General features: G+C 42.9%; 3 protein-coding genes across 5 annotated transcripts; all 3 read left to right on the top strand.

Annotated features, from left to right (window-relative positions):
• Positions 1-24,869: 24,869 nt before the first annotated feature.
• Positions 24,870-26,921, top strand: LOC133448989 (red-sensitive opsin). The gene is made up of 6 exons (XM_061728035.1): positions 24,870-25,031; positions 25,333-25,629; positions 25,724-25,892; positions 26,019-26,184; positions 26,297-26,536; positions 26,625-26,921. Exons 1-6 carry the CDS (start codon positions 24,929-24,931, stop codon positions 26,721-26,723), a joined length of 1,074 nt encoding a protein of 357 aa, XP_061584019.1. The 5' UTR covers positions 24,870-24,928; the 3' UTR covers positions 26,724-26,921.
• A 22,174-nt stretch (positions 26,922-49,095) lies between these two features.
• gnl3l (G protein nucleolar 3 like) lies at positions 49,096-58,303 on the top strand. Of its 2 annotated transcripts, none has more exons than XM_061728030.1 (15): positions 49,096-49,150; positions 49,246-49,289; positions 50,417-50,506; positions 50,596-50,712; positions 50,790-50,873; positions 51,034-51,169; positions 51,242-51,345; positions 51,449-51,593; positions 52,981-53,068; positions 53,211-53,388; positions 53,473-53,615; positions 53,716-53,852; positions 56,309-56,475; positions 56,589-56,760; positions 58,213-58,303. In XM_061728030.1, the coding sequence occupies exons 1-15, from the start codon at positions 49,138-49,140 to the stop codon at positions 58,275-58,277; spliced, it is 1,683 nt and encodes a 560-aa protein (XP_061584014.1). In that variant the 5' UTR covers positions 49,096-49,137; the 3' UTR covers positions 58,278-58,303. The 2 variants fall into 2 exon arrangements, with proteins under 2 accessions (XP_061584014.1, XP_061584015.1); XM_061728031.1 differs by having other exon boundaries at positions 49,106-49,150; positions 50,417-50,452.
• Positions 58,304-58,532: 229 nt separating this feature from the next.
• On the top strand, positions 58,533-71,056 carry tfe3b (transcription factor binding to IGHM enhancer 3b). Of its 2 annotated transcripts, none has more exons than XM_061728034.1 (9): positions 58,533-58,688; positions 62,561-62,786; positions 64,310-64,534; positions 66,026-66,121; positions 67,261-67,372; positions 67,463-67,513; positions 67,784-67,859; positions 68,027-68,174; positions 70,549-71,056. In XM_061728034.1, exons 2-9 carry the CDS (start codon positions 62,595-62,597, stop codon positions 70,978-70,980), a joined length of 1,332 nt encoding a protein of 443 aa, XP_061584018.1. In that variant the 5' UTR covers positions 58,533-58,688; positions 62,561-62,594; the 3' UTR covers positions 70,981-71,056. The 2 variants fall into 2 exon arrangements, with proteins under 2 accessions (XP_061584018.1, XP_061584017.1); XM_061728033.1 differs by having other exon boundaries at positions 67,457-67,513.
• Positions 71,057-71,664: the final 608 nt, after the last annotated feature.

Here is a 71,664-nt window from a genome sequence, read left to right as displayed (position 1 = left end):
GCAGGGCTAATTTAGGGCTTCACAGGAAGGGGCTGCAGCACCTATTTCCTAAAGAGGCTGAGGGGCTGTAGCATCCGCCAGAAGAGGCTTTAGGCGTTCTGCCAGTCTGCAGAAGAAGCCTGGTTCTGGAGTGGGTAGAAACATCCCTCACCCTCTGCACTCCTCGACGAGGCAGAGGAGCACCTCCCCAGCTGCCCCGTGAGGGAGAGACTTCAGCACTGCACTGCTGTAGATGCTGCAGGACAGCACAACCTCCTCTCTGCTCCTTTCCATCAAGCATACACATCTTTCTATTGTTGGTCAGTCTCGCACACAGAAACGCTCTCCTTTATGACGCTATTTACTTTTGGCATTTTTTCTATAGTTAAGTACCATTTGAGCCCTTGAAAATACTCAAAAACGGGCCGTGGGGGGGGCACTGTCCCGCGTGGCCCGGCACTCCCCGCCTCACGGTTTTAACAGCAAAATAGACACTGCACATTCAACACTTAATAAATACATTTGACAAGGACACGTAGTTCGGGAGGGGGGGGGGTCGGTCTCAATCGATACTTGGCCCTCCCCCCTCCCTGTTTTTATGGCATTAATCACATGCACTCAACACCAGGGGCGGGAGGGGGTCCCACATCACCCGCATTCCCTCACCGGCCTGGGACAGGTGGGTCGGGTTACCCGGGCCTGGCGGGGCCCGCCGTGCAGCCTGGGGTGCCTTCTGGCGGTGCTGGACCCCCCCGGGGAGGGGGAAACGGTGCGTGATTGTATGTCTGTGTCGGTGAGAATGCGGTATGGAAGGGTCCTGCCATGGAGGATTTGAGCCTCCATTGGCAGGACATCAAAACTTAATAATTTATCAATATTATATTATACAAAGATGGTTATTATTATTATTATTAGTAGTAGTAGTAGTATTATTATTATTATTAGTATTATTATTATGTATAGTATATCATATTATTATTAGTATAGATATCGGATAGTTGAATGGATGAATGAATGGGATGCCTGGGTCTGGGGCCCTCCGTTGTCGGGCCTGCACGGGTGTCGCCTTGTTGGGGGGTTCCCTCTCTCCGGGCCCGTCTCCGGTCCCCCCCGCTGCCTCTGCGGCGGGGCGCCCCTCTGGTCTTGGAGGGCCACTTTCGTGGGGGACGGGTGCGCCTGCCCGCGTCGGCGGCCGGGGCGGCTCTGTCTCTCCGGGCAGGCTGGCCCCCTGCCGGGTGGGGGTCGTTGGCCTGAAGGGTGAGGGCCTCCTGGCCGCGTGTCCGGCCCGGACCGGGTGGCCGGGGATTGCCTGGGTCGCGGTCCGCCGCCGCGGGATCCCTGGCTGCTTCTTCCCGTGCCGTGGGGGCCCCGCCCGCGGGCCCCCTCGGCCGTCGCCGGGGGGGGGAGGGCCTCGCAGGCGGTGGGTTGCCTACCTCCTACTTCTCCCCTCTGTGGGGTTGCCGGTGGCCTGGGTTCCGGGCTCTTCCGTGTCGGCCTCTGGTCTCGCGGGTGGCGGGGTTGCTCCCCCCCCTTCCCCACTATAGATACACTTCAGGTGGAGCTTTGTTTGGTTTATTACACACACACACACACACACACACACACACACACACACACACACACACACACACACACACACACACACACACACACACACACACACACACACACATACACACATACACACATATAGTCACTTAGTCACATACATATACACACACACACACACACACACACACACACACACACACACACACACACACACACACACACGCATGATCATATACATAGCAGCAGTGGATGTCGTCACCCCCCCCCCCCCCCCCCCCCAAAAAAAAAAAAAAAAAAACCACTGGGTTTGTATGTGTATATTTATGTATGTGTACACATATGTGTGCGTATATATATGTATATATATTAAATATAGTAATAATGCACATATATACACTTTTGGTTTCTACCGTCATGGCATCAATCAATAATATGTGTGCAGACAAGGTAAAAAAAAAAAAAAAAAATACTCAAAAAAAAGTGAGTACTCAGGCGGATCTCTCTCTTAAAACCGACCAGATTTCTTGGTCACAAATATGTTTAAATACTTTCACTATGACTAAGAACCCAAACTTACAACTTATACAGTACAGTTCTTCACAGAATACATTATACAGGACAAAGGATGTTCCAGATGGGCTTTGTCACCTCTAACATCTGCTCACAGTGCACAGAGAACACCCCTGATAATTATATGCATGCTTTATGGTTTTGTACACCGGTACAGAGGTTCTGGACGGAGATTTGTGAGGATTTATCCACATGGATCAACTACAGAATCCCAGTGTGCCCCATGTAGCAAGCTCGTTGCCACTGGGGCCGACCGACAGAACAAAGGACACAGGGTTTTGTGCAGGAACCGGTTTATTCCCTCTCACTGCGGACACACGTGCACCAACACCTTCAGCCAGCAGCAGACCTCTCTCTGGAGTGCAGCTGCTCCTTATGAAGGCAGGGTGGAGAGGTTTATTGGGCACACCTGGGCCCAATCTACTGATTGGCTGCTCCTCCACCCTGCCACACCCAACGATATGTATATTAGGTCACTTGGGATATATTCAAATGGAATCTAACTGGATACACCTGGTTCTCACTGCCTTATGTATCGCAAAGAAAACCATTCTAGTGAATTGGAAACAAAAGTCCAGTTTATGTATTAACCACTTTAGGAATCTTCTGTCAGATCATATTAGTAGTGAGATAATGTCTGCCTCCACTGAACAACATTCGGCTGAATTGCACTCTCTCTGGTCCCCGATTATAGGCTTCATTACCTAGTGGGGGCGGGGTGGTGGTGATCTTGTAGCCCTTGGGGTTGGGGGTCGGCTTGGGGGACTGGGGTGCGGACCTCTGGTGGCCCTGGGGGGCGGTGGGTGGGGCCCTGTCCCTGGCCGGGGGGGGGCCTTGGGGGCCTATGGGGGGGGTTACCTCATGTCGGTGGGAGGGTGGCTGGGGGGGCTCGGGTGGGGGGCCGTGGCTAGGGTGTCTCCGGTTTTCTCTTGGGGGGGCTGGGCTGTGGGCGTGGGGGTCCCGCTCGGAGGGCCCGGCCCTGCCTGGGTTGGGGGGTGGCTGTCTGCGCTGGGGGGGCATTGCTGCCTTGGTCCTCCGTCGCTGGGTGGGGGCCGCATGCCCCTTCGTCTGTGGGGACTCCGTGACCTTTGGGGTGTCCGCCGGGGTGGGCCCGGTAGGGGGGTGGGGCCGGGTCCAGGGGTCGGGCCTCCCCTGGCCGGGGGGTGCACGGGCGGGCACGGCGGCGGGGTCATTCTCAGGTGTCTATGTCTTATGTCGTCAGTATGAATGGAGGGGTGCTGGGCCATTTTCCCCTCCGCCTGGGGGCTCCGACGGCGCCGGGGGCGCCCATGGAGGTACGGTGGGGCCCTGGCCCGGCTTAGAGGGCCGGCCCCCGGCGACTTGGATGGCCGGCTGGGGAGCGTGGGCGCCTTTCCAGGGCCGGCTCTACTGGCCCTGCCTCCTGGCTTCGGCCTCCGCTCCCCCTCCTGCTCCCCCTACACGATTCATACGCACACAGGCGAAGGGGCGGGGGGTCTGGGGCGTAGGGGACATTGTCCCACGTGGCCCAGTACTCCCCGCCACACGGTTTTAATAACACTGTAGACACTGCACATTCAACATTTAATAAATAATAAATGCGAAGGGGGGGGGGGGGGGGGGGCTCGCTGGCAGTCGGTTTCCTCCCGCCCTCTTCTCGCCCTCTGTGGGGTTGCTGGTGGCCTGGGTTCCGGGTTCTTCCTTGTCGGCCTCTGGTCTCGCGGGTGGCGGGGTTGCTCCCCCACCTCCCCCACTATAGATAGACTTCAGGTGGAGCTTTGATAGGATTGTTACACACACACACACACACACACACACACACACACACACACACACACACACACACACACACACACACACACACACACACACACACACACCAACACACACGCACGTTAACACATAGATTCATGTACCATTGCATTTATTGGTATTACTAATTACTATTAGTGACTATTATTGTTACGATTATAGTTACCATTATTAGTGCCACGGCTGCGCCACGTGGCACTCCTCCTCCATTGAGATGCGCAAGCTCAATGGAGGAGGAGTGCCTCGTGCGCAGCACGAGGCACTCATACTATTGCTCAGGCTTATTCCATATTCTTCCGTAAAAACTTTGGCGCGTAACTAGTCCCGCAGCTTTGAGAAAACGCGAAAAGTAAAAACGTAGAAACGTGCGCCTTAATCGGGAATCGAGTGGTATGACTTTTATTAGCGATTGGCGTGCACGTTTTTGCGCAACGTGCACAAACGTGCGCTTTTTGCCCCATCCGGAACGCATTGCATGAACTTTGGGGCCTCACCACGCGCACACCGTTACTCGAAAAATTCTGAACCGATTTAGAAAGTTGTAGGCCCTGAATTTAACTACAGTCCTGTGGATTTTCAGAACAATGGCACGAATAGTTTTTGCACGAAGTGCAAAAACATTTCCAAATTTCCAAACTAATGGGGAGATTTTCCCATGTAAGTGAATGGGGCAGAATGTAACACTGGGGATGGGAGGAGGTTGGAAAAACTCCAAATTCACCTTTTTTTTGAGTCACGTATCTTTCTCATACTTGCACGTAGAAACCTCATTCAAACTTCAAAACGGAGGAAAACTTCTCTTCTCTCTCCAAACCCGAAACTGTTTTTTCCTAAAATGTACACTTTTCAAGATATGAGCCCTCAAGCGAGGACTGGAAATCACTTTTTTTCAAATCTAGAGCACGGGAGTCAGTTTGCTAGAGTGTAGTTACACTGAAAAAAAAACATGATTTCTTATTTGTAACTCGAGGTCACGGCCAAACCGTAAAAGGTAGACAGATAATTTTTGGTCAGAATATAGACATAGGTATTGTGATTCATAAAATGTGACTTTGACAGGCGTGGTGTGCACAAAATTTTAACGGGGGAGCCAACAGACACGCCAGTTCCTGTCTCTCTCTTCATTGACTCCCATGTTAAATGAAGTTTTCTTAAAAAAAATCTCATTTTTGTTTTCGAATTGCCGTTACTAACACATTTTAAGGAATATCTGTATGAAAATAACATTTAGATAATCTGGTAGGTTCTCCGTTTCTCAAAATGTTTTCGTTTTTCTGCTAAGAGCTACGGTTTGAGCGCAAAGTGGAGTGATTTCAGGTTTGTCACAACCGAAAATCCAGCTGAGTCATTCCCGCTTCCTCTGTATCAGGTTCTTGTTGCCCCTAGCAACCACAGCTCAGCTGTACTGATTAGACTGACCCAGAACTGGTCACATGACAGACTTCATGTAATATAACCTGGAAAATGGAGAAATGGAAGAAATCTGAACCCTGACCTTTTAACCTTAGATGAACACACACACACACACACACACACACACACACACACACACACGATAGGTGTTATTATGGGATGTCAGGTGTTTTTATAGGATGTTAGTGTTATTATGGGATGGCAGGTGTTTTTATAGGATGTTAGTGTTATTATGGGATGGCAGGTGTTTTTATAGGATGTTAGTGTTATTATGGGATGGCAGGTGTTTTTATAGGATGTTAGTGTTATTATGGGATGTTAGTGTTATTATGGGATGGTAGGTGTTTATTATGGGATGGTAGTGTTATTGGTGTTAGCGGTCCCGTTAGTGGTTCTGTTAGCGGTCCTGTTAGCGATCCCGTTAGCGGTCCCGTTAGCGGTCCAGTTAGCGATCCCGTTAGCGGTCCAGTTAGCGACCCCGTTAGCGGTCCCGTTAGCAATCCCGTTAGCGGTCCCGTTAGCAGTTGTTAGCAATCCCGTTAGCGATCCCGTTAGCGGCTCGGTTAGCGATCCCGTTAGCGGCTCGGTTAGCGGTCCCGTTAGCGGCCCCGTTAGCGGTTCAGTTAGCGATTCCGTTAGCGATCCCGTTAGCGGTCCCGTTAGCGATCCCGTTAGCGGTCCAGTTAGCGACCCCGTTAGCGGTCCCGTTAGCAATCCCATTAGCGGTCCCGTTAGCGGTTCCGCTAGCGGTTGTTAGCGATCCCGTTAGCGGTCCCGTTAGCGGTCCCGTTAGCGGTCCCGTTAGCGGTTCCGTTAGCGGTCCCGTTAGTGGTTCTGTTAGCGGTCCTGTTAGCGATCCCGTTAGCGGTCCCGTTAGCGGTCCAGTTAGCGATCCCGTTAGCGGTCCAGTTAGCGACCCCGTTAGCGGTCCCGTTAGCAATCCCGTTAGCGGTCCCGTTAGCAGTTGTTAGCGATCCCGTTAGCGATCCCGTTAGCGGCTCGGTTAGCGATCCCGTTAGCGGCTCGGTTAGCGGTCCCGTTAGCGGTCCCGTTAGCGGTTCAGTTAGCGATTCCGTTAGCGATCCCGTTAGCGATCCCGTTAGCGGTCCAGTTAGCGACCCCGTTAGCGGTCCCGTTAGCAATCCCATTAGCGGTCCCGTTAGCGGTTCCGCTAGCGGTTGTTAGCGATCCCGTTAGCGGTCCCGTTAGCGGTCCCGTTAGCGGTTCCGTTAGCGGTTGTTAGCGGTCCCGTTAGCGACCCCATTAGCGGCTCGGTTAGCGGTCCCATTAGCGATCCCGTTAGCGATCCCGTTAGCGGTCCCGTTAGCGGTCCCGTTAGCGGTTCCGTTAGCGATCCCATTAGCGGTCCCATTAGCGGTCCCATTAGCGGTCCCGTTAGCGGTTCCGTTAGCGGTTGTTAGCGGCTCGGTTAGCGATTCCGTTAGCGGTCCCGTTAGCGATCCCATTAGCGGTCCCATTAGCGGCCCCATTAGCGGTCCCGTTAGCGGTTCCGTTAGTGGTTGTTAGCGGCTCGGTTAGCGATTCCGTTAGCGGCTCGGTTAGCGGTCCCGTTAGCGGCCCCGTTAGCGATCCCTTTAGCGATCCCGTTAGCGGTTCAGTTAGCAATCCCGTTAGCGGTTCTGTTAGCGGTTGTTAGCTGTCCCGTTAGCGGTCCCGTTAGCGGTCCCGTTATCGGTTCCGTTAGCGATCCCATTAGCGGTCCCGTTAGCGGTCCCGTTAGCGGTCCCGTTAGCGATCCTGTTAGCGGCCCTGTTAGCAGTCCCGTTAGCGATCCCGTTAGCGGTCCCGTTAGCGGTTCTTTTAGCGGTTGTTAGCGGCTCGGTTAGCGATCCCGTTAGCGGCTCGGTTAGCGGTCGCATTAGCGATCGCGTTAGCGATCCCGTTAGCGATCCCGTTAGCGGTTCAGTTAGCGATCCCGTTAGCGGTTCCGTTAGCGGTTCTGTTAGCTGTCCCGTTAGCGGTCCCGTTAGCGGTTTTGTTAGCGGTTCTATTAGCCTATTACATATTTTCTGTAATAACTTTTGAATGGTTTGACATAGAGAGTCATGGATGATGTCATATTAATCAGTATTGAGTCCTTTATACCCATTTTATGGGTGCAAATAAGCCCCGCGATCATACGGCAGTAGTCCGTGGCACTTCAAAATTTCCCGGGAATTTTGTCTAGTTGTTACTATTATTGTAACTTGTAAAGTTACATGATAGTAACTATTAATGTTATTTTATTTTTACTATTATTGTAACTATTATAGTTACTATTATTATATATATTACAATGGGTGTTATTTAATAGTAGTTATTATAACTATTATGACCAGATGTGTGTGAGTTTTTATATGTTAAATGTTGATTTTATTATGTAAAGCAATTTGCATTACTATTGTATGAAAAGTGCTTTATAAATAAAGTTGGATTTGCTACTACAGTTACTACTTCTGTTACTATTATTGTTACTATTGTAGTTACTATAATTATTACTATAAATGTTATTATAATAGTTAAAATAATTATTACTATAATAATAGTTACGCTTATTGCTACTATAATTATTGTATTATTAGTATTACTGTTACTATTATAGTAACTATTATAGTTACTATTATAGTTGCTATTATTTTAATTTTATTGTTATTATTGTAGCTAGTATTATTGTTACTATAATTGTTTTTTATTGTCACTATTACAGTTACTACTACTGTAACGATTAGTGTAACTTTTATTGTTTCTATTATACTGTTTTTATTAGTATTCTTTCTATTATACTTACAATTATTGTTACTATTACAGTTACTACTATTGTTACTATTATATTAACATTCATGTTTTAACTATTAAACTGTGTAACTCTTAAAGTTTCTATAATTGGTACTATTATAGTTTTTATTATCTTTATTATTACTGCCACTTTTAGTGTTACCTGTACCGTCACTATTACAGTTACTGTTACTACTACTGTTACTAGTATTGTGCCTAGTATAGTTCCTATAATTGTTATTTTTATTATATTTACTATTATTGCTACTGTTATATTATATTTTATTCATTCTATTATATTTACTATTATGTTTACTATTATTGTTACTTTTTTTTGTTTCTGTTATATTATATGTTACTATTATTGCAACTATTATAGGCAGCACGGTGGCTTGGTGGTTAGCACTGTTGCCTCACAGCAAGAAGGTGCCCGGTTCCACTCTTTCTGTGTGGAGTTTGCATGTTCTCCACACGCTCTCACACACACACACACACACACACACACACACACACACACACACACACACACACACACATACACACACACACACACACACACACACACACACACACACACACACATACACATACACATACACATACACAGACATATACATACACGAACGCACACACATCGACATACACATTGGCTCGTTCACCTGCATGCTTGCTCTGTAGTTTTTGGGGTTAGTTAATCGCGGTAGCTTAGCTCAGACTGTGATTGGATCTCGAGATTTGGGTCGATTGCTGCTCGTGTTTTGGTCGGCTCCGTGTCGGTTTCGTGTTTCGTTTGTGGTTTTTGTTGCAGATCTCCAGTGCTCGACGTGTGTCTCCGTGTGTTCTTGCTTCCTGGTTTAGGAGCGGATGTCAACCCCCCCCCCCCATGTGTATATGTATATATTGTATGTGTATATATATGTATGTGTATGCGTATGTATGCATATATATATATATATGTATATATATTAAATATAGTAACAATGCACATATATATGCCTTAGGTTTTTACCAGCATGGTATTAACCATTAATATGTGTGCTGACAAGGTAAAAAAAAAAAAAAAAATGTATGCCAGAAAATTAGGACTATCAAATATTGACCAATCAGAAGAAGGGGCGGGGCTAATTCAGGCCAATGAAGGTCAAGTACTCAATATCAATTCCGATGACACCATCCACATGTCTTTATCACAACCCGTTCAAAAGTTATGGCAGAAAGTAGGAACTATCAAATATGGACCAATCAGATAAAGGTGGGTCGCGCTTTTTGGCGTCTAGTGTCGCCACGATAACGCTTTTGACTGAGAAAAGTAATGCGCGTCGTCGCAGGATGGAGACGCACATTTTGATGTATAACACACCTGGGTGCACGTTACGGTTCGGGCCATATTAACTGCCGTAGTAATGGCATAATTTGCGCCAAAATTACACGATTAATTCAGAATGGCCGACTTCCTGTTCGGTTTCGGCTGCAGGTCAGGATGCAGCTCCTGAAGCTCCGGCCTGCAAACATACACAAACGAGAAAAAAGGGGGCCAGCACAACAAACTACAAGAACAATGGAGAACAATGATGGTGATGAGATACTTATAATTAATAACTGAAAGTGGAAAGAGAAGGAGGGGTGATGGGCACCGCTCAGTGGATCATGTTGGAGTCCCCCTGCAGCGAAGCTCTATAGCAGCATATCCAGGATGAAGCTCTGTTTCAAGTTCAAGTTAGTTCAAGTTCAAGTTAACTTTATTTAATACCCGTAGGTAGATTTGTTTTGCAGTAAAAGGCATCTCACACACAACCTCTACGGTCCTTAATTTGACACAGGACAAAAACATTACAAGACAAGACAGACATGGCAGGTATCACAAAGTTCACTGACAGGATCAAAGTACATGTTGTCCACAAGGCAAAGAACAATGAATGAATAAAGAAAGTAAAAACCAAGGTCAGGGTTTCTAATAAATAAAAATAAATAAGTTTAAAGCAGGATAGACCTCAGTAATAAAAATTGTTAAGATTTGTTTAAAAGAGAGACAGCAGCAGGGACAAAGCTGTTTCTGTAGCGTGTTGTCCTCGTTCTGGGGACTTTAAACCTGCGTCCTGATGGCAGTAGCTGGAACGCACTCGCTAAGGGATGGGAGGCATCATTGGGAATGGAGCTGGCGAGCCGCTGCAACTGTTTAGCGTACAGCGATTCCAGGCCCAGCTGTGTTTCCCCAATCAGCCGACCTGACCATTTAATAATTTGGTTGAGTGAGCTCCTTTCTTTTATGGGCAGGTTTCCGAACCATGATGCAAGGGAAAAAGCTAAAACAGATTCAATAAAAGCATTATAAAAGCCGCTACGAACGTGTTGGATGAAAAAATGTCTAGCTTTCCAAAACCTAAAAGACCTCGTTATGAATCCGAGTTACGTCGTGACAAGGTCCGAAATAAAACAAGGATTTGTATAGGAGATGCTTTTGATAGATGGAGACGGCTGAAAGCGGAGAAGAATTTGATGACAGATGCCAACGTTGCTGATTTTCTCCTGGACAGGTAAGATTCATGTGGTGTCGTACCTATCTGACATTTCATATATAAACCGTATTTTCGACCATACAGGCGCCGTGTGGAAAGGCGCACCCTCAGTTTTGTGTCATTTCTGTATTTAAAACAAACACACACACGGCACACGGAACCTAAAGGCGCCGTCTACACACACACGCGCGCGCGCCGCAGAACACACACACACAAGCACACGAGTGTGTGTATTTAAAAATAGAGCGGGAGCAAAACTTTGTTTGATTGTAGGCTACTTTATTTCAGTTTTTACATTAATCAAACCCATCAAAGTCCTCATCCTCTGTTTCTGCATTAAAGAGCTCCGCTAAATCAGCTGTGCCAGTCCGAATTTCCTTGCTGTCAGTCACTTTCCGTGCCGTGCGGCGCCTCGGACTTGCCGGCTTTTGCAAATGCTCGCAAAATAGTTCCAGCAGAGACATTGGCCCACGCATCAACAATACATCTGCAAACTGTGGCATAACTTGCCCGGCGCTGTTTTCCACTCTTGGTGAAACTGTGTTCTCCCTCAGTCATCCATCTCTCCCACGCCGCTGCAGCCTTAAGGCTGATTTATGGTTCCGAGTTACACCAACGCAGAGCCTACGCCGTAGGGTACGTGGCGACGCGCACGTACTGTGCGCTTCGCTGCATAATTAAATGTTGCAGTACATTATTATTTCGCAAAAGATCTTTCATAAAGCATTAAATACAGAAAATAAACTTACTGTGTATGACTCGTCGCTTGCCATGGCAGCCTACGTTCCTGCTGCATTCTGCAGCCTACCTGGCAACCTCTGGTCGGGGAGGAGGGGGGGGGGGGAATACAACAGTATTTTGAAAGTGACTGCAGTACCAGTTTTGGCCATTTCTTACAGACGGCTCCTTTAATCTTAACTGGTGTTTAGGCATTCTTCCTGAAATCAGTTGCCATGTCTTTGGTCTTTGTTAGATTGAGCTGTATGAGTCTTCACACCACTTTTTATTTTTTATTTTTTATTTATTTATTTATTTTTTTTCAATATTTTTATCCCGGTTTTTTCCCCCATTTTATCACCCAGTGTTCCTACCTAGACAGTCCTGGGGACTGCCATCCTCTACCAACCCCCGGGAGGGCCCTGCACTGAGCTCAGGTCTCCTCCTTAACCTGAGGAGAGTGAGCAGGCCGCATCTTTTCACCAGACAGGGTGGGGCTTCTCCGGCCGGACATAGCGCGTGGAAAGATCACGTTATTCCGGCCGGATCCTCCCCACCCCATCTGGCACCCCGGTTGGCCAGAGGGGGCATGTATAGCCCAGGACTGTGTGCATGTTTTTGTGAGAGTAGCTCACCTAGCTACCCAAGGGAACACAGGGAGAACATGCAAACTCCACACAGAAAGGCCCTTTCGTCAACCCCACCCAGGGTGTGGGCGCTGAAGTCATGGGGGAACTAACACGCACTTCAGCGCCCACAGTGTCCCCGGCGGGAGTCTTCACACCACCAAATGAGGCGGAACCTTGTTAAAAGTGCTCTGACACATATTAGTATATAAAATGAATAACAAGGGTGAGAGTACACGCCCTTGGGCTGAGCCTGTGGAGGAACACATTCTGTCAGATAAAAATCCATTAACTCTGACTCTGTGTCCTGTTTGTTAAAACGTTTAAAATCCAGCCCACAAGATGTGTACTCAAGTTAAAATGTTCTAAAAGCCTCTGCATTAAAATGTGCGGCTGGATTGTATTAAAAGCGGAGGAAAAATCAATGAATAAAAGCCGGGCATGACACCCGCTTCCTTCGAGATGTTTAAAAAGCATATGAAGAAGAGTGAATGTGGCATCCTCCACTCCTCATTTAGGCCTGTAGGCAAATTGCAATTGGTCCAATCCACTCTCTGTATTTTTCAATATTTCCAGCCGTACCAATTTTTCAAAGATTTTCATTATGATTTAAGTCAAGGCCACTGGTCTAAAATCATTCAGTGTTGTGGGGCAGCTGGATTTAGGGACCGGGACAACCACAGCGTCCTTCCAAATCCTGGGGACCTGCTGTGTTTCAGACCAGCTGCTCTAGTCTGGTCCTGCAGCTGCAGCTATGACTACTGGTCCTGACACAGTAGAGTTAACACTAACTAGACGTTTACTAAACAGAAAGGTTTTAAGTTTGGTTTTAAAAGTGGAGGTGGTGTCAGCCTCCTTAAGCCAGATTGGAAGTTGGTTCCATAGTAATGGTGCCTGATAGCAGAACGCCCGCCCTCCAAATCTACATTTGGATACTCCAAGGGTGTACAAAGTTGGCCCTCGAGGGCCGGTGTCCTACAGGTTTTATATGTTTCCATGCTTTAACGCAACCTGACAGACATGGCTGTGTCATTAATAGAGTTATAAAGACCTTGAAGACAAGCTGATGACGAGGATTAATTAGAATCAGGTGTGTGGAAACAGGGAAACATCTAAAAAATGCAGGACAGGGGCCCTCGAGGACCAACTATGGACACCCCTGCTCTAGGAACTACGAGTCAACCTGCCCTCTGAGAACGGAGAGCTTGGTTAGGAACATAAGGTACTATTAGGTCTTGCAAATATCGCAGAGCTAGGCCGTTTTGGGCTTTATATGTAATAAAATTTAGAATTGTAATCTGAGTTTTACGAGGACCAATGGAGTGAGGCTAACACTGGAGAGATGTGGTCTCTCTTGTTGATTCCTGTCAGCACTTGTGCTGCTGCATTTTGGATCAGCTGGGGGATCTTCAGAGAATTACTTGGACATCCTGCTCATAACACATTACTGTAATCTAGTCTAGAAGATACAAATGTATAAACATGTTTTTCTGCATCACTCTGCGAGAGGATTTTCCTAATCTTTGCAATATTACGGAGATGGAAAAATGCTATTTTACAAACCTGATTAATATATGGTTTAAATGACAAATCCTGATCGAAAACATCACCAAGGCTTCTCACAGTTGCAATGGAGGCCATCGCAACAACATTTAATCCCTTCCTAAAATTCTTTGGACCTGTTTCATTATCTGTTTTATCGGAATTTAGAAGCAAAATATTTGCGGACATCCAGTCCTTGATGTCCCTAAGACATGCCTGAAGTTTAGCTAACGGTTATGTTTCATCTGGGTTCATAGACAAATAGAGCTGCGTATCATCAGCATAGCAATGAAAGTGTATGTCGTGATTCTGGATTATACTTCCCAATGGCTGCATGTATAAACTGAACAAGATTGGCCCTAGTACTGAACCCTGCAGAACACCATAACAGACCTTCGAGTGTTCTGAAGAAACCTCATGTACATGAACAAACTGGAATCTGTCAGATAGATATGATTTAAACCAACGTAGAGCTGTCCCTTTAATCCCAACAACATGCTCTAACCTATGCAGTAAGATGCCATGATCTACAGTGTCAAAAGCAGCACTGAGGTCCAGTAGAACCAGTATGGACATTAATCCCTTATCTGAGGCCATAAGGAGGTCATTTGTGACTGTCTCTGTGCTATGATGCATTCAACAAGATCTCAGAGAGTCAGACGATGCCTGAGGGATGGATGTGAAGTTTGAGTGTTCTAATCTTTAAGAACAAGAGACGTGCAGAGTTGGGGCAACTAGGGTAATAAAGTTAATGTACCATGAAGCTGTGGGAAAGAGTCATAGACGCTACACTAAGGACAGACGTGAGCATTTGTGAGCAGCAGTATGGGTTCATGCCAAAAAAAAGTACTACAGATGTAGTATTTGCTTTGGGAATGTTGATGGAGAAGTACAGAGAAATCCAGAGGGAGCTTCACGGTGTCTGTGTATGATCTAGAAAAAGCTTATGACAGGGTTTGGAAAGAAAAACTGTGGTTCTTTATGAGTAATTCTGGAGTGGGGAGAGCTGCAAGACGGTGGTAAAGGGTGCTCTAGGTGTGACAGAGGAGTTCAAGGTGGATGTGGGACTGTACCATGGATCAGCCATTAGCCCCTTCTTATTTGCTATGATGATGGACGGACTGACAGATGAAGTCAGACAGGAATCTCCATGGACTATGATGTTTTCAGATGATATTGTGATCTGTAGTGAAAGCAGGGAACAGATGGAGGAAAATCACGACAGGTGGAGGTATGCACTGGAAAGAAGAGGGATGAAGGTCCGCTGCAGCAAGGCAGAGTACGTCTGAGATGTCGACAGTACAGAACAACGGAGCGTGTGAAAAAGAAGTGAAGAAATGCATGCAAGCAGGTTGGAACAGTTAGAGAAAAGTGTCAAGAGTCCTGTGTGACAAAAGAGTATCTGCAAGAATTAAAGGTGGACAAGACAGTGGTGAGACCAGGTATGTTGTATGGTTTGGAGACAGTGGTACTGAGGAAGGGAAGGGAGCAGAGCTGGAGGTATGAGAAATGAAAAGGTTGAGCTTCTCTTTGGGAGTGACAAGGATGGATAGGATCGGGATTGAGTTTATCAGAGGGAGGTTGTTAGATCTTTTGGAGATAAAGTCAGAAAGGCCAAACTGAGATGGTTTGGACATGTACGGAGGAGGGATAGTGAGATTGTTGGGAAGAGGATGCTCAAGTGGGAACTGCTGGGCAGGAGGCCTAGAGGAAGACCAAAGAGGAGATATATGGATGTGGTGAAGGAGGACAGGAGGTTGGTTGGTGTGAGAGAAGAGGATGCAGAGGATAGGGGTAGATGGAGATGGATGACTTGCTGTGGGGACCCCTAAAAGGGAGCAGCAGAAGGAGAAGAAGAAGAGACTCGACTGATTTGAAATTCAGAATTACTGAATAAATGAATGAATGAATGTAAGATGTCTCTCTTTTTAATGAGAGACATTAATGACTTGGTTTCTGCTTTTAAGCTTTACTTTCAGCCTTTTTTTACCTTTGACCTGGAACTTCAGTTCACTTACCCATTTGGATTCTGAGCGCAAAACATATTCTAAAATAGCAAACGGTCAAATAACAGTCAACTTTTAGAGCAGGTTAAATGTTTACTGTGTTTGAAAAAAACAAATATCTGAAGATTCTGAGATGACGTTGAACACATCCTACTGCAAACATAAAGATAATTTTCTAGGTCATCCCGACTGTTATAAAGTGGTCGTACAGTTCAGCGCTTTTATTTACTTGGTTTTAATGTCATTTTCATTTTCCAATAGAAGTGACTGGTCCAGAGATGTTTATTTTACTTTTCTCTTTTAAAAGAAAAATCTCTTATCTCACCCTTAATCTGCTCCAGGTCAGGTATTCAGTATACATTTCCATGATAGGAAGCTGGACTTGAACTCACCTCGTAAACCGTTAATCCATAGTGCGGCCTCACAGGACTATATAATGTCCCTTCAGAGATTAATAAAGTATTATTGAATTGAAATGGATACCACAAAAGCAACATGTACACAGTCATGAAACAGAAAATAAATAAATGAATGAATACATAAATAAACATTTCAAAAGCAACAACATGGGTTCTAGAAGTCAAACAGGAAGAAATAATACAACACTCACATATTGTGAATAATTCATTAATTATAATCACTTTTTAAAAAGTGATGCTTAAGGAATAACCTTGACTACTCAAGATACTTTCCTGTACAAAACTTATACTACTTGTTGTCACTTACAGTCCACATACACACGGAGGACAGCAGGAGCTTAGGATGCACCAACAACCGGGACGTTGACAGGTTTCAGGAGGAAAATCTGTTTCTGAAGTGAAAAAGAAGAAGATATATGAGGGTGACATTTAATCTCCACTCAATCAAATCAGCTATATCATGTAGGATGAGTTTGATTTTCTTTGCCATGTCATTTAAATGGAAAGCGGCACGTGCCCTAAACTGCACCCGATTGATATTGAACTCTGAGCCTCCAGAGTGTATATCTATGTGTATATCTAGTCTTGTCTTTCTCTGCTGCTCTGCTCTGCCTTTTTTGATCCTACTCAGCAGCGCTTTTGGTTTTGCTTCAATAAATCCTACTTTTGGTGAACTCCTGCCTCCTGCCTCCTGCTCTCCTGCATTTGGGTCCTCAACAAACAATCGTGACAATGATGATATAATTAAGAATTATTCATATCATGATTTTTAATGCTTCAACTGAATCAGTGGAAATACATGGCAGCAATAATTTTTTTTATTGTTTTTTTTTTTTGCTCCAGCTTATCACTTGGCATGATGACACCCTGTTACGGCTCTGTGGCCTCTGTGTCTGTTTGTGTGTGTGTGTGTGTATGCTCTGCTCTGCTCTGCCTCTTCCCAGGTCCCGCCCCCTCATCATCCACACCTGCAGCCAAGCAGCCATGATGAGTGGGCGTGGCCAGCTACAAATACCTGGGGAGAGCTGCAGTTCGGGGCTGTGTGGGCCTTTGTGTGTGATGAAGCCGTGTGTGTGGCAGGTTTTGCCAGGCTGCCGTGGTCGAAGACCGGCTGATCGGCTCTCCGCGTGGGGGAGCCCGCTTTATGTTTTCCCTTTGTTTGTTTGTTCTTAATAAATGCGCCACGGCTCTGTTGAAACATTGTTCTCCTATTTTATCCTTCGGGTCCCACCTGTGTTACTCCCCTCATTCCCTTATGCCCATGGGGACGTAACATATTTGGGGGCTCGTCCGGGAAACGAAGGATAACGGTCAATGTTTGTTTTTCGTGGTGGTGAGTTGTTGCTGGTGTTGGGCAGGTTTGTTTGATGTCCGCTGATTTTCATTGTCTTGCCTGGTCATTGTGTGAACTGCCTCCCCAGAATTAGATAATTGAGCTGAGTGTCCAGCTGGGCTGACTCAGTCCTTCCAGCGGGCACTCGTTTATTATTTTGTCTTTTTTATTTTCGGAGTAAATCCTGGATGGGGATTCAATTCCCTGGTGGGGGTAGGCATTTCAGGGCTCTGGCCGCTGACGTGTGGCCTTTCAAGTGGCCCCGAGCCCGACACGCTCCAGAAGACAGCTAAGCTAGGCATAGTTTTGGTTAGGTAGGTTCTGGGGAAGTTTTTTTCTGGTCAGGTTGGCCTGTGTGTGTTTGCGGGCATCTGTGTGCATTCTGTTCATCACTGCTGGGTGACTCGCAGGTGTGTTGAGGGCTAAGCCAGTTGTTTCAGCCTAGCAGTGGCTTTGCTGTTTGCTTGGTTAGCTCAGGGCTGTTGTGTTAGCTCAACAGGCTAGTCAGTAGCCTGTGGTGTGGTAGCCTAGTGTGGCTAGTCCAGTGAGGACGGTGGTGTATAGTGTGTAATTGCATTGTGTGCTTAGTGTCATGGCGAGCATGGCCGCCTTCGACCTGGTTGTGTTTGTGGCTAACCCCACTCTGAGCTGGCTAGAAGCCTGTCGAAGGGAGGACCTGCATGCTATTGCTAGACATTATGGCATTCCTGTCTCCACTGCGCTCCGTAAGGGAGAGCTTAAGGATGCTGTGTTAAAGGGGTTGGTTGACAAGGGTGTTCACCTGCCTCCAGTGGCTATTGGGGACCAGGGGGAGGGGTCGTCTGTTGTGGCAGAGCCCTCGGGTTGTAGAATTTAAAAATAATTGATAATCCAATAGACCTACGTCCAAGTTTTTCTAAGTGTTTAATCCTTTGGTCCAAGGTTCAAAGAAAAAAACACAAGTCAAAGTTTTGGCTGGTATCCGTCCACAAAAATACTGTGAAGGTTCTTTATTGTAAAAAAGTACAATCCAAAAACAATTTTCACAGGAGAGTGGTCTGCTCACGGTCCCAAAACACTCTGAAATTTTTATCTCCGGACCACGGCTTTTATAGGTAGATAAGAGACATATGACGATAAATGCATTATTCTCACCATCAATGATCCTACACATCTGTTCATACTACTTTGAAGTTCTTGTTTATGTTCCCTTTATCATTGCTAGATAACTGCCACATAGGAAACTGAAGCTTTGGTGCTCATTTACAATCATCTTCATTATTTCGCCTCTCACCTGCTTTGCTTGCAGTTCACTCAAGGTCATACCCTCCCTTGTCTTTTCTTTGAGGCACAGAGCATTTTCCCAGCACCCTTTTCCTCCTTATTTTTTTACTAGTCTAAATGATTAAAAATGAATATATATAAAAATGATTATATATATAAAAATGGTTATATAAAAATGATTATATAAAGATGATTATATAAAAATATCCACTACAGGGTGCGGGCTGCTCTGTTTCTCACGGGAGAGAAGAGGCTGAGGTGGGGCGCTCCGCTCCCAGCGAACAGGGGAACGGCAGTGATGGTGAGGGGGAAGAGAAGCCGTACACGCTGCCGCGCTTTGACCTCCAGTCTATTGAGTCTTCCCCTGGCTCTAGGCTAGATGCCCGGGTGAAGCTCCGTATTGCTCGTCTCCAGATAGAGGCTCAGGACAGGAAAGAGGAGCGTGAGTTTCAGCTTAAGTTACAGGTGAAGAAGTTGGAGTTGGAAGCAGAGACTGCGGTTAGGATGCGTCAGTTGGAGCTGCAGGGGAGTGAGACCCCTATCGGCGCTCCTGCTGTAGGTGCACAGTCTCCTGCATACAACCCTCCTGGCTTCGACATCAGTAGGCATATTTCTCTAGTTCCTGCCTTCTGAGAGTCTGAAGTAGAGTCATACTTTGGTGCGTTTGAGCGCATAGCTACTGCCTTACACTGGCCAGCTGACGTGTGGGCCACCCTGCTGCAGTGTAAGTTGACTGGAAAGGCTCAGGAGGCGTGTGCTTCCCTCTCTGTGGAGGACAGCCTGTTGTATGAGAAGGTGAAAGGTGCTATACTGCGTGTGTACGAGCTAGTCCCAGAAGCCTACCGACAGCGGTTCCGCAACCTTAGAAAGACCTCCGGTCAGACATACTCTGACTTTGCTAGGGAGAAAGGGATTCTATTTGACCGTTGGTGTGCTGCCTGTAAGGCTGATGACTATGTGTCTGTGCGTGAGCTCATGCTGTTGGAGGAGTTTAAGGCCTGTGTTCCAGAGCGTACGGTGGTCTATCTCAATGAACAGAAGGTAGCTACTCTACAGCAAGCAGCCTCCTTGGCTGACGAGTTCACCCTCACACACAAGGCAGTGTTCACTAAACGTGAGTCTTCCCCCCATGAGTTGTCTGAGAGGGCCACTGATAAGCAGGTCCCTCATGTCCCGGCCTCCCGGTTGAGTGTGAGGACAGATAGGCAGAGTTTCTTCTGCCACAAGCCTGGCCAACTGGTAGCAGAGTGCTTAGCTTTGAAACGTCAGCAGCAACAAGCCACAGTTCAAAAGCAGCCAAAAGGGGTGGGGTTGATCAAAACTGAGCTTTGTGGGGGTCAGCCTGCTGCTCAGAAAGTACCTGATGACTGTTTTAAGCCATTCATCTTTGTTGGTCATGTGTCTCTCACAGGTAATCCAGAAGACCAGCGTCCAGTTACGGTGCTACGTGACACTGGGGGCTCTCAGTCCTTTATCCTGTCCAGTGCGTTGCCTTTGGGTGAGAGGTCGGCATGTGGTGTTAGCACAATAGTCAGGGGCATTGGGATGAGTTTTGTGCCTGCTCCCCTCCACCGTGTGCATATAAAGACTAACCTTGTCATCGGTTTCTTCCCAGTAGCTGTCCGCCCCTGTTTCCCAATTGATGGGGTGGATTTCATCATGGGGAACGACATAGCTGGGGGTAAAGTGTGTCCCCCGCCTGAGGTTGTTGATGTTCCTATTGCAGAGTCTGGGCCCGATGAACTTGCCGAACGCCATCCAGGGGTGTTCACAGCTAGTCTTCTGACTCGAGCACAAGCCAGAAAGCAGGCCCAGGAGGTTGACTTGTCGGACACCCTGTTTGCTTCCCTGTCTAGTGAGGAGCTCTCCCCTGTGGGTGAGTTCGAGAACTGCGTGTCTCAGGGATCTGAGGGTGTGGTTGAGCCTGTAGCTGACAGTGTGTCCATGCCACTGAAGCGTGAGGCACTTATTGGGGCTCAGAAAGAGGACAGGTTGCTAGCCAAGTGTTTTGCCGCCGCTGCTGCTGGTGACACCAAGTGTGGTGAGCAGCAGTCTTTTCTTGTTGACAATGGTATGCTGATGCGTCGATGGTTTCACAGCCAAGTAGTGCAGGTGAAGATTGGGCTACCGTGTACCAGATAGTGCTTCCTACCAACTGCCGTCAGCATGTGCTGGCATTGGCTCATGAACATCTGTGGTCCGGTCATTTGGGCATAACCAAAACCTATGACCATATCCTCAGGCACTTCTTCTGGCCTGGGTTGAAGGCTGACGACATGCGCTTCTGTAGAACCTGCTATACCTGCCAGGTCGTAGGAAAGCCGGATCAGGTTGTTCCCCCAGCCCCTCTGCACCCTATCCCAGCCTGGGGTGAACCGTTCGAACGCGTCCTGGTAGACTGTGTAGGTCCTCTGCCCCGTACAAAGTCTGGTAACCAGTTCCTTCTGACTCTAATGTGTGTTTCCACCCAGTTTCCTGAGGCCAGCAAGTCATTTCCTCTCCAGAACTTTCAAGCAGGCTTTGCAGTCTTTAGGTGTCTCTCATTCAGTGTCCAGCGCTTACAACCCTGAGTCTCAAGGTGCGCTTGAACATTGGCATCAGACCCTGAAGAGTATGCTGCGTAAATACTGTTGTGACACCGGGTATAGCTGGGATGAGGGGGTTCCCTTTGTACTCTTTGCCATTCGTGATGCTAAGCAAGAATCCCTTGGTTTCAGTCCAGCTGAGCTTGTGTTTGGTCACAATGTGCGTGGACCTGTGAAGGTGTTGAAAGAGCGATTCATGTCTGTCCCACCTGCTAAAGTGGAGGTGGCAGATTTCGTCTCTCAGTGTAGAGAGCGACTGCGGAGTGCCTCGAAACTGGCAAGGGGGGCTCTTTCTTCCACCCAGGGTAGCATGAAGAACCGGTATGACAGGTAGCGACAGGAAAGCGGGGAAAGCGGTCAGGCGTCAGTTCCAGCCTGGGGACCAAGTTTTGGTATTGTTGCCAGTGCCTGGTTCTGCTCTCACGGCCCGCTTCTCGGGGCCGTATGTTGTGGAGAACAAGGTATCTGACACTGACTATGTCATCGCCACCCCTGAACGGAGGAGGAAGAAGCGCTTGTGTCATATTAACATGCTAAAATCTTATCATTCAAGACAAGCTGTTCCGGGCAGGCAGGGACCCGCCTTGGGGGGCACTGCCCATGATGGGCCGTCTGTCTCTCTGGTCTGTGATGGGGCTGAGCCGGATGATGGTTTGGCAGTACTTTCAGATGGTCAGCAGAGTGGCAGGTTGTCTAATTCCGAGTTTCTATCAGCTGTTGAGTCACAATTGATTTATCTCCCAGAGTGGCAGCGGGATGATGTAATCAAGCTGCTCCACGCCTATCCTGCTCTGTTTAATGATGTGCCTTCATGTACCAATGTTCTCCAGCATGATATCGACGTTGGGTCTGCCACACCCATCAAGCAGCATCCTTACCGCTGTCCTGTCAGAAAGCGGGAGGTCCTGAAAAGGGAGGCTGAGTACTTGTTGCAGAATGGGTTAGCTAAGCCTAGCCACAGTCCGTGAAGTTCCCCATGTCTGCTAGTTCCGAAGTCTGATGGTACTCCACGTTTTTGCACAGACTTCCGCAAGGTCAAAGCAGTGACTGTGCCGGACTCTTTCCCTTTGCCCCGTGTGGAAGACTTGGTCCAGCTACGGTAATAACGAAACTACATCTGCTGAAAGGGTACTGACCGCTAGGGCTTCTGACATCTCTGCCTTTATGACCACCGACCATTTCTTGCAGTACAGGGTGATGGCCTTCGGAATGAGAAATGCACCCGCTACTTTCCAGCGTCTGATGCAGATAGTGTTGGGGGACGTGCCTCAGTGTAAAGTGTACCTGGACGACGTGGTAGTGTATTCCACCGTCTGGGAGGAACATCTCTCTAGTCTGGCAGTGGTGTTTGAACGGCTTGCTGCAGGCTCTTTGACCCTTAATCTTGCCAAATGTGAGTTTGGTAGCGCAACCATCATCTATCTAGGGAAACGGGTTGGGCATGGCCGGGTGCGTCCTGTGGATGCAAAGGTTGCGGCAAAAAAAAAAAAAAAAAAACACTGGGTTTGTATGTGTATATTTATGTATGTGTACGCATATGTGTGCGTATATATATGTATATATTACATATAGTAATAATGCACATATATACACTTTTGGTTTCTACCGTCATGGTATAATTCAATAATATGTGTGCAGACAAGGTAAAAAAAAAAGAAAAAAAAAAAAAAAAAAAAAAAAAAAGGTTGCGGCGGTGCTGTCCTATCCAGCTCCCACTACCAGGCGGGAGCTCCGCCGTTTCCTGGGCATGACCGGCTACTATCGCTGTTTCTGTAGGAACTTCTCTGTGGTGGTTGCTCCGCTCACCAGGCTGTGTAGCCCTGCTGTGCCATTCACGTGGGATGGGGAATGTCAGAAAGCCTCCTCTGCAGTGCCCCTGTTCTATCTGCTCCTAACTTTGCTCTTCCCTTTAAGCTTGAGGTGGATGCCAGTGCTTCCGGGGCTGGTGCTGTGCTGCTGCATGAAGGCGAGGGGGAAGTGAACCACCCAGTATGCTACTTCTCAGTGAAGTTCAAGCGCCATCAGCTGAACTATTCCACCATTGAGAAGGAGACGCTGGCTATGCTACTTGCCCTCCAGCATTTTGAGGTGTATGTTGGCTCCAGTTCCTCTCCAGTGATTGTGTACACTGACCATAACCCTTTTGTGTTTCTCTCACGTATGTACAACCACAACCAGCGCGTGATGCGCTGGGCTTTGTTAGTGCAAGGCCTTAACATCGAGATCCGGCACAAGAAAGGGGCAGACAACGTCGTGGCTGACGCGCTGTCCCGTGGGTGAGACATTTATTGCCCAGTAACAAACCCGGAGGGGTTTGTTTTTATGGGGGGGGGTGTTACGGCCCTGTGGCCTCTGTGTCTGTTTGTTTGTGTGTGTGTGTGTATGCTCTGCTCTGCCTCTTCCCAGGTCCCGCCCCCTGCCTTCCCACTCATCATCCACACCTGCAGCCAAGCAGCCATGATGAGTGGGCGTGGCCAGCTACAAATACCTGGGGAGAGCTGCAGTTCGGGGCTGTGTGGGCCTTTGTGTGTGATGAAGCCGTGTGTGTGGCAGGTTTTGCCAGGCTGCCGTGGTCGAAGACCGGAAGACCGGCTTATCGGCTCTCCGCGTGGGGGAGCCCGCTTTATGTTGTTTTCCCTTTGTTTGTCTGTTCTTAATAAATGCGCCACGGCTCTGTTGAAACATTGGTCTCCTATTTTATCCTTCGTGTCCCACCTGTGTTACTCCCCTCATCCCCCTATGCCCATGGGGACGTAACACACCCACTCAGCTGTCATGCAGTTTTATCTATGCTGCTTTGTCCTATCAGGCGCCCGCTGCCAAACAGCAACATTACCCAAATTTTCAGTTTTGTTCAATTTTGCCACCTCCACTCCAAACAAACATCCATCCATCCATTATCTATACCCGCTTTATCCTTTGCAGGGTCACGGGGGGCTGCTGGAGCTTATCCCAGCTCATTAAAGGCGAGAGGCAGGAGCACACCCTGGACAGGTCGCCAGTCTATCGCAGGGCTCCAAACATAAAAAAATGACAAAACATTTTAAAAACCCCAACCATCCAGAAGTTGGTTTGCCCTTGAAATGTTCACATCCTTCTCCGTTTGCCTTGTTCCCTTTGCCTTTACCGTGAGGGCAGTGACGTGAGTTGCAGGCTCAAATGTAGGCCAAAAATCTTATGTTCTCGTGTGAATCTTCTTTCCGGAGGGATTAAAAGTGTTTTACCAAAGTGACATGTGAGCAGGTGTAATTTGCCTGTGGAAGAGCGCTGCAGATCTGCTCTGGTCCCTCTAAATCTGCTTTAAGACCTGTCTGTGCTTGTCATGGCATAGCCTATAGGGTCCTCACAGGTCAACAGCCCAGCGTCACAAACCTGGACAATCATATAAGAAACTGTTTATTACGGTTTTATTACGGTTCCCACATGTGGACCTGAAACTGTATTACAAACACAAATACCTTAATCTGTATTTGTTATTTTCATCAAAAGTTTTAGAATAAAACATTATTTCAGAAGCTGAAAGAAAATTTGATAGAAACCTCCAGTTATTTATATCTACAGCACTACAACAGTCTCGATTCTAATTTTCAAAAACTGTGTTCGGAAATCCGCCCTTTTCATTAATCTCATTAGCTGATAGTTTTAATTACTGTTCATAATACTTTTTTTTTGGCTTCACCTTTCGGGATCACTGCCAAGTGGCACACCGAGGATGTTATATGATTATAAAGTAATCCTATCAGCATAGGTATAAAAGCTAAAGTTGTGTGAAGCTCCAGTCAGCGAGGAGGTTACAAGTGACAGGACAGCCGGACAGCTGAGGACCTTCTTCTTAGACCAGAATGGCAGAGGAGTGGGGGAAACAAAGTTTTGCTGCCAGGCGGCACAATGAAGATACAACAAGGGGCTCTGCCTTCTCCTACACAAACAGCAATAATACTCGAGGTACAGTCTCAACACTTTTTCTTTTGAATGATTTCATCCACATGTTTAATTTGTAAGAGTAAAAAAACAGGTCACAAAAAATGAGAAAAACAAACTGGATACAAGAAAAGCAAAGACAGCAGTGGAAGATTTATTTTTGCATTTTGAGATGTTTATCAGAGCATCATTACAGCTAAAATTCTGAGTTTAAAATAACTCCATACAGATAAGATGATGTGGATTCGGGAGATCGCAGCACCACACGAGATACAAAGCTGTGAAACTGTAACATTGTTTGATTTTCTGTTACCTTTTTTCCCAGATCCCTTTGAGGGACCCAACTACCACATCGCTCCACGATGGGTTTACAACGTTTCCACACTTTGGATGTGTCTAGTAGTTGTTTTGTCAGTCTTCACCAATGGTCTGGTCTTGGTGGCCACAGCAAAGTTCAAGAAGCTCCAACACCCTCTGAACTGGATCTTGGTCAATCTTGCCGTAGCTGACCTTGGAGAGACGGTTTTCGCCAGCACCATCAGTGTGTGCAACCAGTTCTTTGGATATTTCATTCTGGGACATCCAATGTGCGTCTTTGAAGGCTTCACTGTCTCAACTTGTGGTGAGTCATAACGTCTGAGACACAAATGTCCAGTGTGATTGTCTGTCATATCTGATGAATGGTGACTTGAGGAATGTACTTGTTTTTTACTCAGGTATTGCTGCTCTTTGGTCCCTGACTATCATCTCTTGGGAGAGATGGGTAGTCGTGTGCAAACCTTTTGGAAATGTCAAGTTTGATGCCAAATGGGCCACAGGTGGAATTGTGTTCTCCTGGATCTGGTCTGCAGCATGGTGTGCTCCTCCCGTCTTCGGATGGAGCAGGTAATCGCCGCTTTTGTTTATTTCATGTCAGCGCCATCATTCTTGGAAATATCAGTAGAAACATTAGCTGAACTTGAACTTTAATTGGTGGAACATTACTAAAGACTAAAAGTTTTCTTGAACCAGGTACTGGCCTCATGGACTGAAGACTTCCTGTGGACCTGACGTGTTCAGTGGAAGTGAAGACCCTGGAGTCCTGTCCTACATGATTGTTCTCATGATTACATGTTGTATCATTCCCCTGGCTATCATCATCTTGTGCTACCTTGCTGTGTGGTTGGCCATCCGTGCTGTAAGTTTTCTTCCTCGCGCCTGTAACTTAAATCTCATCCAGTTTTTTACAGTATTTGCAAAAGCCTTGAGGCTTTTTTGATCTTATTTTTTCATCTTTTTGTGAACCACAGGTTGCTATGCAGCAGAAGGAGTCTGAGTCAACCCAGAAAGCTGAGAGAGAAGTATCCAGGATGGTTGTCGTCATGATCGTGGCGTATATCGTGTGCTGGGGACCTTACACCTTCTTTGCCTGCTTTGCTGCGGCCAACCCTGGATACGCCTTCCATCCTCTGGCTGCAGCCATGCCTGCATACTTTGCAAAGAGCGCCACCATCTACAACCCAGTCATCTATGTCTTCATGAACCGACAGGTGTCTTATTGCACTTTTTATTAACTCATCTTGTCATTAAAGATTTCTTTTCCATTTCTAACAGCAATTTTCATTCTTCCTTTTTTAGTTCCGCACGTGCATCCTGCAGCTCTTTGGTAAACAGGTGGATGATGGCTCTGAAGTGTCCACTTCCAAGACAGAAGTCTCCTCTGTGGCTCCTGCATAAACCTCTGTGCTCTCCAATGTGGACAAAAGCAAAAAACACTTTGACTTGTACAGTAAATATTTGTTATTTTATTTGTCTTCTTTTCGTATAGATAGTTTTCTGGCAAATGGAAAAACAAAAAAAAATGTATTCATAAAGAGAATGTATCAGTATTTTTCAAATAAATATTTAATTATGCACATTAACCTTTGAATTGTTTTGTTTCATGGAAAGAAAAATCAATTAAGAAACCCTAAGAAACATTTGAATGTGTGAAAGAGCAAAGAAAAACTGGGGGATCATTTTTGATACATGCAGAGACAAATGTGAATAAACTCAATAACTTATTTAAGGGAACAAAAGTAAGTAGGACTCTAGTCTGTGTCCTGAGTACAAGATTCAGTGTGTGTTCATCCTTCAGCTGGATCAAAAAATGAATGTTATATTCAGCATAACGAATGAAAATCTGTTTTGTTACCTGAATTGGATTCTAATTTAGGAAACAACGTCAAATGTATATTTGACAACATTTTTTTAATTATGAGACATACAGTAGACAACAATGGGGAACGCTTCGTAACAAACAGCTATAGAGCACAGATGGATTCTATTTTATTAGTTTTTAGCAACACAAAGTTATTCTACAACATGGTAGTGTGTTTTTGATCCACTCCAAATGTTGACTTTTGTATATTGAATACATCAGTTCAATTCTGTATGATACAATTTTAAATATTCCTGTTTACCTCTTAGCTCCTGTGAAGTGTTTCTAAAAACAGGTTGTATTACTAACACTAATCTTTGGACTCTTCTTTTTTTAACCAGTTTTAGGATTTTTTACGACTGATCATTATGTTATTCTATTAATGTCTTAACTAAAATTCCTCTTTCTGCATTAATATTTATGTTCAAATTTCCACAGTAAATTCCCTATGACCCGGCAGAAATGTCAGAGCCAACTCAACAACAGAGACACTCGCCTCTGTTTGTATTTCACTCGTTTCTTATTGTGTTGTTCTGACAATATACAGCCCACAGGGTTAGGGTAACTGTAGTATAAATTATTATAATCCAGACTAAATCTACCCTAGCTCTATTACTAAATAGTAAACAGTGCAAAATGTTGTTAGGGAGTGTAGCACCCTATAATGTAATAATTTCCTGAAAATGTAATAACGCCTGAAAATGTAATGAAATTTGCACTTAACTCAATCAAAAATGTAATAAAATCCAATAATGTAATAACTTCACCAATAATGTAATAAAATATCCTGACTGATATTGTAATAACATTTTTGCCAATAATGTAATACCATATTACATTATTGGGAATTTATTACATGGTACTCAAAGTCTGCAATTTAATCCAATAGTCATTTAACAGTCAATAGTCATAGTTTTGGTATTTCAAATCCAGCGTATATAACATTCTTAGATATTTAAAACACAACATGTAGAACTCTGGACTGAAAATGAACATATATATTACATTATTTGTCAAGTATTACATTATCAGTTTTGAGAAAGAAAAAAAAAGACCCACCTGAAAAGGTAATACATTCCCAATAATGTAATAAGGTATTACATTATTGGTAAAAATGTTATTACAATATCAGTCAGGATATTTTATTACATTATTGGTGAAGTTATTACATTATTGGATTTTATTACATTTTCGATTGAGTTAGGTGCAAATCTTATTACATTTTCAGGCGTTATTACATTTTCAGGAAATGATTACATTATAGGGTGCTACAGGGAGCAAGAGAAAGAATTGCGGTTCCTCTACTGACCAACAGGGTCCGGATCCAGACCTGCGGTTCCACTTCTAAAGAAAGTGTCATACATACAGTATATGCACATGGAATGAATTGAGAAAATTAAAAGTTATCTAAAACTCCAGGGTCCATCTACTTTCTCATTTGAATTCTCAGCTGGAGCTCCGAACAAGTGTTACCTGTGAGGGAAACAGAGGAGACCTCCTTTACAAGATTATACCTTTGCATCAGCTTTGCTTAATCTCTGCATTCTCAACTAAATTGTCCACTTGTAGGGTTTACGGATTACAAAGCAAATGCGCCAGACGTAAATCCATTAGGTCATTTCACGGAACGACCTGAGGCATTCCTTTAATCTGATTGACATCCGTGAATGTTAGAAGTAAATAAGTTGAAGTTACTGTAATGCAGTGATGATACAACAAGTCAAACAAACTGTATTTGATGAATTTCAAACTGAACGCAATCAAACAGAAATGAATTAAATTGAACTGAACTGAATTATTTTCCATAAATCCAGCAAAAAGAAAAAACTGTATGAAATACCTGTTTAGATTATGTTGGGCTAAAAGTAACATTGGATAAAGAAAGATAATAGCCAATAAGCCTCAAAGATTTTGATAGAGAATCAATGCAATGTAAATATTCAGAATTAGACCTAATCTAAACTATTTTTCATTTTCATTTCTGTAGGTAAGTAGGAAAGGCACAGGATCATTGTGTTCTCCCACAACAAAACAGTTGTTAGATAAAGAATAATTTAAAATCAAACTGAATATGTAAACTCCATGTGCTGTCTAACTTAATCTTTCTGTATGTAAAACTAATGTGCATTACTCTGACTTTTTCATTGAGAGTACCATTCTGTACCAGACACAGATAAGAGAGGCCCCTGAGCAATAAAACAAGTTGGGCCATCCCCCTCCCCTTTTCTAATAGTCCAGTCATTATATGAAAAAACCTAGGACAAATTGCAACAGTAGCAAACTCAACTGATTTTGTATCCTCATTATGTCCTTAGTGAGGGAAAAAAAGTCCCAAGGAATCCCATCATGGGAAAGTTTTGAAAACGACCTATATATATTCATATCGAAAAATGCCTGTTATAACATAGTTGTGAATGGGGTTCAAAATTTTACTTTTAGATATCACTATAAAAACTCACAGGCTGATTACACACACAAAGACAAGGAAAAAAGTCAATCACAACTTCATTGAATTATTCTGTTTACTCATGCAAATCACACATTATCTTATTTGATATGCACCAATTATTAATGATTGATACCATGACGGTAGAAACCAAAAGTATATATATGTGCATTATTACTATATTTAATATATATACATACGCATACATATGCGTACACATACATAAATATACACATACAAACCCAGTGATTTTTTTTTTTTTTTTTTGGGTGGGGGGGGGTGACGACATCCACTGCCAATCCAGGAAGCAGGAACACACGGAAACACACGTCAAGCACTGGAAATCTGCAACAAAAAACCACAAACAAAGCACGAAACCGGCACGGAGCCAACCAAAACATGAACAGCAATCGACGTAAATCTTGATATCTGATCGCAGTCTGAGCTAAGCTACCGCTACCGCTACCTAAACCCAAAAACTAGAGAGCCAGCATGCAGGTGAACAAGCCAGTGTGTATGTCTATGTATATGATCGTGTGTGTGTGTGTGTGTGTGTGTGTGTGTGTGTGTGTGTGTGTGTGTCTGTGTGTGTGTGTGTGTGTGTAATAAACCAAACAAAGTTCCACCTGAAGTGTATCTATAGTGGGGGAGGGGGGGGAGCAACCCCGCCACCCGCGAGACCAGAGGCCGACACGGAAGAGCCCGGAACCCAGGCCACCGGCAGCCCCACAGAGGGGAGAAGCAGGAGGGAGGCAACCCACCGCCTGCGGGCGGGGCCCCCACGGTGCGGGAAGAAGCAGCCAGGGATCCCGCGGCGGCGGGCCGCGACCCAGGCAATCCCCGGCCACCCGGTCCGGGCCGGACACGCGGCCAGGAGGCCCTCACCCTTCAGGCCAACGACCCCCACCCGGCAGGGGGCCAGCCTGCCCGGAGAGACAGAGCCGCCCCGGCCGCCGACTCGGGCAGGCGCACCCGCCCCCCACGAAAGTGGCCCCCCAAGACCAGAGGGGCGCCCCGCCGCAGAGGCAGCGGGGGGGACCGGAGACGGGCCCGGAGAGAGGGAACCCCACAACAAGGCGACACCCGTGCAGGCCCGACAACGGAGGGCCCCAGACCCAGGCATCCCATTCATTCATCCATTCACCTATCCGATATCTATACTAATAATAATATGATATACTATACATAATAATAATACTACTAATAATAATAATAATAACCATCTTTGTATAATATAATATTGATAAATTATTCTAATCAAAACATTTGATAAAGACATTTTTTTCTTCTTGGAATATTAGTAGATAGGCTCTGTGGAGCTCAGTCCACGAGGATGGGGCTCAAGGGTTTATGTCCGTGGGGATAGGTCCATGGAGATGGGGGCTCTGGTGTCTTGGCAGGGCAGGAGATAAGGCTGAGGGATGAACAGGAGACGGTTAGTAAGGACAGAGAAAAAAATAAGGTAAAGTACAAAAATGGCTAGGTCAAATAATGAAATCACTTACACAATACAACACTACACAATCTAATCTTCATCCTCATCACAGGCCATCTGTTTTGAGTTCATGCAGCTGGATCCTCTGCAGTGTCCACAGGCCGGACTGCACTCCATGGTGTTTCTTTTGCAACTGCATCTTAGGGTGCTGCAGTCAGACTGGCAGTTGCATCTTATGACCCTCAAGAGCTTCTCAGGTGCAGGGGGTAGGGTGGTCTTGACTGGCACAAATCCCTCGCCAGACTTGAGCCAACCCCAGTCCGTCGGACTACGTTCGTCTGTAAGAAAAGATGCACTTTGTCATTCATCATGAGTATTTGGTACTGTCCGAGCAGGAATGAGACACAAGATTATTGTTATATTGACACACTTAAATGTAGGTATATACATGATCAGTGCAAGAACAGTAAAAATGCAAATGTACCGGAGGCTGATGCCTTCCATTCCTGTACTTGTAGGTACACTCTCAGGCTGTGGTATTTTGCTGCCCCTGATGTAGGTGGTAAGGCCTGTGGCTCAATATGAGTGGAGCTTGATGCCACTTTCTCACAGAACCGATGGTATCGGAGGGAGTCCAGGGTGTCTGCTGGCTTGCCATTGTACAGTATCACCAAGGCTTTCTCTCCTGCCCTTGCTACATCATCTTTAGAAGATGAACTGTCAAAGAAGACGTTGGCTTGCTCTCGAAACAGGGCACTCTCTTTGAATTTTTTTAAGGAGGTTCCCTTCCCGACCCCATGAAGACGAGATGTTGTGTCACATCCGAAAACTGCATGTAAGAACAAGATGTGCTTACATATATCTGGGCCGAGCAGTAGTTTTGTGGCCTTGATGTTCCACATGTGGGTCTTTTTTGTGTTCTGTCTTGTTTCAGAACAGAAGAATAGATCACAAGACTTCAGACTGGCATGGTGGCATAGAAGCACCAACAGGTCTGTGTCATCTCCTATGAGCACGGTCTTGTTGGTGGTAGCACACTGCACAGCTTTCTGCACAATCAGCAGGTCAGCATCTCCTGAGGCATGGTAGGTTTCACAGTTTGCCTTCTGTAGCTCTGCACTTAGCATGAAAATGAAATTCTGCTTGTTATCTCTGTTGGTCAAGAACTCGTCTTTCTTCATGGTAAGTGTCATATCAGCTGTAAATGTCACTATGGCTCCGATCCTTCCTTTAGAACATCTCTGGTGTGTCATATCCTTTGTGTTGTTAGATCGATATCCATCAAACACCACTACGGCCTTTCCATACTTCTTTACCACATACTGTGTGTATTGGTGGAATATGTATGTGTAAGTGGATCCAATGGACCACGGGATACGTTGTAGGAGTGCTCCCCCATCCAGGACGTACTGGCTGCCATCAACCACATTGTCTGCTGGAACATCTGGCCCAACGTGTTTCCTGATGGCATCAGCAAGGGCAGGCTTTTTTGCTTCTCGAAGGAGCAGAGAGGAATCAAAAAGAGCTGGCGGATAGCTACAGAGCTCATACTTCAGGGCTGACTCCAGTTCATCACACTTCTGTGCCACTATCATCAGTCTCTGGAAGAGGAGCTGCGGATCAACTTGGATTTGATCTCCATCTATTTTTACAGATGACTTCATGCCGAGAGTGACAGCTTGATCTTTCCTCTTGAAAGTGTACTCTGCAGGTGTGTGACCATCCATAGAGCTCAGGATTGATGTGCCGACAGCCTGTGCAGTATCTACATTGACAATGGAAAGGGCATGCTCTCCAGTGGCTATATTGCGAAGACTTGGGTCCTTGTCAAAGGGATTTCGCTCCTGTAGATATGCGAGAATGCTCAGTGTATCCTTCCAGTCACGGGCTTGCCTTGCTTCGGTCATGTCTCGGTTCTGCTCTCCAGTATTAAAGTTGACCCCTGTGAGTGCTTCCATTGCCTGGTTGACTTCTGCACAGGCAGGCATGGAAAGCAGCCACAGCAGACGTTGTTGCTCAGTCATCCCTCGCCCCCGGGTAAGCCCACCACTGGTTTTCATACTTCTCATCAGAACCTGCTCGATGACAAGGTCATCTGAGAGACCTGCCCACAAGCGATCACTCCGCCGGATGACATGGAACCCTTCTTCGAAGTGTTGATGTACATCTGGATGTTCAGTCCTGAGGTTGAGCATCTGCTGAAGATAAAGTCTGGCAGATTTGGTGTACAAGTTATGTCCTGATGCTGCCAGATAAGGGAGCATGTCCTGTATAGCCTGCAAATATAAAGACCAGTTTCCGGTGCATTCTGCACAGATGTACTTTTGCAGGATGTCTTGCATATCCATGTATTGACACCAGAGGGCTGAAGTTCTGGAGGTCATCTTGGTGGACGTGATGTGCTTCTTCAGTCTTTGATCCTGACTAGAACATCAGACTGAGAGGCCTCTTCAGAAGATATAGTCCCATCCATTACTTGCTCATAGATCTCCATAGCTTTGTCTAGGTCAGTAACACTGCTCACATCAGTCACCTGAGGATTTGTATCCATCGATGTGGCAGAGTCTCCCTCCACTCTGTTGTCTGGAACTCCAGTTTTCGTTGGTAGATGGACATTGAACATATCGGCCAGCATCAGTCCATTCAAGGCCGCATCAACGATTGAGTGTCCACGAACCGCTCGTGCAACAGCCTTGCCAGACATCATGTGGATCACAGCGTTTGGAGCGTAGATCAACTCCAGCACTTCTTGGAGGCCAGATGAGGCCATCAGGTGTCCGATGCAACCGAGGAAGCTCATCTCTGCATGGAAGCCACCCAAACGTAAGACTATTTGTCTCAGTTCACTGTCCTTGGGTTGGGAGTTGACAATCCCAAGGGCCTTCCACCAGAGTGGCTGATCAAAGGTGATTATCGGAGTGACGTTGTGACGTCTCGCATGGTCACAAATATAGGTCAGAGTGGAGAAGATGCATGTGCTATCCCCAGGATTCAGATCAATCATGGGCAGGAACATAACGCTCGACTTGCCGGGATGATCACCATTAGCTATTGTCAGTGGAAGCTTTCCCCACAATTACAGAAAACAGAAACAACACTAGCATTCAGCCCTGAGTCGGGTTACCCATATAGGGTTTAAGTGGTTAATGTAACATTTACTACAAGTCAAGAGAGTCAAGAGTCAAGAGTGATACTGACACAGTTCAGTACACACAGTCATCAACATTATTTAAGCTATTCTTCACATTGCAATAACTATCACAGTAATGTTAGCTAGCATGGTTAATAGCTAACTGACTAAATCTTATATTAAACAATACTTTGAAATGTTCACATCTATAATGCTTATTATATGTTACTTGATGTATATATATATATATTTTTTTTTGACCTGCAAGGGTCTCTGACTTTAGAGGAAATGGATACATATTTTAAAGCTGTTGGGATGGTTTACATGTCAGCCATCTTGATCTTGTTATGTTGCAGTTGCAATGGCAAGAACGCTCAGTGTATCCTTCCAGTCACGGGCTTGCCTTGCTTCGGTCATGTCTCGGTTCTGCTCTCCAGTATTAAAGTTGACCCCTGTGAGTGCTTCCATTGCCTGGTTGACTTCTGCACAGGCAGGCATGGAAAGCAGCCACAGCCATAAAGCAATACAGTACTGTGTGAAACAAAGTATATAATTCCTGTGTATAGTAAATTTAAAATGAAAGGAAAATCTACATCTGATTATTATCTTTATTTTTGAGAGTTAATGTTACCTCACATCTATACCTCTGCAGCTTTTCCGATGGTGGTGAGAGTGAATGTAATAATTAACATTCCTATCATTAGTTTATATTGATGACCATTTTTGGGTTCATAAAATTTCCAGTAAAGCTGCACAAATGAATAGCTTACATCTGGGCTCATTGGATGCACAAGAGTCTCAGCTGTCAAGAAATACCAATTTATGCAATGACATTCCTGACTCCCAGTGTGCAGAAATGGGCAAATACACAGTTTTTATAATAGGCGGAAATTACATATTTGTACAGCATGCAAAACACTACATGATTCTTGCACAAAACTACATGGGCTTAACATAAATTTGGTATGTCTGTATAGGGGAGGCTTGTAGGTACCCATGTAACCCATTTCCATTAACATATATTGAGGTAGAAGGCCAAGGGACCATTTGAAAAATGGTGATGGCCATATTTCCCTCCCCAAAAAATCGTCTTAACTTTGAATAATTAGGTATGTAGCCCCCTTTCCAATGAGGTAACATGACATGGTTGGTCTCATTGGAAACCTGAGGTTGTCTAGAATCAAATGGTATCTTTACTTTTGAGCTACCTCAAAATTTGAACGCGTCACAATCTCTGAAAGACAGTGTCGTCAGTGATCCTGCCAGCAATCAAGTAGGTGTCATAGGGGTAACAAAACATTGAAAAAAAAACACATTTCCCATGATGGGATTCCTTGGGACTTTTTTTCTCTCACTAAAGACATATTGAGGATACAAAATCAGTTGAGTTTGCTACTGTTGCAATTTGTCCTAGGTTTAGCCTAATTCTGGCCTATAATGACTGGACTATAAGGTAATAAACATGTTCTCAGGACAGAGAGCGGCAGATATCAGCAGGACGATTGAACAAGCAGGCTGCAAGAGCTCTGCTCTGCTGTATCTCCCTCCTGATGAGGCCTTCTTTAATTATATCCCAGTTTTGTGTCTGTATTTACCTTTTCCAGCTCAATCAACGAACCCAGGGTGATTAATTCGATTACAACACAGTAACACATTTACACAAATTCTTAGTGTTAAAAATCTCGACATCATTTAATGTGTGTATTGTTGGGGCACCTTTCTGTACAGGATTCACAGCCAGCCTTGAGTAATACGCAGTTCATGACGTCGACATCGATAACTCTGTTTATGATGTGTGGTCTACTGGTGGTGACATTTTTAAAGAACAACATTTATGAATGAAAAATATATATATATATATATATATATATATATATATATATATATATATATATATATATATATATATATATATATATATATATATATATATATATATATATATATATATATATATATATATATATATATATATATATATATATATATATATATATATATATATATATATATATATATATATATATATATATATATATATATATATATATAATATTATATAATAGTGGTTATACGGTGGCTTAGTGGTTAGCACTGTTGCCTCACAGCAAGAAGGTCCCCGGTTCAACTCCCAGGTTAGAGCCATATGAAATCCGTTTTATTTTTTGCCCAATTCCGTTTTATTTTTTCTCAAATTCCGTTTTTTCCATTTTAATATTTCTGAATTCTGTATTTTGCTTTTTATCGTCATTTTTACCATTAAAAAAAGTGTCTGGTAAGTGGAAATGAATAAATGTCCACAATTTAATAATATATAACAGTCCATTTAATGTTTAAAGTGCCTGAAATTAGTGAAATACTGTTCAATTACATTTTAAAGAGAAATAATAAACACTCCACCTCAGAGTTTTGTTATAAAAATAACAAAGTGCACAAATGAACAACAATAATGCATCAAACTATGCAACAATGCAGGCAGCAACTTAAATATTTAAGTTAAATATTAACACTGTATAGCAGGGGTATTCAACTTTAAGAGGTCCATTTAGAGAAAATTTACTCAAGCGAAGGTCCAGAACATCATAATATATATATATATATATATATATATATATATATATATATATATATATATATATATATATATATATATATATATATATATATATATATATATATATATATATATATATATATATATATTCAAGTAGCCTCATAGTTGTATCAACATCTGCATCTGACTGTTATATTAAAAAAAGTACATATTTGCAACTTAACATGTGTAACTTTAATTACACATATTTTTCTCTCTTAAAAATAAAATAGATTTTATTTTATTTCAAATGCTATCTTATTTTATTTATTTACCAGCAGTTTGAATTTCCCCTTTTCTTTGTTAATTGTCTCAACACATTTTTATAATAAATTAATATAAACACATCTTAACAATTGAACAGTTTTGCAGTTTTTCTTTCTTCCCCTGTAATAATCTTTGCGGCCCACTAGATGGCGCTGGCGGCCCAAGTGTGGGCCGCGGCCCTATGGTTAAGAATCACTGCGTCGTTTCGTTCTCGGGCAGCGATCCTCCCTGCTTGCAGTGTTTCACTAGAAACGGTCGTAGCTTCTTAAGCTTGTTCAAAGGGATATCAGACTCGGCGCAAACAGCCACAAAGTCTTGCAGGGCTGGTGTGCTTTGAGAAGCACGTTGTTTTTCCCTTGTTCCTTACATGGCTTTTGGAGGCTATGTGATCGTCGCATGTGTTTTTTCGAGTCCAGTCCACCGTATGTTGACAATATTTACAAAAAAGCTTGTTGCCTGATGCATAGAAGTCAGCGTACTGCTCTGCTCTGTATGTAGCACTTAGCGTGGAGTTCCGTAACTTTTTTGCAGACCCTAGAGGGGAGGGAGCCGCTCGCTTGGATGTCATTGTTTTTTGTGGAGCACTGTGGAAGTGGAAGTACACGCCCGTACCATTTTATTGTGAAAATCAGAGAGCTCTGTTTCCGCCCTAACACACAGCACAACTGCATGGAGGACGCTGGTCAGTTATCTTAACTCACATAAACACATTGAACATCCTGTTAAACCTTCAAATTAAAATGTAAAACCATTTGACGATCATGATGTAAACAGCAGCACGTGTGTGTTGTGTATATGCGCGTTCGCGTGCGTGGCTTAAGCTCGCTCCACCGTCTTCACTTGATTTCTAATGTTCCATTTTCTCCCGAAAACTGAATTTAAACCCAGATTAGGGCCAATTCTGTAATATTCCGCGTTTTATTCTAATTCCATTTTTATTGGTCATTTCCGCGATTCCGTCCGCGATTCCGTTAACACGGATTTCATATGGCTCTATCCCAGGTCCAGCAGGGTCTTTCTGTGTGGAGTTTGCATGTTCTCCCCGTGCTTGCGTGGGTTTCCTCCGGTTACTCCGGTTTCCTCCCACAGTCCAAAAACATGCATATTAGGTTAATTGGTGATTCTAAATTGCCCGTAGGTGTGAGTGTGAGTGTCTGGTTGTTTGTCTGTATATGTGGCCCTGCGATGGACTGGTGACCTGTCCAGGGTGTAACCCCTGCCTCTCACCTGAAAATAGCTGGGACAGGCTCCAGCAGACCCCCGTGACCCTGCTAAGGATAAAGCGGGTATAGATGATGGATGGATAGTTTAAATACTGCTGTTTTGTTTTCCAGTTGAAAGCCAAATCTTATTGTTTGAAAAGTTATAGATGGACCGGTTTGTTTTCTGCAGGTTATTCAGTACTGGAACTCGATCCAAATCAATGATCTTTTGATTCATATGAATAAAAAAGATGTTCAGGCATTTCAGTGTCTGCTTTCAGGAAGTGCATGTGTTAATTCCTGTGTAAAATCTGTCATGAAGAAAATCATTAGATGGGTAAACAGCATTCAAAACTTTAAAAGTAGTGTGTGGCAGGGTGGAGGAGCTGCAGCCACTCAGGCTGATGGGACACAGGTGTGTCCCGTCAGCCTCTCCACCCTGCCTGCCTTATAAGGCAGGGCTGGACAGCAGCAAGGTGGTGGGAGACTGAAGCTGAATCTGCTGATGTCGTGTTGGATGCTGTGCTTGTGCACGTGTGGCGGTGTTTAACTGCAAATAAAGGGTTCTGCACTAAACTCCGTGTCCTCTCTATCCTGTCGGTCGGGCCCCCGTAGCACTCTAGTCCGGGAGCCGAGGGGGTGAACCCGGTTTCGTCGGTAAAAGTTTTTTTTCTCAACTGATTCTTGTAGCTTGGGGTCATCTATTAAGAATTCCAGAGGGTGCCCAGTGATATCCCTTGAGCATTTTTTGTTACTAACCCCTTAATGACCGAAACACTAAAAATCCACCCAAAATAGACTTTTCATTCATCAATTTCATGTAAAAAGCTTGATCTAAATTAATTAAATTTGATTTTACAGTGTTTATCCATGATGGTGGATATGTACAGTATATGTGATTTCACATTAGACCATTTTAGATTTTAACCCCTTCACACCTGAAACACCAAAATCCCATAAAATGTGAGTTATGACATTTTGTGCACAATAATCAATTCAAACGCTTCAAATTAGCTTTCTATATATATTTATGTTTTAATGTTTATGTTAATGTGGAAGTCATGTACAGTACATGCTCTGTGATTGTCCTATATCAACTGTACAAATTTGCCTGTGACCTCAGAATAAGAATCAAAGACAATAAACAAGTTTAAAGGAATTTATTTTCAAAATAAACCCTGTTTAAATCCCATCTATGGGTGCATTGGCAAGTGTGAATACATGTATGCCTATCTAGAGCATCCTACACTAAAGCAATGACATGCCATCATGCAGGGCAAACCATGTGCCCTACAGCTGCACTTCTTGGAGTTGCATGGACGGTCACTCTTGCAGCCACACTTAATCATGTCCAGAATGTAGTCTGGGGCAGGTTTGGAATGCGCAGGCAGAGTGGTTGGGTTCAGTGACCTGTTAGGGATGTCTTTATCCCAACCAGTTCCAAGTTCTCTGGGTCCCATGGCGGTGGAGTCCGCCCATCAACATTTCGCCACAAAGCTGCTTGAAGGTGGGCCCTCTTGACATTCTCTAAGAATGCTTCCTTAGTTGGTGGTAGTGCAGCTAAGTTTGGAGCAGATGTATGTCCTTTCCCATTCTTTTTTCCCCAAGCCAGCAGCCGAGTGTGTGACATGTCACTGCTTTTCTGTATGCCATAACAGGCTGATATGAAGGCAGTGGCTTGGTTGATGACTTTTTGGAATGGTGCATCCATGTTTCCGATAGCCGATAATTTGTACCCAGCTTTCAGGACTTTGACCACAGTGCCTTTTCCCAGCCCATAGTAACATGCTACTGTGTCACAACCTGATAAGGCATGGGCTGGTAAGATGTGTTTGACAACTTGTGGATGCTTGGCCAGTGTTGATTTGATGTCCACTATTGCCCTTTCCTGACTCGGGGATTCCATTGTGATGGATACATCTAGTCCTGCCTGCTGATAATGGTGGAGGAGTAGCACAAATACATCTGTGTCATCTGAAACCACTGATATTTGACGAGCTTCTCCAGCACACAGCAGGACTTGATGAACAATGATTGTGTCAGCTTCTTCCTGATGGTTCTCTAGATCATGTCGGACCCTTCTCTCTTCCATTGTAATCTCAATGGGGCATGGGTCCTCCCCTGTCACCACCAACTTGTGTAAGCTTGTGCTCTGTAAGTGGAAGAGTCTGTCATGGACTAGGTCCTCACAAATCAGTCGATTGAGTTGTTTTTTGTTTTCACAAGAGGATAACACAACCTTCCGGACTGGGAGCTTTGTTGACAGGAGAAGATGGTGCTTCTTGCTGACCCCTGTCTCCCTGACATCTCTGGTGACTGACTTTGTACTGAAATCATAGTACCTGTCAAAGATGAGGTAGACATCACTGTATGCCAGATATGAAGTCAAACGTGTTTTGACATTTATGATGAAATCAGCTATGGTGCCATTAGCTGGCCAGTGGATGGTCCACAGAAGGGCTGATCCATCAATGACAGTAACATTTGCATCACCAGCATTCCTCCTGGAGATTTCCACTTGGAGTGACTTCTTCAGTGTCGACTTGGCTTTACAAATCCGCATTCCAATCTCGGTGAACATAGAAGTTGGTACGGGTGTAATGTAGCTGTCTGGCACATACCTTCTTGAGCTGCCACTGAGTTGGTTGAGAATTTAGCTTGATGGTGTTGCAGCAGTCTATATTGGAATCAGAAGAGTATTTGTCTTCATAACACAGCTACTGTATAGTTGGTCTACAAATTTTTAGTTTACCATTGTGATACCAGAGCAGATATCTAACTCCATAAGGGGCTAGCTAACTTAGCTAGCATACCTTGCTAAGCAGGTGTGTAGCTATCATACACCTGCTAGCTACATTATCCTGAAAAATAGACTCCCATCATAATATATACTAGTACTCATGGGCGTCTATTTTTGTGGAGTTTATTGTTTTAACATAGTTGTAAGGCTGAAGGCAATTTACATTAAATGAAATGGTTACAAAATGTGTGAGGTCAGAAAGAGGGAATACTTACCAAATGTTTGCCACTCTAGAACACTCTTGCATCCACAATCACTCTTGTTGTTAGCTTGCTGCTAAATCTGTTGACAGCTCCAGTTACCATGTGAATAGGATGTGGAGTCCTGTTTGGCAAATACTAGTTGTATGCTGATGACAGAATGGACGGAAAATACCTGCAGTACCCTGCCTGCAGTGACCACCTGAGTTTTTTTTTTTTTTTGGGGGGGGCGGGGGGGCTAGACACCCTAGACACCCCCACACACTGTAGGCAATCACGCATGTTTGAATAAGTACATTTTATGGTTTTGATTTGAATATTTTTTGCATGAAATCTCTTAAACCATATTTTTGGGGGAATGTTCTGTGGATTTTTTTGTGTACAAGTTGCTCAAGATGGAAGGCCTGAAGGCCAGTTCCCCCAATCCACTTTGTAGAAAGCATATCTTATGCATTTGATTTGATTTCTGTACATACATTTTCATAATGTCCCAATATCTCACCAGGATGTTGGTGTTTGGTGCATGAAGTGGTTAATATTTAAACATGCATAACACTGTACATATGCACTTTTGATTGAAAAAGTGGATATTGATTAATTTAGATCAAGATTAATCAAAATTGATTAATTTAGATCAAGATTTTTGCATGAAATGCCATAAAAGTCTATTTTGGGTGGATTTTTAGTGTTTCGGTCATTAAGGGGTTAATAACAAAAAATGCTCAAGGGATATCACTGGGCACCCTCTGGAATTCTTAATAGATGACCCCAAGCTACAAGAATCAGTTGAGAAAAAAACTTTTACCGACGAAACCGGGTTCAGCCAAAAATCAGCCTTTGACTACCGGACTACTCGCCCTGCTACATAGTGTCTTTAGCTTTGGGTACAATTGAAAATAAAATACATTACATTAGAAAATTTGGTGTATACATTGAGAAAAAATCTTTTCAGTTGAGATGATAATACTATTTGTACAGGTGTGTTCTTAAGAATTTGTTATTACATTTCTTTTTCACAAAATGGCATCTTTCAGTTATCAAAGATGCACTAGAGGAACAAATCAGAGCTGGCCTGGGGGCAAATGACCGGGCCCTTTAAACCCAAATAATAAAACTCACGATAACGTCATTTTACAACATACACAAGCCTGCAAAAGCGGGGTTTACAAGCTTCAGCACCACGGAGAGCGACTATTTCATCAAGCGGATATGAAGTATAACAAACCAAGAGAACAACCAAAACTTTAGGCTACATGGTCACTAAGAATAAAACAACACAAATGTAAAGCAGTTCCGCACCACGGAGAGCGACCACATCATTTGCATCATTAGCTATAAAGTTTAGTACAACTGGCAGAGCGGCCCACATGTTCACAAACACAATTTCAATACGAAGTACAACAGGCCCACTCAGTCAGAAAACATCCCAGAGGAGGGTTTTCATCATCCATTGTCTGCGTGTCACCTGTAGCAAGTTCAAGTTCAAGTTCCAATTGACTTTATTAGTACGTGTAGGTAGATTTGTTTTGCAGTAGATGGGAGAAGGCATCTCACACACAATCTTTACAGACATTAATTTGACACACGACAAATACAGAGAACAGGTTTATGACGGCACAAGACAGACATGGCAGGGACTCACAATGCTCACTGAACAGGATAAAAGTACATGTTGCCCACAAGGCAAAGAACAATAAATAGAGGTAAATAGACATAAATAAGTTAATAGCAGAATAGACCTTAGCAATAAATAAAAATGCGTTAAGATTTGTTTCAAAGAGAGACAGCAGCAGAGACAGGGCTGTTCCTGTAGCGTGTGGTCCTCGTTCTGGGGACTTTAAACCTGCGTCCTGATGGCAGTAGCTGGAACTCACTCGGTAAGGGAAGGGAGGCATCATTGGGATGGAGCTGGAGCCGCTGCAAATGTTTAGCGTACAGCGACTCCAGGCCCAGCTGTGTTTCCCCAATCTGCCGACCTGACCATTTAATAATCTGGTTGAGTGAGCTCCATTCTTTTAGGGGCAGGTTTCCGAACCATGATGCAAGTGAAAAGGTTAAAACAGATTCAATAAAAACATGATAAAAAAGTGTCATCATGGTCCTATCAATGTGGAAATGGGACAACTTCCTCAGACAGAACAGCCGCTGGTGTCCCTTCCTGCTCACAGCTTTGCAGTTTTTTTGAAAGTTTAGGGTAGAGTCAATGATTGTCCCCAGATATTTATAGGACTGCACTTGTTCAATGACTTGTCCCTTAATCTTAACTGGTTTCAGGTGTTTAGGCAGTCTACCTGAAATCAATTGCCATGTCTTTGGTCTTTGTCAGATTGAGCTGTAGGTATGAGTCTTCACAGCGCTTGACAAAGTTTTCAACCACAGGGCTGTGGTCATTTTCATTTCCCTGCAGCAGGCTAACAATCACAGACTCATCTGCATACTTTAAAATGAGGCGGTTGTTAAAAGTGCTCTGACACATATTAGTATATAAAATGAATAACAAGGGTGAGAGTACACACCCTTATGTAGTGGGAGGAGACCTGCTTCGGCTTTCATTTCCTGCGTCCAGCGCTGGTGAGGAGGAGGGGGGCGCTGGTCTGCCCTGGGGTCTGGCTCTACCCTGGAGGAGCTGCTGACTCCCTGACATCACCACTATACCGCCGAGAGAGAAAGAGGGGGCAATTAATGGGGACCTATTATGGCATTTAATGTCTATTTTAAACAGGCCTTGAATGTCCTAAAAACAAGCTTTTGATTGTTTTTTCTATATAAATTAGAAATTCAGCCTCTGGGCCACGTCTTTATCTTTACCATTGATTTTGGTGTACAAGATACATTACACCTCCAAAATACCCTTGTACTTGTCTAAATACTTCCAAAATGTAAAAGATGTTCACCACCATAACACTAGAGGCAGCTCCACAAATCAATTTCAGCCCAGGGTTAACTCCAAGAAAGACTCAAATTCGTTTGCATCCTATACTACCAACATGTGGAATTCCTTACCGACAGCCATAAAAGAGAGCAAATCCCTAATCTCCTTCAAGTCTGCCCTAAAAAGCCACCTACAGGAGGCTGCTACTCGTAACTGGGAATAATCAAAGCCTCTACTGCACATCCCGCTTTTCCTTCTGATTATTGTTTCTTGTTTTTGTTTTTGTTTTTTTGTTTTGTTTTCTGCTTTTGTTTTGTATTAGCTAGCTTATTCTATTTGTCTCATCACCTTTTAGTCTCTTTCGGTGCAAAATAACAGTAATTCCCCCCTTTTCTTTTTTTACAATCTTCCCTACAAAGTACTGCTTCTTACCTGTATGTTATTCAATGTTATATGAGTTAAAAAAAGGTCTCCAATGTAAACAAGTGTAATGCTTTCTTGGAATAATGCCTTTTAGTTGACTTTGTATCAGCAAATCTGTACTGTCATGAAACTGTACCTGATCCTATGCAATTCTTCAAATAAATTCTTCAATCAATCAATCAATCAATACCGTTTCTAACCTCATTATCTATGCGGGATTCTGAGTGGGCGGGGAGGCTTTGATAATGAGGCTCTGTGCTGATTGGCTGCCTGACACGATGACGCGAATGACACGATACACCGCTACGAAAAAATGGCGGAAGCTCCGGCCGGCGGAGTTAAGCCTGAATTGTGATTCTGCGTTAAATCGATGCAGACCCTACGCCGTAGGGTACGCTGTAGGCTCTGCGTTGGTGTAACGCGGAACCATAAATCAGCCTTTACACTGTGTCATGCATGCGATGCGAGCGAGCATCAGCGACAAAATCAATTCCATTGCTTTATTTTCTATTGGACTGTCCTAACTGGCCGCAGCGCTGCGCGACGCGGCGCGCCATTTTGAGCTGAACATTTGTTGGACGCCCTGCTTCTATTTTCTTCCTGTCGCTCGCATTGAAAGCCGGTTGAAAGCGCTGTAAGAAACGGTCACGGATGGGGAACGGCTGATCCAGTTAGTTGAAATGAGAAGTTATCACTATGATTCCTCCTCATTTCACTACAAAAACCTCAATAAAGTGGCAGCTGCTGGAGGGAGATGGACAGAGAGCATTCAATGTCACACAGTGCTACGCGATAGTCGGACGCTCGCATGCAGTTACACGGTTTTATAGTTGTGGGCGTGGTTTCACGCATCGGAGGGCAAACCTCTGCTCCTATCGTGACGTCACGACAGAAATTTTTGGGTTTTTCGGGTCGGATCGGGTGTCTATATGGGCAATTTTAACTCTCCAATTAGCAAAATACTGGATACCTTCCCCTGCCTCATCATCATCTGGGCTTGCCTCAACGCGGGGCCCCACGGCTTCCTGAATCTGTCTCGTTCTCTCGACATTGTGTGACAGTTTGTTCCAACTCCACCGTCTGGATCAGAGCAGCTTGTGTCTGCACTTGGGTTGATCAGTTGTATTGAACAACAGACACGCGTCATCATTGCACATATATTGCACATATATTTATTGATATGCACAGACTAGTACACATTTAGGTCTGTAATGGAACGTGACTGTTGATATTTATAAGGGAAAAAAGGGAAAAAAAAAAAAAATTGGGGGGAAAAAAAAAACGGCCCATAGCGCCAGGCCCTTGGGGCGCGAGCCCCTTGGGGCGCGAGGCCCCGTGCGGTCGCACGGTTCGCACATCCCTTGCGGCGGCCCTGTGCGTATGTATGCGTATATATATATGTATGTATACTAAATATAGAAATAATGCACATATATATATATATATATAGGTTTTTACCGGCCATGGTATCAACCATTAATATGTGTGCAGACGACAAAAAAAAATAAAAAAAATCTTTTTTTTTTTTTTGTCCCTCTGTCTGGGCCGCCCCCTGTCAATCGGGCCCTAGGCACATGCCTAGTTTGCCTTTGCGTTAATCCGGCTCTGCACTTTGTGTATAGTGATTGTTAGAATTGCTACCTGTAATTAACCTGGCTCCCTGGCAGTGCTGGCAGTTTCGCTGGGCCCGAATCACTACCAACAAAAACGTTCATCTGCATATACGTTTAAGGGTTCCAGGTCCAGGAGCAGAGGACAGCGCTTCCTGCCGTGGGTGTAGCTATGTAAATAAAAGTCTCTGTTTGGGTAACATAACTCTGTCCTCTATCCTTGTGAGGACTCCTCTACATTAAAGGGGACCTATTATGAAAAACACGTTTTTTCTTGTTTTAACATATATAAAGTGGTCTCCCCTCACCCTGCCAGCACAGGGGAGACAAAATACCATGAATTTCTGCAAGCTCTCTGACCCCCGCCGGACAGAGTCCCCCAGTGTCACGTGTTTTTTTTTGAGCCGTTTAAAATCTGCTCCCGTCGTGACGTCACGACGGGAGCAGATTTCCATAGGTTCAGCCTCCGCTGCTGAAACCACGCCCACAACCAGCTCTCTCCGCTGCTGGAGCGGTCCATTCTTGAGCCAGTCGGACGCGGCGCCGCGGCGGAGCGGATCCGGGTTAAATCATCCAGGTTCCCGTGTGGTTTGGGAGCTGGGTCCTCGGGGGTCTGTCCCAGGCTGGACCAGCTTCACCCTCCGAGATTTTCAGGCAAATCTGTCGGTTTGATCCCTGGTAACCGACGATGCGCCGCGGATGTGCTCCGGAGCCGATCTGTGCGCCCGCCGTGCGGTTGCAGCGCCCGTCGCGCAGAATCCGCCGGGCAGATCCGGCTGAAATTCCGCTGGTCGGTCCCCGGGAGTCCCTGCTACCAGACCAGGCCGGTTCCTGCGGTCCCGGCCGGTCGGAACCGGTCAGATTCCCCCGTTAAAGCCGCGGTGATGCGCGCTGCTGCAGCAGCGCTGCTCCCGGGCGCCCGGCGTGGCTCCGGGGCCAGCGTTCAGCATCCGCCGGGTAGATCCGGCTTAAATAGTGCATAAATGTTATTTATATACAACTCATATTTTATTTTTTTAACAATAAAGTTTCCTTTTGTGAAAATTCAGTGTTTGATAATTTACAGGCTCGGGCTGTTCTGGCGGAGCGAGGTTTATGCTCCTCCCCTGCTACACGTCATTCAGGGAGCCAATCAGCACAGAGCCTCATTATCATACCCCCCCCTTCCCTAAAAATGAGGCGCAGAAAAAGAGGTTAGAAGCGGTAAAACTAGTGACAGGGCCCACAGGCTGGATTTATGATTTATGTAGAAAAAACAAGCTTTAGATTGTTTTTAAGACATTCAAGGCATGTTTAAAATATACATTAAATGCCATAATAGGTCACCTTTAACGACCCCGACAACTCTTGGAGATTTCCTGAGTGTTGATTTTTTTATTTTTTGGGCTTATTTTAGTATGACCGATGATGCAGTGAGCCTGAAGTCCCCAGAGTTCTGGGAAGGACCACCGCTGGTCCAAACAGTGGTTCGGTACATCATAAGGAAGATCACTGACGACTCCAGCATGTCTTAAACATCTCCTCCTTCAATGCACGCAGACACAAAATACTGTCATTGACAGATTTGTGCAGATTTTGATGATAAGCTGATAATAAGCAGCTAATTTAGGGCTGCTGGGTGGCACAGTGGTCCAAGCAAGCGGCACATCTACTGAGGCTACAGTCCTCCTGCAGCAGTCGCAGGTTCAAGTCCTGGCCTGCAGCCCTTTGCTGCATGTTGTCTCTCATACTGTATATGCAATATATGTATGCTGCTGCACCTTTGGGGGTTGCCAGGGTTACGTCACTGCCGTGCTGTAAACAGATCCAACGGGTGATGTAACGGTTATAACGGTTATAACGGATTACTACTGGCTGCCTGTTGTTTTTACACCTGCCTATTGAAGTTCTGAGTAAACTATCGGATCGTACAACTTGTGTGGAGTTATTGAAAACCATTACATTGTCCCCATTCTCTCTCCACACCTTGAATAAAGGCCACTGGAGCCACACAAAATCACAAAATCTTTATAATCAGTTCATTTGTATCAGCTGTGTTGAAGGAGGGGAGCATCTAAAACAATCAGGACCGTGGACCCCGAGGACTGAAATTGGACACCCTTGTCTTACACGTTTACAGCAAGTACGCTTATAGATGTCCCACAATTTCACAAGAATTATGAAAAAAAAACAGGACTGAACATTTGATTGTGTAGAGCAGGGAGCTGAATACAGCAAATGAGGATCACTGTGGATAAGAAACACAGCAGCATGTTAGGGTAATGCGTCAAATATGGGGTAGAAACCTCAAGCAGAGGTTGTTGTTGTTTTTTTACATAGTCCCATATATAGTTTTTTTTTTCACAATATGTTTATTGTCGTTTTTTTGTTTTTCAAACTTACAACATTTACGCATACATTACATAGACACACATACACTTAGCTTGCACCATTTTAAATTGAAATATAAATAATATATTGAATTAACCAATAAGGGAGGAAAAATAAAATAAATTAAATAAATAAATTAAACAGAAATAAATAAATAAAAAAAAAGATATTTTCCACAATATATAAGTTATTTTCAGGTAAATCTTGCACTTTCATCCGTCATAATGTTCATATATGGTTCCCAGAGTTCAACAAAGTCCTTTCGTTTTCCTTTGGCAATGTACGTTAGTCTCTCCAGTCCAATACAGCCAGAAAGCTCCCTTATCCACATTCTCAATGTCGGAGCATCCATACTGTCCCATATATAGTTACATAATTGCTGCACATTGTCATTTCAGAGAAACTAAACGGCTTTGGGGGGTTATTTATATATTTGTACCTAACGGATAAACAGTAGTGTGGATCGCTGGCTGCACTCATACACACCACCAGTAGGTGGCGGTAGCGCTCACCGTTCCGTTAATCAACCGCCAAGTAATAGAAGAAGAAAAAAACCGAAGAAGAAGAAGTAGCAGCCCGTGGCCAGCTCCGGCAGCTGTAATCATGTCCAAACAAAGTGAGTTTTTAGGGGTTTTAAACATATTAAATCGATGTGTCACAGACTGACTTTTACGCGTTCGTTTTGTCATTTTCTTTCTTTCATTTTTCCAGAACAGAAACGTGCCAAACGTCTCGGATTTCTTGGAAAGTTTAAGGTAAATGCTCCACGTGTGGTTTATTTATAAGTACGGCATGGGTCATGGGTGACATGTGTTTCTAAAAACATTATAAAACCATATCGAGACCGTCTCAAACTCAAGATAACAGGAGTAGATACTTTGTCACCCTGTCGGTTCTCCACAGTAAACCTTTTATAGTTGAGGTTTTCTAATCAGGTGTTCAACATCTGGTTTAACACTCAGGAACCTAAGGAATGATTGCTCACCCACTGTTTGCTGTTTGGGGGGTCCTTGTTTTTTATGTGGAACATTTGGCTATTTTAAAGTGACCAAGCATTGCGACTGTAAATTGTTAGTAATTTGTATAGCTTCCCAGGCTGGATTGCAGATGTTTTAAAGCACCCAAATCCTCATCGGTTATCTACATGCAGTACTGGAGTTGAGGGGGGATGAGGGGGGACAGCATCCCCCCTGAAATAAAAACGGTCCAAATCATCCCCCCTTTCCATCCCTTATGTCATTTCATCAATGAATGTGGTTTTACTGCTATTTCAACATTTAGAGTCATCACCAGAAAAATAACTTATTTGACAATTTTCACCTGTTTCAAGTAAATTTTCACTTGAAATAAGCAGGAAAATCTGCCAGTGGGACAAGATTTATCTTCTCATTACAAGCAAAAAAAATCTTGTTCCACTGGCAGATTTTTCTACTTATTTTAAGTGAAAATCTACTTGAAACAGGTGAAAATGGTTGTTTTTTCCAGTGATGAGTCTTGTTTTAAGTGTAATGAGATTTTCTTTACTAAAATTAGACATTTTAACTAGAAATAAGACAAATATTCTTGTTAAGATTTTGAGTTTTTGCAGTGATCCATTTTACTTATCCTGTGAAGGACAGATTCATATTGATAAGTTCAGAAAAGTGTTTTTTATTGTTGTGTTTTGATGTATTTGATGTAAGCCCAGTGGATATTTAAAGCTTACAGAAGGCTGCATTTAACTGCTGCTATGTCATTCCTGCAGTATTTCTGCAGGTGTTTTGGTCAGTGCTATTATTTGTAATATATTATGTTATTTGTAATCAGCACAAATTATCTGTCCCCATATGATAAAATCCACCATCCCCCTGATTTATTTTAACAACTCGAGTACTGTCTACAGGGGAAAGATGGACAGAAAGCTGACGCGTCGGGACGGGTCAGAAACACGGAACCAGACTCCAGAAAAGCAGAGGACGTCAGGCAGAGCAGGGTGAATGTGCCAGAGATGTCCTGTGCTTGATTTGAGGCCATGAGGCCGTGGTTAGGACGTAACGCTCCATCTCACACCTTCTCCAACAGCTTCAAGATCTTCAGGAAAAGCAGAAGTTGTCCAGAGAACGTGAGATGATGAAGAGGAGAAATTTGCAGAGCTTTCAGAATGACATCCTACAGCGACAGCAACAGTTTGAGCAAAGGGTAAATAAGAGGATGCTTTGAACTTCAAAGTTACTGCATGTTGCATTAACTTCTGCTGCCTTTGATTGCTCTCACAGGAGGCAGAGATGCTCAGTCTGGAAAAGAACGTTAACTTTGAAAATGAGAATTCAAGAAAGGCATATTACAGAGAATTTAAAAAGGTAAGTAGCTATTTACATAAAAAAAAAAATTACAGGGAATCACTGAACTGCAAGTGTGACTTAAAATGATTCAGATGCAAATATAAAACTAACTATTTCTTCCAGGTTTATTCACTTTGAAATGATTGGTGTGCATATCTCCTCTTGATGTTTCTTGAAGGTGGTGGAGGCTTCAGATGTGATTTTGGAGGTTTTGGATGCACGTGACCCTCTGGGCTGCAGATGTCCTCAGGTGGAGCAGGCGGTCATCCAGAGTGGCACCAACAAGAAGATAGTCTTAGTCCTTAATAAGATTGGTAAGAAATACAACAACAGAGTAGCTGCACACGTGACACACCAGAGCGTTCAACACTTTACTTTGATTATAGATTTGGTTTCAAAGGAAATTGTGGAAAAGTGGATCAAGTATCTCCGAAGTGAGTTTCCTACTGTGGCTTTCAAAGCCTCTACTCAGCAACAGACAAAGAACCTGGTAAGCAGTGTAACGCGTATATATGGATCACCGAGATGAACGGTATTTAACATCCATTTGAAATCATCATTATACATACGTTTGTGTGTATTTCAATGACCAGAAACGCAGTAGCGTGCCAGTGACACAAGCCACCAAAGAGCTTCTGGTCACCAGTGCGTGCCTGGGAGCAGACTGCCTCATGAAGCTGCTGGGGAACTACTGCCGTAACCTGGACATCAAGACGGCCATCACTGTAGGAGTTGTAGGTGAGCGTCAGCAGCTGCTTCGTGTTTCCACGCCATATCGACACGGCCGCGGACATGTTTGAGGTTTCCTGGACCGATGCGTATTCACTGTAGACATGTCCAGAACCGACCTGACGCTCTTCTGGTCTACAGGACTGTCTCAGAAAGAAAAAAAACGAAAATGTCATACATTCTGGATTAATTACAAATCAACTGAAATATTGCAAGCCTTTTATTATTTAAATATTGATAATTATGGCTTACAGTTTAAGATTAAGATTCCCAGAATATTCTAATTTTTTGAGATAGGATATTTGAGTTTTCTTAAGCTGTAAATCATGATCAGCAATATTAAAATAATAAAAGGCTTGCAATATTTCAGTTGATTTGTAATTAATCCAGAATGTATGACATTTTTGTTTTTGTAATTGCATTACAGAAAATCACAATATTCTAATTTTCTGAGACAGTCCTGTATAACAGCTGATGTCATCAGCGCTTAAACTGGGGCAACATTGTAAAATCTAATGACGCTATTTTGATCTATGAAATCTTTTATGGCCAAGCACCACCCCCACTACAAGAATGTGTGAAAAGAAATTCAAACAGATTAACCAGAGCTGGTGTTAGAGACGACTGGATAGTTCCTTTTAGAAAAAGTGCTTTTAGTCGAGCCACTTTTTCGGTTCATGCCTCTCGCACCTGGAATGCAACACCAACCTCTTTCACCAAACATTTTAAATCATGGCTATTGGAGGAACAACACTGTTATCACAACCAGGCTTAAACCTGTGTAGTTTGTTCTAATGTTAATTATCTGTTTTAATTCGTATGTACTAAGGCAATGTGCAATGCAACACGCACTTTGTACTGTATGTCACACAACTTGGATACTCTCAGTACCATAATATTACCATTGCTGGTATTCCTTTATTGTAATATTGATTGATTGAATTGTTTATTTCGAACACATAAGGCAAAAATATTAAATTTTAAAACAAATTCAAAACATACAGAAAAAAAGCAACAACAACAAAAACATAATACAAACAGGGGGGAAAAAAACAGTGTCCGAAAAGGAGCAGGTAGAAGTAAAAATTATTTAACCCTGCCCCTTTTTTACCTCTATTATAAATTAAACATAAATATTAATAATAAATAGCTGCTAATTTACCTATTAGGCTACAGATTTTCCCATTGGTTGAGCCTTTGCACCTAACCAGCTAACAAACACAATCATTCCTTAACATAACTCCTCAATCAAATAACTTCCCAGAACTTCCTTTTTGTACCGTTTTTTAAATTGATTTATATTGGTACATTGCTTATGCTTGTACACTGCTTAATGTAGTGTCCATTAATATGCATTGTCCCGTCTAAATAAACTTTGATTTGATCTGTTTCGCAGGATTCCCTAATGTGGGAAAGAGTAGTCTGATCAACAGTCTGAAACGTGCACGTGCATGCAGTGTTGGAGCAACTCCCGGTGTCACAAAGTAGGTGACACGGATTCATTATTTGGGTTGTGGTTGGCAGATGGAATAATGGCAGCAGCGGGAATGTGGGCATAGCAACCACTTCCTGCTCGACCGTCTCTGAAGGTTAATCCAGTCATGGTTTCTTAATTTATTATTTCAGGTGTCTTCAAGAGGTGCATTTGGACAAACACATTAAGCTCCTGGATTGTCCTGGAATAGTCATGGCAACATCCACGTCCGACGCAGCAATGATTCTTCGTAACTGTGTGAAAATCGAGCAGCTTGTGGATCCACTTCCACCCGTCGAGGCGATCCTGCGGCGCTGCAACAAGGCAGAGGTTTGACAAGTCGCCTCGTAAACGCCGCGCGCTTTGAAGACGCGTCACCGGAATCGCCCTGACCTGATTGTGTTGAACATGCAGATCATGGAGCATTACGGCGTTGCAGAATTTCATACGCCTCTGGAGTTCTTGGCGCTGCTGGCCAAGCGGCAAGGCAAGCTCAGGAAGGGAGGCCTGCCTGACACCGACAAGGCAGCCAAGAGCGTGTTGATGGACTGGACAGGGTAGGTTTAAAAAAATTACATCTCAGAAATCACAATCAACCAGTGTTTTTGGCAATGTTTCAATTTCACTGACTTCCTTTTCTTTCTTTTTTGTTCTTAGCGGAAGGATCAGCTACTTCACACACCCTCCAGAGACGCACACACTCCCAACACACGTCAGCGCTGAAATTGTTACACAGATGTCTAAAGCCTTTGACTGGGATGAGCTGGAAAAAGGAAATCGAGAGGTTCTTGCAGGTAGAGGGAACCTTTTCTGTAAAGTTGTGACCTTGGAGAGCGGTGGGCGAACTATGAGGATGTAGTGTGATCTGCTTCTCAGAAGCATTTGTTCGCTTTACAGAATCATCAACATTGTAATCCAGACCTTCCCGCTCCACATAAACTACGCAGCAGCACGACTGGCTGTTGCAACGCGCTCTTGCATACTTTGCATCCTGATGGTCTAGTGTTTCATGGTGAAGAACAGCTGCCAGTGTCATAAACGGATGCAAGTCGCCTCTTAATTATTTAAGACGAATTCAGAGCGTGAAATGAGTCGGGCCTCTTGCCTCCAGTTGAAATGACATGCTTCACATACAAGACAACTAACTGATTGCAAGTACAGCCAGATCTTTGGAAAGAATTTGGATTCAGACCATTTATTTTGCGAGAACGTGTAATGGAAACGTGACTTCCTTCCCTGAAGGCTCTTTTTTTGTTGAGCTCTTTCAGATCCCTGGTGATCCAGGGTTTATTGGGGAAGCTCCTCACTGTTCTGATGGGATGATGTTGTCCACACAGACGTTGATATAGTCATTCATACACTCGGTCATGGCATTGATGTCATCTCTGTGGCTCTGAGTGCATCCCAGTGTGTAGCCTAAAAAAAAAACACCTGCAGAGTTTCTTCAGTGACCTCCTCCTCACAGTCCCTTTGGTGGCAGGTTTCCTCTGGATGATGTTCGTAGGTGGAGGAGAGAAAGACTATGACTGCGTTTCCATGCATCAATAACTCTTTTAAAACCCGAATATTGGCAATAACCCGAATTTGCACAGCCATGTAAACACCAATAACCCCTTTGAATAACCCGAATTTGCTCATATTCGGGTTTTTAAAAACCCGAATATGAGCCCTGGGTTACTCCTTTTAAAACCCGAATATTGGGTCATGTAAACGCCAAACGGAATATCCCCATCAAACGGAACAGGAATTTGTTTTCTGCACATGCTCTGTTCACAAGGAATCCTGCTCTTTTGAGTCCAGGAAGTTCTTATAAACACGGAGAAACGCAAGACCAGGAGGAGACTAATCACTTCATAAATGGAATGAAGGATATGAACATTTCTGCATTTGTAGATGGTAGAAAGTACCGGGATAGAAGATTTACAAGAAGGTGAGAGTAAAGTTGCGCGAAGCAGCATTTGTTTTGAATTTGGATACAGGAAGAAGAAGCGGAAATTACGGTAATTGCGTCATGACGTTCTTCGTGCGTCGCTGGTTTGATCCAGATATCCCGAATGATTAATTACCATGGAAACGGAATATTCTGAATGTTTCAGTAACCGGAATATTAGCAGCAACCCGAATTTTGACTGCATGTAAACGTAGTCTATGATCCGCCTTGAAGGGAGCAGGCCGTGCAGAGGAGCTGTATGCATCTCTGACATTTGCATAACACAAATGTCACGTCCTGGATTACACCATCTGTTGTTGACCAGCACTGCAATTCCACCGCCGTGGCTTTTTCCTCTTCAAGTCTCTCTCTGGCCGGATCCTCTAAAGTCTGGGATATGCTCCTGCAACCACGTCTCACTTTAACACTTGATACCGCACTGATGAAACTCCAGATTTGTCCTCGTCAGCACTTCCGCTCATTTTATGATAACCACATTTGGAGGCGATGGTTTAAACTTCATCTCTACATCCACCATGCCTTCTCCAACTGCTCAGGGATTTGGGGTCTCGGTCTGGATGTAATTTTCTCTGTCTCGATCAGCTGTTCCTATTAAACATATTGGTTGTTGCTATGGTTACTCAGCATTAAGATGTTAAAAAAAATGAAAAGGAAACAAAAAAATCCCTTAAGCATCACAGCACCCGGATGTAAAATAATGAAAAGGACGATATTAATGAAGAGACTTTATTGAAAAATAAAAAATAAAGCTGAAAAGCTTGTAACGATCAAAAGAGCTGCTGCAACGAGCCGCCACCATAAGCAGGGCTGTTTTAGAGCATTTTAATATCTTATGAGAGATTTCAACCATGCCTACAGGACTGTCTCAGAAAATTAGAATATTGTGATTTTCTGTAATGCAATTACAAAAACAAAAATGTCATACATTCTGGATTCATTACAAATCAACTGAAATATTGCAAGCCTTTTATTATTTTAATATTGCTGATCATGGCTTACAGCTTAAGAAAACTCAAATATCCTATCTAAAAAAATTAGAATATTCTGGGAATCTTAATCTTAAACTGTAAACCATAATCAGCAATATTAAAATAATAAAAGGCTTGCAATATTTCAGTTGATTTGTAATGAATCCAGAATGTATGACATTTTTGTTTTTTTAATTGCATTACAGAAAATCAAGAACTTTATCACAATATTCTAATTTTCTGAGACAGTCCTGTATATGCCAAACTATACATGTACTGGGGAGGTTGTGGTTGCTAATCGGGCTAATCACCTTTTGTTGTTGCGATACAGAATCCTCTTGTCCTGACGTCCAGATGGGATTCTGCATGGAAGCTGCTGGAATGACACAAGGAGGTCCGGGTGAGCCCCACGGTGACCTAGAAATGGAAGGTGGGTCAGCGGGAGAGCCATCAGCTAAAGATGAGACTGAAGTTATGGACGATGATCAAGACCCAGAGGTGAGAAACTGCTCTCTTTTTACTGTCGCTGTTTGTCACGTCCTCACCTGCTGTCACATGCAGGTTAACAAGCTCGGCCTTGACATTTTTGTATATTATCCTACTTTAAACAGTTTGGACCGATGACAGTGGAAATAAAACCCCAGAAGACGACTAACTTGCCTCCAAATGAAGCTGCTCCCAGGGTTCCAGATTTCAGAGATATTGTGAAGGTAGATCCTTTAAATCAAGGCCAGGCCCTCCTCGCTGCCAACAAGAAGAGGAAAAAGCAACAGAAAAGAGCTGGTTTGTGTTACTTTTTATCTAATACAGGGCCGTGTTTTGCCTCTGGCGTGTGTGTGTGTGTGTGTGTGAGCTTTAAATTCACTATGATCTCCGTCCAGATGATTGAAAACAAAAAAAGAAAACGATATCTGTAACTCCTCTGATTGCTTTCCATTGATATAGCCCAGTAATCTGAACATGGGGGTTTACTCTGGTGCTTTTCTGTAACAGTTTGCAGAAGCCATGTTTGACGTACACTCCCACTTAAGTCCAGCCGGTATATGTGATCAAGTGGACGCCACTGAGTGCACGTTTCAGTTGCACAGTATGAATCTGAGATATTTCAGGATTTTTTTAGTAACGTAGTTTACGGTAATCTGATAGTAAAATTGGATTCATATTAACAACCAAAATTTAGTTGACAAGAAGCAGAAAAAAAACATGAAACATCTTTGGTTCATACTATCTGCAAGGAATAATGAAAAACTACGGATTCCTCTTGCTATCCCAAGTTGTCTGGTTTTTGGATGGACTAGGTTAGTCCTGGTAACATTCATACTGCTTTGGGACAAAACCAGGAACATCCAGAATTTGTTCTTGTACAGTTTGACCGTAGCTAATTGGTTGCAACACCATGTTGTTTTAGTCACCATCTGTGAAAAATGTAACAAAAGAAACTGCGTAAAAGCTGTTGAGCCGCAGCAAAAGTCCTCCGTTGTGAATATACAGGACTGTCTCAGAAAATTAGAATATTGTGATAAAGTTCTTTATTTTCTGTAATGCAATTAAACAAAAATGTCATTACATTCTGGATTCATTACAAATCAACTGAAATATTGCAAGCCTTTTATTATTTTAATATTGCTGATTATGGTTTACAGTTTAATTCCCAGAATTGATTCCCAAAATATTAAATTTTTTTGAGATAGGATATTTGAGTTTTCTTAAGCTGTAAATCATGATCAGCAATATTAAAATAATAAAAGGCTTGCAATATTTCAGTTGATTTGTAATGAATCCAGAATGTATGACGTTTTTGTTTTTGTCATTTCACTACAGAAAATCACAATATTCAAATTTTCTGAAACAGTCCTGTACTGGATATGTATGCAGCACCTATTATCAACAACTGTTTTAACACTGCTGCCTGTTTGGAGGGTTGACTTTTATTTATTTTATTCTTTAGCTGCTTAACAATATGTTTCTATGGGTAACTCATTTGAAAAGCACTAGCAGCATTGGTGTCATCGGAGCACCAGCAGTAACTAGAGATGATGTTCTTGGGAGAAGCAAAAAAAAAAAAAATCACATTTTTGGAGAATTAATAACTACACTGTTAAAGGAATCCAATTCAACCCTTTAATAGTATTAAAAATGACTGATCTATAAGCTTATGCCTGAAGAAAAGTGACTTCTCTGGCTTCTATCCACTGCTGCTTACTAAAATAATGTTTTTTTCCCCTCTCTTTACAGACAAACTTGCCACTAAACTGTCAGACACACTCACGTCTGCGATGGACTTCTCATTTGCAGATTGATGATTAAAATGAATGTTGAAAGACAATTTTGTCATTATTTGGTGTAACCATTACTATGGGTGATACAGACAGGTGTTACTGGGAAACTTTTTGTTTTGTTTCTTGAATTTTTAAATGACAGAGGAAACTTTTTTTTGGTTTTTTATGTTGTACTCTGGTCCTTCCAACAATTGCGAATGTTTAATTTCTAGAATAAACTAGAAGATAAACCCATATGGGTTTGTAATGAAATAGCGGTGTTAAAGTGACAGCTGTCACGTGACCCAGCTGAGCGGTGACGTCATCGCGCCAGAGCAAACGTAAACAGCGGCTAGCGCGTTTACTCTTTAAACTGCGACTATAAATGGCACAGAAAACTGAGCTCTCCGGGAATCGAAGGCTATGACAACGTGAAATAAATCAACTTCCAGGGTACGTATCACTCTCCTAACACGAGTCGGCCACCGGTGTGGCGGTAAACGTGCTGGCTAGCCAGTTAGCCACGCTGCAACTTCCTACTTTTCCTTATTTACTTTACTTTGCCTTTTAGTTTGCTGCTCCTGAGACGCCAGTGTGCTGATAGCGGTACTGCTGGCGGTGGTGGTGATGAGTTACAGCTGGATCTCAGGTTAATGTGTGACAGCTGGATCTCAGGTTAAAGCCTAGCGCTGTCAGTGGGCCTGGTAAGGTTGATTTATGGTTCCGCGTTACACCGACGCAGAGCCTACGGCGTAGGGTTGTGCGTTGCCGCGTACACTACGGCGTAGGCTCTGCGTCGATTTAACGCAGAACCATAAATCAGGCTTTAGCCGTCAGCCCTCAGTGTGGACTCAACATCCTCCCAGCAGAACAAGCGCTTTAATCAATGTTTAAACAATGTTTAATCAATGTTTAATCAATGTTTATCAGCATTTCTCATGTATGTGTGTACTAACTGAGACGTGTTTTGTGCAGCGTCCAGCGTGAATGTAGGAGCTGGTGTTGGCAACAGGAAGTGGTTTCTGTGTCTCTGTTAAAACTAAAAGTTGGTTTGTTTTTTTTGGTTCGTTTATTTTTTTTTTATTTGATTTTTTATGTTTATTTTGTACTTGTGTAAAAAAAAAATAAAAAAATTCAAGAGAAGATAAGAAAACAACAAAACAAAGAATTTCATACTTTAACACTTAATATCTTAATTTACATGTGCAAAAAGGAGTAGGAAGAAGTGTAAACTTATTTAATCCTACCCCCATTCACTCATCATTTAACCTGTATTTATAAATACTCACACACTTACCTATACATACACATAGTTGAGTGTTTCTATATATTTGTACACACATGCACATATAAATATTTTTATAAATATACTTATTTACACCATAGTGTCGCTATTAACTGAATCTGCTCTATATCTATGTATATATCTACTCACACACATATATATATATATATATATATATATATATACATATACACACACACATACAATTAGCTGCCCATTTCTGTACATACATGTAAACAAATCTACCCATTCACCCAATAGTGTTATATTCAGGCCCCTATAGGCCTATAAACCCCTTCCTCTTTGTACCTTGTGAAAATCATGTTTTTATATTTGTTTTTAAACTGGTTAATGTTTGGACATTGTTTTATTTCTGAATCCATTCTGTTCCATAGTTTAACTCCACTGACTGATATACAAAATCTTTTCATTGTTGTTCGTGTTCTACGAGTTTTAAAATTTAGAGTACCCCTTCAATTATACCTCCCCTCTCTGTAAAACATTTCCTGTAAGTGAGATGGTAATAAGTTGTTCCTAGCTTTATACATGAATTGTGCGGTTTGGAATTCCTATATGTCAAAAAAATTGATTATTTTAGAATTGAAAAATAAGGAATTGGTGTGTTCACGAAAACCAGCATTATGAATTATCCTTATGCCTCTTTTCTGCAGTATGAATAGTGGTTGCACTGTGAACTTTTATACGTATTTCCCCATATTTTTTATTGAGCATTTTAGAGATTTAGAACATAGACATTCAGCCAAACATTTATACACAGAAACTTGTGCAATACAGTAAACAATATACAATTATATATATATGTATATATATGTATAAATGAATAAAATAAAAATATCTATAAAATGAATTTAGCTTAATCAAGCAAGACAGAAAAAAGGTCTCTATAATACGACAATGTGTGTTCGCGCTTTTGGTTTGACATAAGTTTAAGGGAGTCTATATATACATTAAAATCTCCAAGGAAAGCATTGAAATTTGGGAGTGATTTTGAGAATTTTGCTTTTGTGTATATGAAATTTACCAATTGCAATAATAAGATTTACTATGTAACTAATGGTTTATTGTCAGATTCAAACTGAGTGATAACATCTTTAGCCAGAATTGTTATAGAAAGGTTAGTTTTACTATGTATAAAATTCTCAAAATCAGTCCAAAACGCAGATGAGAGTGAGCAGTGATAAAACAAATGTGTGGGAGTTTCAGGCTCAATCTTACAAAAGGTGCAATCAACATCAACAAATGTGGATATTAACTTGTTACAAGGATAGATATTGTGTAAAATGTTTAAATGAATTTCTCTGATCTTATTAGAGATACAAAATGTAAAGGGACACAACCAAGCTTTACGCCAGTTTATGTTATCTAATTGTGAGTTCCAAAAACCTTTCCCCTGGGTGAAATCTTATCGTAACTATAGAAAACCTTCCTTATATGTTTGTTTGTACACTTTATGTCTGTTAAATCTAAACCTCCAATAAAACTAAAAGTTCTCACCATGCTGGTTCCTATAGCAACAGATGTCTTTCTGTAGGAGACTGATTTAAGACTAGATGGCGATATGTAAGGTTCCACATACTAATTGTAAGATAAAAGTACATCCATTTCACATTAGAAATAGAAAGCCTTTATTATCATTATACTTCTACAATGAAATTAGGCAGCAGCTCCGTCAAAGTGCACATTCTGTAAAAACAATGATTCATAGGTTTTCTTTGTGTTTTGTAAAAGAAATATTTGGACAAAAGGAGAAAGTATGTCATAAAAATACTCTGTCATGCAGAGCTTAGTCACATCTGCAGTTATCTGTTGGGGGAGCAGCATCAGAGTCTGTGACTTAAAGAAACTGAACAAACTGATGAAAAAGGTTGGCTGTGTTGTGGAGACTGGTCTGGAGATGATTGCGCAAAAAGAGGATACTTCCTCTTCACAACACACCGATTCAGCAACAGCGTCTTCAGTCAGAGGCTTCTTCAAATCTGCTGCAACAAAATATCCTTCTTGCCTAAGCAGAAAATTATACATAGCACTTACTGTATGCACACCACGAATGGTTTGAAATAGTTTTAAGCAGTTTTTTGATGGTGTTGAGCAGGTTTCATACCGAATTTTTAATAACATTTTACATAACTTTAAGTGGTGGAACCTGAGTGTCCAGATTTCAGACTGTTTCTAGATGATGCCTCATCCCGTTAAAAAGTATTAGAAAAAGAAACAAACAAACTGAATCCCTGTCTTCCTTCTCAGACGCTAGTTGCCGTTTTCGTAACATCCACAACTTTTTTGACTCTGATAAGAAGAACATGTAAGGCAAGGTTAATGGTCAAATATATTCATATAGCACATTTAAATGATCAAATTGCTTTACAATAATAAAAAAATAATAATTTAAAATCAGAAAGTAATAACACGAGCATTTAAGGAACAATAAAATTACAAGAAAAATTGCGTTACAATCCAACATCTGTCTGTGTGTCATGGTGTACTCCGAATTGAAAGCCAAAGAGAATTAATGTCTTTCTAGCATTGACTTGAACGTCTCTGAAGTGGATCCACAGCTTCAGGACTGCCACTGCAAAACTTCCATCCCCTCTGTGCTTTGGTCACATGAAGGATCTCCTGTATCCGTCTGAGGGATCCAATTACTGTTGAGTATTTTGGAATTTAAACACGAGAGCATAACAGACTGCAAATCTGGAAGTATGTTTTTGAGTCAACAAATATTAATAAACATAAACTGAGTTAACTATTCTTGAGAGTTTGTTTTTGTAAATTCCAACTTTCTTTCCGAGGACTGAGTCATGTAATCAAAACATGCCAGACATGGAAGTGTTGCCCCTACGTCCATCCCTCTGTCCATTATCTACACCTCCTTGTCCCATTTTGGGTCACAGAGATCTGCATTTGCTCTCTTTGGGTGAGAAGCAAGGGTTTACTGTACCTAGACAGGTCGCCGGTCCATTGCACGGTACTTAGAAGTGTGTTCCCTATAGTAACAGCTTTCTTTACTCTGTTTTTGTAGCTCCTTCCCTGAATCTTCATCTCCGTTGACCATCATGTCGTCGCGTGTGCTGCTGCGGCAGCAGCTGATGCGGGAGCAGGCCCAGGAGCAGGAGAGGCGGGAGGCCCAGCAGCAGGCCTCGGCCTCTCAGCTCCGAGCAACCGACTCAACGCCAGCTATTTCTGTCACTTTGCCCCCAAATGCTGCCCGTCCTCCTCCAGCACAGGTGCCTGTGGAGGTGCTGAAGGTAAGAACCTCTGTACGACATCCTGTCTGAAAAGAAAAACTGGGACACTGGAAAGTGTGAGTAGAGGGGAATGCAGTGATTTGCAGGTCATTTGTACACTATAGTCAATTAAAAATAGTTAAAAGATAATATCAAAAGTTGATGGGTAATAGTTTTCAACTCAATGTATGTAAATTTCTAATTTGGTGCCAAAAAAGTGTATACGTTTTTAGGAACCAATTGCTGTAATTTCAAAATTGAAAGGCTTTACAATTTCTTTTCTCCAAACCTTTGTTTGTTTCTTGGTCAGCAGTGGCCGGACTCTTTTACTATGGAGCCATGATGTTGTAGTAAATGCGTAGTGTGGCTCGACGTAGCCTTGCTGAGATGAGCAAGGCCTTTCCTGACATAGACTTTCACAGTGGCACTGGGTTTGCTCCAAAAACTTTAGGTATGTGTAGTAGTAATGGATTGTTAAAGCCAGGCGTACACTGTGCGATTGTCTGCTCGTTTTGAACTGATTTTCCAGTCGTGCCTCGTGCAGTATACGTGGGGTAACGACGAGAGATTAACACCTCACGACGAGCTCCCGATCACAAATCGTGTGCTCGCAAGAAAATCCAACTTGTTTGAAATCCTGGTCGCTCCTCGTGAAGGAATCGCACAGTTGAAGCAGCTGCGACCCGATTGGCCTCATCCTTTCACAGAGAGCATGCACAATAAAAAAAAAAAGACAGAAAAAGTGCCAAAACGTACGTATACAGTAGATAGTATTGGTCTAACGTGCTATAAGTAGCCGTTGCTGGCAGCAACAGCTACATATAGCACGTTAGATCAATACAACTTGCTGCTTACCTCCAGTTCTCGCTGAAGGATTGAAAGACCGTACTGCCCACGTCTGCCCAGACAATTCCTTGTCCAAACACAACGTCGTCTTTTCTTTTTGGATTTATCGCCACACAGAATGGCACAAATTGCCAAGGCAGCGCGTTTGTTTTTGCTGAGCATCTTCGGTGTCTCCCACTTCTGGGTTCCTCTTCTTCTACTTCTTTTTGACGTTGCAGTTCCGGTACACAGAAGTACAGAGGATTGTGATCGTATAGTGTGAGCAGACGGGTCGCATCAGAGCATCGGGTCGTACAGTGTGAGACTTGTGGGCTGCAAACTTTTGAACTCAGCAATCTAGTCGTGCAGTTTGAGATGGGGCTGAATCAAACGATTTAAAATATCGCACAGTGTATGCCCAGCTTTAGGTTTCTGACCTGTTGCACATTGTACCAATTCCTGGTCAGATTAAACCTGTTTATTATTATTTTTTATTTATTTTCTCCTTTCTTGTATAATTTTGCCATATTTGTTGTCCTATCCAACCTGCTTTGAAATGCTTGCTGGCATCAGATTCATACTGCTCAGAACCTTTGCAAATCATTGCTTTCTCTTATTATTTACATTTAATGCAGCATCCCACTTTTTCTTGTCTTGTTCGTCAACTACAATGGATTACTGTTGGAGCTCAGTTATTGATGAAGTGTTTAAATGGTCAGGTGCAAACCCACTTGGAGAACCCCACCAAGTACCACATCCAGCAGGCCCAGAGGCAGCAGGTGAAGCAGTACCTGTCCACCACGCTAGGGAACAAGGCTGTTTCTCACACCGTGTCCCCCGTGCTGCAGTCCAGCTCTGCCCCGGAAGCTGCAGCCGCCCACACCGCCAGCAGTGCCCCCAACAGTCCCATGGCTTTACTGAACATCGGATCCAACAAGGAGGAAGTATGGGGACATTCTTACTTCATTGCCAGACTTTCTGTGTGTGATGCACTGGTTTTATTTGCTTGTACAGCAGATTATTACCCAACATTGCCAATAGCTGCCTTCTGCAAAATCTTCAGTACATCTTTGAGGAAGTTTAGTTTTTAGTTTTAGTTTATTGTTTTGCACGGTTTTAAAAATATACAGGAAATATCAAATATAAATACTTTAGGTGCAGGAGGAGGCAAAAAACCCAATGGGCTTATTTGAAGCCTCCACTGAAAAATAAAAAATAAAATTTCATGTGTTATAAAGAACACAAGATTAACATACAAAAACAAAAAGTATAAATACATAAAAGTGATGGCAAACTAATAATGCAATATATAAATAATAAAGAATAAAGACAAAAAAATAAGTGTGTGTGAGTGTGCATGGGATATTGTTTTTACAACTTATACAGGACTGTCTCAGAAAATTAGAATATTGTGATAAAGTTCTTTATTTTCTGTAATGCAATTTTAAAAAAAAACAACAAAAATGTCATACATTCTGGATTCATTACAAATCAACTGAAATATTGCAAGCCTTTTATTATTTTAATATTGCTGATTATGGTTTACAGTTTAAGATTAAGATTCCCAGAATATTCAAATTTTTTGAGATAGGATATTTGAGTTTTCTTAAGCTGTAAACCATGATCAGCAATATTAAAATAATAAAAGGCTTGCAATATTTCAGTTGATTTGTAATGAACCCAGAATGTATGACATTTTTGTTTTTGTAATTGCATTACAGAAAATCACAATATTCTAATTTTCTGAGACAGTCCTGTATTACTTATATTAACTCCTGAGCAAATAAGAAGGTACATGTCACTATGAGTGAAACACACACACACACAAAAAAAGAGCATGGATACATATACAACCTTACATTGGGAAAACAGTTACAAAACAGCAGTCAAGTTCCTTCAAACGTCTTTATTTAGTGCCCACCGAAAATTTACCTTTGCAAGTGAGAAATTTAGGAGGATGAAGATCTAAGGATTGTCGAGTTGAATAAGAATGAACCTGTGAATTTAATTTAAAGTAACATTGTCAATAGCTGCCTTCTGCAAAATCTTCAGTACATCTTTTGAGGAAGTTAAAAGTTCAGGCCTCTGCTCATTTCTTCCTTAACTACTTTATATTTCTTGTAGAAACTGTTAAAGTCGCAGTCTCCACTGCGAGCATGCGTGCTGTTATCGTCCCTGTTTGCCTGTTATCACAATAAGATGTAAAATACTGCACCTACAGTTTAATGATGCCAGCCCTTCTGTTGTATCCTACATTCTTAGAAGGGAGGCCACTTCCAAACTCTTTGCCTGGAGTTAACAGGTTTATTTAAAGCTACAAAAAAAGACAGAACAGAACATGTATAAAAATGTGACACTTTTAAACTATTCACTATTTTCCTGTGGGTCTCTCTCTCTCTCCCTTTCTCTCTCTTTTATCTATTTTTTAAATCTAGATTGACGATGTGATCGATGACATCATAAGCCTTGAGTCCAGTTTTAATGATGACGTCATTACATTGATTGATTCAGGTCTTCTGTTGCCTAACACGGTAGGAAGAACAATGTGCTTATTTGACTGTGAATACTTTCTTTTTAAGAGCTTCCTCTTTATTAAACAGGCATAGAATAGCGCTGGATGTGAGCAGGCTGTTTTAGCACAAACATCCTACAGTGAAAGTGCTTTTTCTGTCATCCTTTTATGTGTGACATTCTGAACTCTTGGGAGTAAATACACATTTCTGGCATTTGGTTACCATTTGTCACAGAAGTGCTGGCTGGGCGGGGTAAAGCTCTGTGAGGCTGCAAGAGGAGGAGAAGCCGGGGCCGAGCGCATTATTCTCACTACATTATTCTACTTATACTACATGGTTAAAAGATTATTTGTTTGTCTGTCAGAGGTTTAAACTTTCACTGCAGGAAAAAATGGGCTTATGGTAATGCCTTTGAAAGACAAGAAAAAGGAAGAGTAGCAACAGCAGGTATGAAGGCATTTGATAAGCCTGGAAATATTTAGTTTCTGTCGTGGTTACATTTTGATATAGTGAACTATTCATTATGCATAATTTCTATGTACTTAGTGTGATAAAGGAAAACAAAGTATACCATGTTAAAAGTTATATTATAAACACATTGATGTGATTTAAAGCTGCTAGGATCCAGGGGGTGGGTGGGTAATGTCTGGGGTTATGATTTTATTTTAATTTATTTATTTATTTATTTCTGCTCTTAATTTATGTGTTAATTTTGCATTGTTATACTTAATAATATCGGCATTACTTTTTTTTTTTTTTTTTTGTTATTACATTTATCTATTCATTTTTTGTTGTTATGTATTGGTGTTTTTTTTGCACCATGTTGTTTTTTCAGAAAAAGGAAAAAAAGAAATAAAAATTTGATCACAAAAAAAAAAAGAAAAAGGAAGAGTGAGGTAAATGCCTTGTCTGGCTTTTTAAAACGGCAGCAACCTTGGCTCCGCTCCAGTATTTGAGAATTTCATATCAGGGATAAGATTTTTCTGGTGTTCTTTAAAAAGCATCATTTGTTTGACAGTAGTGCTGGATTCAGCTGAGATTCTAGCTTGATTTGGAGGAACTGGTTGCTCTAATTGAAAGTACTTTATGCAGGTAGTTTATGCAGACTTCATGAGAATCTCTCTTTACATGACCTGTGTTGTTCATTGTTGTTGTAGCTCCCAGGAAATCTGTTGGACGTTTACCACAGCCCTGGAATGGCAGCACCTACTCTAACTGTCAGCAACTCCTGCCCCGCTGATCTTCCAAATATTAAAAGGGAAATTACAGGTACAGAACTTACTGTCATACGTTTTGTTTTGATCAAAAATGTCCACATTTTGTACAGAGTCATATGCAACGTATCTTTCTAAGATGCAGATACCAAAGCATTCATGAAAGAGAGGCAGAAAAAAGACAACCATAACCTCAGTAAGTGTTCATATATGAATCTTTTATCTTTACATAAGACCAGTTTGAGTACTTTTACCTCATCAAATATGAAAAGAACTACAGTAACATCAGAAGGTCATACATTCTGTGTCAGCACAATGCAGGTATGACATGTAAAGTGTTATTTGCATGTCATACCTGCATCTGTTTGTTTAGATTTCAAGACAATCCACTTGATCTTTGTGTTCACTTTTGTCTGTCTGCTTTCCCTCTGACCGATCATCTCCAATCATCTCCGCTTGCACGCAGTTGAGAGGAGGCGGAGATTCAACATCAACGACCGTATAAAAGAGCTCGGTACTCTGATACCCAAATCAAGTGACCCGTGAGTTTCCAGGTTCTCAATTCTTTCTGCCCAGTCCCTGCATTAATAAATAATGAAGATGGAGTGCTTCAATTTCAGTATTTGGTTCTGGCAACATTTGTAAAAATGGAATCCAATCTTCTTGTCTGTGTTGTTTCCTTTCTGTGTCGATATCCCAACGACGACAGAGAGATGCGGTGGAATAAAGGCACGATTCTCAAAGCATCCGTGGACTACATTAGGAAGCTGCAGAAGGAGCAGCACAGATCCAAGGACGTTGAAATGCGACAGAAGAAGCTGGAGCAGGCCAACCACATTATGATGCTACGCATCCAGGTGGGTAGTTGTGATGGAAAGTTTACATCAACACATTCTCTTTATTTCTTTTAGTATGTAAAAACACAAGTGTATACATGCACACTTTATATACGTATTAATACACACCTCTGCGGACTACAAATGTGGCAATAATTTGCTTTGTTGAGTTAATACATACAGGACTGTCTCAGAAAATTAGAATATTGTGATTTTCTGTAATGCAATTACAAAAACAAAAATGTCATACATTCTGGATTCATTACAAATCAACTGAAATATTGCAAGCCTTTTATTATTTTAATATTGCTGATTATGGTTTACAGTTTAAGATTAAGATTTCCAGAATATTCAAATTTTTTGAGATAGGATATTTGAGTTTTCTTAAGCTGTAGAATGTATGACATTTTTGCATTACAGAAAATAAAGAACTTTATCACAATATCCTGTAATAATATACCTGCCATTGTTTATATAATAATTGCTCAGGGGTTTATGTTTATGTTTATGTTTATGTTTATGTTTATGTTTATGTTTATGTTCATGTTCATGTTCTGGATCTCTGGAAAGCGTCTAGAGACAACATCTGTTGTATTAGACGCTATATAAATAAAATTGAATTGAATTGAATTGAATCAATATTCTAATTTTCTGAGACAGTCCTGTATACATATTAATACACACCTCTGCGGACTACAAATGTGGCAATAATTTGCTTTGTTGAGTTAATACATACAAGCAAGTCTGCTTCAACTTACAGTCCTCAAATCTTTTTGCTTTGGGTGGAAACGTTTGATTTGCTCCTGAGGACAGAAAGCTCCGGCTGCTGTTTACTTGGATTGTGGGCTGAAACTGGAAGTGTCAGTTTATGTTGAAAAGGCTTGACCCCCCCCCACGGGACATCTGGATCAATAACCACCGTTAAATACAGACTGAAGACAGATGAGAGAGATCTCTCATGGAGGGCAGAAAATATAGTCATCTGACATTTACTGGTACTTAAAAACTTTATAACTTTATATAAGCAGCATTCAGCATAAATTAAATAGTTAGCAGTAAGTATGATCCCATATCATTTATCTATATGTTCCCATATATGGATACTGAAACACAAGGGTTCTAAGAGAACATTATTACTGGTGAGATTTGTTTTTATAAAAGTCACTGCAGGTTTAGATCTCACTCAGGGCCGGGGCTTCAGGGGGGTCTGGGGGGGACGGTACTCCCCCGGCCCGGGGCCCATTGGGGCCCCCGAAGCAGCAGGCCCCGCTCGGCAGGTTTTATTTTATATTTGTGGCACCACTTGGTTCAAATTAGGTATAAAGCATTGTGTAATATGTTCTGCTGAGATTTTCACTCTCTGTTAACATTAAAACAAAAATTGCAAGTGAATTTCCAAATGTATTTTGGATAAAATCGTCTATCACCGTCATCATCCATCACTTGTCAACAGAGCACAGTAATCCTACAACCTGAACATGAGCGGGAGTTAGAAACACAAAAGTGGAGCCATAAAACGCAAAGAAAAAGAAAAAAGGGAGCAAGAAAAAGCCAAATTGCCCAAACTAGACGCATATTTTGTTGGCCCTAATTCTCCTCCTGTGGGAGATGAACCTGACGTTGTTAGCAGAGATTTATCCCCGCCGCCAGAAGCTGCATCCTGGTCAGGGAGCAGGTTTACAGGTAGCTACAGTTAGAACAATCACAGACACACTGACTACGTTTACATGCAGTCAGAATTCGGGTTATTGCTAATATTCCGGTTACTGAAACATTCGGAATATTCTGTTTACATGGTAATTAATCATTCAGGATATCTGGATCAAACCAGCGACGCACGGAGAACATCATGACGCAATTACCGTCATTTCCACTTCTTCTTCCTGTATCCAAATTCAAAACAAATGCTGCTTCGCGCAATTTTTCACTCACCTTCTTGTAAATTTCGCTATCCCGATACTTTCTACCGTCTACAAATGCAGAAATGTTCATATCCTTCATTACATTTATAAAATGATTAGTCTCCTCCTCACTCCAAAAGTGTGGCGTGGTCTTGCGTTTCTCGGTGTTTATAAGAACTTCCTGGACTCTAAACACCAGGATTCCTTGTGAACAGAACATGAGCAGAAAACAAATTCCTGTTCCGTTTGATGGGGATATTCCATTTGGCGTTTACATGACCAAATATTCAGGTTTTAAAAGGAGTAACCCAGGGGTCATATTTGGGTTTTTAAAAACCCAAATATGAGCAAATTTGGGTTATTCAAGGGGGTTATTGGTGTTTACATGGCCGTGCAGGGCTCTGATATGTTCCTACTGGTCTCACTGCAGGTTTAGAAAATGGTCTTGTTAAATCCTTGGCTTATGAATGCATACGATCTGCGTGTCTGTTCAGGAGCTGGAAATGCAGGCGCGGCTCCACGGCCTGTCGGCGCCCCCCGGCAGCTCGTCGGACCAGTCCCTGCTGCAGCAGCAGCCGCTCCCTCACAGGGCTCAGTCCCTGGCTCCTCACGCAGGAGCAGCCTCCATCCAGGACCTGCTGGCGGCCGGAGCCGTCGGCCACGCGCTGCCGGCCTCCTTCCTGTCCCCGCCCTCCTCAGACTCCGCGGCAGGAGTCACCATGAGCAGCCCGCTGGACCTCGGCAGCCTGAGCTTCGACGACGCCTCGGCGCTCTACACGGACGTGGGTTTAGCAGACATTCTCATGGACGACGGGTGCACTCTGTCTCCAGAAAGGGCAGCCGAGCCGCTGCTGTCGCCTTTGTCACCCGGTGCCTCTAAAACCAGCAGCCGTAGAAGCAGCCTGGACATGGACGAGGACTTGTGATGCGTCAGTCGCCATGACGACGACTGTTCTCAACCTCACCTCTATTTATAAGACCGTAGCAGTGAACTAGCGCAAAGATCTAGGGAAAAAAAAACTACTACCAGCTCAGAATTTGAATCAAACATGAAGTTCTTAAACTGTTTTTGCCATACATACCCAGGTCACATGATTATGTCTGAGTTCATAAATTACAATCTTATAAATGGAATATTGTACAACTGAGGCATGGACCTAGCGCTACGAACATATACGTGACTAAATAGTTTTTAAGATTTCTCCGGACATTCGGAGAAGAGGGATATGATTTTAATTATGTGCTCGAGTTTATTATATTCTTATACTTGTGAGGAAGAAAAGCCGTGACGTTGTATTTGATGATAACATTGGCTTAAACGTATTCAGAGGTGCCAGCGTATGTTTTTAGTTTTTGAACTGACTGGAATCAGGGTTTGTTTGACGGCAGTGGCGCACTCGTCCGTGTTGTGTTGTTTCACCAGCAGCTCCAGAAGGGATCTTTGTAAAGTGATTTCAAACATTGTGAAATATTAACTGCATATTGTATATAAGAGAATTCATTTTGAGCATTTTTATTGCACCTTACTTTATAGCAGTCTATGCATTTTATGAAAGCTTTTTGATCGTTTTTTTTTTGTTTTGTTTTTTTTTGTCAAGGTTGCATGTACT

The sequence above is a fragment of the Cololabis saira genome, chromosome 8 (assembly GCF_033807715.1).
Source record: "Cololabis saira isolate AMF1-May2022 chromosome 8, fColSai1.1, whole genome shotgun sequence".
Classification (NCBI taxonomy): domain Eukaryota; kingdom Metazoa; phylum Chordata; class Actinopteri; order Beloniformes; family Belonidae; genus Cololabis; species Cololabis saira.
This window is presented reverse-complemented; position numbering and strand designations above follow the sequence as displayed.

Coding starts and splice junctions, on each gene's coding strand:
- tfe3b (XM_061728033.1), top strand. CDS start 62,595: ATGTCGTCGCGTGTGCTGCTGCGGCAGCAGCTGATGCGGGAGCAGGCC. Junction 66,122..67,260: donor GTCTTCTGTTGCCTAACACG/GTAGGAAGAACA, acceptor TTGTTGTTGTAG/CTCCCAGGAAATCTGTTGGA. Junction 67,860..68,026: donor ATACCCAAATCAAGTGACCC/GTGAGTTTCCAG, acceptor CAACGACGACAG/AGAGATGCGGTGGAATAAAG.
- LOC133448989 (XM_061728035.1), top strand. CDS start 24,929: ATGGCAGAGGAGTGGGGGAAACAAAGTTTTGCTGCCAGGCGGCACAAT. Junction 25,630..25,723: donor CTTCACTGTCTCAACTTGTG/GTGAGTCATAAC, acceptor TTTTTTACTCAG/GTATTGCTGCTCTTTGGTCC. Junction 25,893..26,018: donor CCCGTCTTCGGATGGAGCAG/GTAATCGCCGCT, acceptor TTCTTGAACCAG/GTACTGGCCTCATGGACTGA.
- gnl3l (XM_061728030.1), top strand. Junction 51,346..51,448: donor AGCAACAGACAAAGAACCTG/GTAAGCAGTGTA, acceptor TTCAATGACCAG/AAACGCAGTAGCGTGCCAGT. Junction 56,761..58,212: donor AAAGCAACAGAAAAGAGCTG/GTTTGTGTTACT, acceptor CTCTCTTTACAG/ACAAACTTGCCACTAAACTG.